General features: G+C 23.9%; 9 protein-coding genes and 2 long non-coding RNA genes across 21 annotated transcripts in view; 5 read left to right on the top strand and 6 right to left on the bottom strand.

The window, feature by feature from the left end:
- Positions 1 to 3,069: 3,069 nt before the first annotated feature.
- Positions 3,070 to 6,577, bottom strand: LOC126906930 (uncharacterized). 2 transcript variants are annotated; one of them, XR_007704385.1, is made up of 4 exons: positions 6,196 to 6,577; positions 5,117 to 5,269; positions 3,995 to 5,029; positions 3,070 to 3,926 (listed from the first exon to the last, which is right to left on the bottom strand). It is a non-coding gene; the product is annotated as an uncharacterized LOC126906930 (long non-coding RNA). The 2 variants fall into 2 exon arrangements; XR_007704384.1 differs by having other exon boundaries at positions 3,070 to 5,029.
- A 3,767-nt stretch (positions 6,578 to 10,344) lies between these two features.
- Positions 10,345 to 23,266, bottom strand: LOC126908593 (ubiquitin carboxyl-terminal hydrolase 36). 2 transcript variants are annotated; one of them, XM_050690807.1, is made up of 17 exons: positions 23,011 to 23,266; positions 21,786 to 22,234; positions 19,934 to 20,009; positions 19,228 to 19,338; positions 18,906 to 19,020; positions 18,769 to 18,836; positions 18,458 to 18,683; positions 18,080 to 18,320; positions 17,849 to 18,014; positions 16,056 to 16,173; positions 15,035 to 15,652; positions 14,840 to 14,920; positions 12,777 to 12,830; positions 12,558 to 12,652; positions 12,367 to 12,482; positions 11,723 to 11,922; positions 10,345 to 10,563 (listed from the first exon to the last, which is right to left on the bottom strand). In XM_050690807.1, exons 2-17 carry the CDS (start codon positions 22,203 to 22,205, stop codon positions 10,557 to 10,559), a joined length of 2,712 nt encoding a protein of 903 aa, XP_050546764.1. In that variant the 5' UTR covers positions 22,206 to 22,234; positions 23,011 to 23,266; the 3' UTR covers positions 10,345 to 10,556. The 2 variants fall into 2 exon arrangements, with proteins under 2 accessions (XP_050546764.1, XP_050546763.1); XM_050690806.1 differs by having other exon boundaries at positions 10,345 to 11,922.
- A 3,568-nt stretch (positions 23,267 to 26,834) lies between these two features.
- Positions 26,835 to 30,172, top strand: LOC126908596 (adenosine 5'-monophosphoramidase HINT1). The gene is made up of 3 exons (XM_050690810.1): positions 26,835 to 27,133; positions 29,687 to 29,791; positions 29,859 to 30,172. The coding sequence occupies exons 1-3, from the start codon at positions 26,882 to 26,884 to the stop codon at positions 30,021 to 30,023; spliced, it is 522 nt and encodes a 173-aa protein (XP_050546767.1). The 5' UTR covers positions 26,835 to 26,881; the 3' UTR covers positions 30,024 to 30,172.
- Positions 30,057 to 36,615, bottom strand: LOC126908595 (dolichol-phosphate mannosyltransferase subunit 1). Its single transcript, XM_050690809.1, has 5 exons — positions 36,373 to 36,615; positions 31,808 to 31,907; positions 31,628 to 31,738; positions 31,326 to 31,516; positions 30,057 to 30,482 (listed from the first exon to the last, which is right to left on the bottom strand). The coding sequence occupies exons 1-5, from the start codon at positions 36,471 to 36,473 to the stop codon at positions 30,263 to 30,265; spliced, it is 723 nt and encodes a 240-aa protein (XP_050546766.1). The 5' UTR covers positions 36,474 to 36,615; the 3' UTR covers positions 30,057 to 30,262.
- On the bottom strand, positions 31,919 to 35,112 carry LOC126908594 (uncharacterized protein MAL13P1.304-like). Its single transcript, XM_050690808.1, has one exon. The coding sequence runs from the start codon at positions 34,977 to 34,979 to the stop codon at positions 32,481 to 32,483; it is 2,499 nt and encodes an 832-aa protein (XP_050546765.1). The 5' UTR covers positions 34,980 to 35,112; the 3' UTR covers positions 31,919 to 32,480.
- A 2,645-nt stretch (positions 36,616 to 39,260) lies between the features above and the next one.
- Positions 39,261 to 41,479, top strand: LOC126906755 (uncharacterized protein C7orf50 homolog). Its single transcript, XM_050687581.1, has 2 exons — positions 39,261 to 40,502; positions 41,254 to 41,479. Exons 1-2 carry the CDS (start codon positions 39,942 to 39,944, stop codon positions 41,440 to 41,442), a joined length of 750 nt encoding a protein of 249 aa, XP_050543538.1. The 5' UTR covers positions 39,261 to 39,941; the 3' UTR covers positions 41,443 to 41,479.
- Positions 41,480 to 43,068: 1,589 nt separating this feature from the next.
- Positions 43,069 to 51,038, top strand: LOC126906754 (inhibitor of growth protein 3-like). Its single transcript, XM_050687580.1, has 9 exons — positions 43,069 to 43,241; positions 43,322 to 43,393; positions 44,037 to 44,165; positions 45,007 to 45,141; positions 46,663 to 46,740; positions 49,936 to 50,162; positions 50,217 to 50,404; positions 50,473 to 50,599; positions 50,811 to 51,038. Exons 1-9 carry the CDS (start codon positions 43,214 to 43,216, stop codon positions 50,928 to 50,930), a joined length of 1,104 nt encoding a protein of 367 aa, XP_050543537.1. The 5' UTR covers positions 43,069 to 43,213; the 3' UTR covers positions 50,931 to 51,038.
- Positions 51,039 to 53,203: 2,165 nt separating this feature from the next.
- Positions 53,204 to 54,520, bottom strand: LOC126906756 (uncharacterized). Its single transcript, XR_007704333.1, has 2 exons — positions 53,605 to 54,520; positions 53,204 to 53,402 (listed from the first exon to the last, which is right to left on the bottom strand). It is a non-coding gene; the product is annotated as an uncharacterized LOC126906756 (long non-coding RNA).
- A 1,367-nt stretch (positions 54,521 to 55,887) lies between these two features.
- Positions 55,888 to 59,036, top strand: LOC126907103 (60S ribosomal protein L10). Of its 3 annotated transcripts, none has more exons than XM_050688168.1 (6): positions 55,888 to 56,010; positions 56,119 to 56,143; positions 56,247 to 56,379; positions 56,438 to 56,610; positions 57,500 to 57,662; positions 58,810 to 59,036. In XM_050688168.1, exons 2-6 carry the CDS (start codon positions 56,121 to 56,123, stop codon positions 58,975 to 58,977), a joined length of 660 nt encoding a protein of 219 aa, XP_050544125.1. In that variant the 5' UTR covers positions 55,888 to 56,010; positions 56,119 to 56,120; the 3' UTR covers positions 58,978 to 59,036. The 3 variants fall into 3 exon arrangements, with proteins under 3 accessions (XP_050544125.1, XP_050544124.1, XP_050544126.1); XM_050688167.1 differs by having other exon boundaries at positions 55,889 to 56,014; XM_050688169.1 differs by lacking the exon at positions 55,888 to 56,010 and having other exon boundaries at positions 56,101 to 56,143.
- A 1,554-nt stretch (positions 59,037 to 60,590) lies between these two features.
- LOC126907464 (ras-like protein 2) lies at positions 60,591 to 65,687 on the bottom strand. 4 transcript variants are annotated; one of them, XM_050688777.1, is made up of 6 exons: positions 65,162 to 65,674; positions 63,315 to 63,461; positions 63,061 to 63,239; positions 61,872 to 61,959; positions 61,594 to 61,805; positions 60,595 to 61,490 (listed from the first exon to the last, which is right to left on the bottom strand). In XM_050688777.1, exons 2-6 carry the CDS (start codon positions 63,352 to 63,354, stop codon positions 61,296 to 61,298), a joined length of 714 nt encoding a protein of 237 aa, XP_050544734.1. In that variant the 5' UTR covers positions 63,355 to 63,461; positions 65,162 to 65,674; the 3' UTR covers positions 60,595 to 61,295. The 4 variants fall into 4 exon arrangements, with proteins under 4 accessions (XP_050544733.1, XP_050544734.1, XP_050544735.1 ...); XM_050688778.1 differs by having other exon boundaries at positions 60,598 to 61,490; positions 63,061 to 63,200; positions 65,162 to 65,668; XM_050688776.1 differs by having other exon boundaries at positions 60,591 to 61,490; positions 63,061 to 63,461; positions 65,162 to 65,687.
- Positions 65,688 to 66,555: 868 nt separating this feature from the next.
- The window catches only part of LOC126907462 (delta-aminolevulinic acid dehydratase), a 4,776-nt gene continuing 385 nt past the window's right edge, over positions 66,556 to 70,946 (top strand). Inside the window, exons 1-7 of one of the 4 annotated variants that reach the window (XM_050688774.1) lie at positions 66,556 to 66,574; positions 68,441 to 68,585; positions 68,645 to 68,755; positions 68,835 to 68,952; positions 69,264 to 69,496; positions 70,648 to 70,764; positions 70,847 to 70,946. In XM_050688774.1, coding sequence (XP_050544731.1) covers positions 68,451 to 68,585; positions 68,645 to 68,755; positions 68,835 to 68,952; positions 69,264 to 69,496; positions 70,648 to 70,764; positions 70,847 to 70,946 — 814 coding nt within the window. In that variant the 5' untranslated portion in view covers positions 66,556 to 66,574; positions 68,441 to 68,450. Of the gene's footprint in view, positions 66,575 to 67,532; positions 67,758 to 68,440; positions 68,586 to 68,644; positions 68,756 to 68,834; positions 68,953 to 69,263; positions 69,497 to 70,647; positions 70,765 to 70,846 lie in introns of those variants that run through there. The other 3 variants (XM_050688772.1, XM_050688771.1, XM_050688773.1) reach the window with 3 other exon arrangements.

Here is a 70,946-nt window from a genome sequence, read left to right on the forward strand (position 1 = left end):
ACTGCAATACTTGAAGCGTCTCAGGCCATGGTCCCCATAGCCTTTAGATAAATACACTAATGTTTACAATTAAAATGCTCAAATGATGTATTACATTAGATATCCTTACGTTTTTTTATCGTTAAACATGAGATAACCATAAATCATTATTATCCTTCCAACATTTATTAGTTATTCAAATATGACTATTTTACGATATAATTACCATAACAATAACAATAACATGAAACTTTAGAGTACTTCAACCTTTATTAGTTTACTCGTAGTTGCATCAATGATCAAATATGAAAAACTGCTAATAATAGGCTATTATAATGTATATGGTTTTAAATAAAGTTAATCTTTTTAATAAAAGTAAATTTTTCAATAGCAGTGCCAAAGCCCGTCGTGTCAGTCACAAAAGCATAATATATCATTTACTATCACATGATTTTGCAATTAAATATTTTATTACATCGACATAATTGAATAATAAAGATGACAGTTTTTTTCATTATTCAATAAGTCGTTACCGAATTGACTAAAAAATATTCATTAAAATAAACTAGAGTTGGTTTCAATGTATTCATTTCACTTGTGAATTTTTCTATTGAAAAGTTGGGCTATACATACTGTTTATTGACATTTAAAAATACTTAACATTATTGATATTATTCTGGGAACGTGACTGGTAATTTTTCATTTGAATTTTAACTAATAATACTATTAAATTTTTATTTAAATTTCCAACTTTTTTTTAGAATAATATTTACCCAATATATATATAGACTAAAAATAGAGTGTCAAAAAATGATAATTTGACTTAATTTTAGAGAAATATTTTAAGAACCACACCCAATATTATAAACGTAATGATACTTTAAAATATTCTAAGAAATACAAAAATATCGCCAACATTGCATTTGTGATATGAGCTATGACTGTGGTTTCAAATATTTAAAAATTAATTTTTTGGTACTTGGATGTATATGTTGGGCCGTATTTCAGCCATATTGTTCCATTAGCTATTAATATTTATTTTTTAATAATTAAATGAAATTTTTTTTATTATTAATATATACCAAGGGAGAAGTGGCAAATTTACAACGAAATTGTGGCGTCCGAACCTTCCTCAATATTGATATAAAATCATGATGTTATGGATGATAAAAGAAGGGCACGCTTTTGCACTACATTCGGAAAGATATACACACCTATAACAAACTCTTAAAAACACCACTAAAGAAGGGTCTTGATTTGATAATTGCCTAGAGACCTGAAAACTACGGCCTTGCGTATACACAGCTCAATTGGAATACTTTAACTGAAGTAAAATATACACTTTTATTCAAAAACTATGAAAAATTAAATGTAATAACTGAAAAAAAAATGTATGGAAAGAAAAAATGAAATATAATTTTAAAAATGAAATACAAAAATTTTGTTTAATTATCTCATAACGTTTTAGAGTTAACAAGCATTCTTGTGCCTATCAAAAGTATTTTATCAGTATTCTTTTCTATATAGTTTTTGTGTAAAAAATACTTCAAGTATTACCCACTAACCCACTAAATTTAAAAGTATATTAATAATTTTTTATAAAAATAAAAATTGAGTATACCCACCCAATTACCTACAAATTAAAAATATTTTCGGGAATTTTTTATTTTTATTTTTAGATACATATACTTCTTGATTTACCGAGAATATCAATATTATTCAGTACTTATTCAGATCATCCCTTACACTTTTTAAGATGACAACGTATTTTTTTTTTATAACAACGTACATATTTAACTAGCATATAAAATAGAAAATAATCTATTTAAGACAATGACTGGTCAATAACAACTTTTGGAACATCATTTCGGGAGTTATGACGATTTTAAAATGTAGGCTGGTGAAGAGGCGTAAGTATAACTATTTTTGTCATTAGACATTTCTCGGCCACACTCCTCCCCCACTTTTAGTATTAAAATATTAATAACATAATTACATCTAAAAGCTGTTATCGACTAGACATTTTCTTTATTGGATCATTTTCTGTTTTATTTGCCGAGTTTTAAATATGCGTGTTACTACTTAAAAAAAAAAAATTAATACTCTAGAGAAGGATAAGGAATGAACCGAAAAATTAGTTAATAATTGATCAATCAAGAAGAATAGATATATAAAAAAATTAAAAAAAAAACATTCTCATATTTTTATATTGTAAGTAATTGTGTGGTTTACCATAATAAACGGATCATACTGTATAAATAATTATCATAAATACTTGACATTTTTTGGATAGAATCTTACAATATTCCGAGTCACAGTTTTTTTTAACAACTATTACACTACAAGTGAAATATAAACGTGAAAACAATGTAAAAAAGTTATCCTATATTTTAAGATGTAAAATGACAATATTTTGTTTACAGTAAAGATAATGCCTATATTTAAGATTTTACGGCTCTTGATAATTTTATTATTTTAGGACGGTAAATTTTATTTATTTTTGCTCTTCTTCGATTTGGTAAATGACGTGTAAAAAAAATTGCTTAAATTATGATGTATTCACTCTAAAACATCTTAGAGGTTTTTTGCTCCTTCCAATACTCCCTTAATATCGAATAAATTTATAAAATACAAACTTAAAAAAATTGTTTTATTAAATATAATATTTATGACGGCGTATGACTTATCAAGGATTTATTTTTTGAATAAATAAATCTTTTAGAATAAAAGAAAAAGTAGCACCTTTAGTAAAATGCAGTATTAGTTTCTATTGCTACCTAAAAAACAGAGATATAGAAGTTATAATTGACATGTGCGCTGAAAAAATATACTATTATCGACTTTAAACTATACTAAGAAGTTTTTAAAATTTTTTTTTATATCAACAAATAACAATGAATATAATGATTATTAGATATATTTTTTGATAATATAAATTTTAGGAAATTTTTTAATTTTTACTATAAAATACAATAGTTTAATATAAAAAAAAATTATTACCAAAATAACGTGTTTTTAACATAATTTTTTCCAAGTTCAGTAATTATTTGTATTATACTGTTGTAATAATAATATACGAGTCAATGAAACCTCTATTTTAAGCTTAAAAATGTCACCATTTATATCAAATCATTTTGTACATATTTTTAATCCAAAACACAATTAAATGTATTTAAGAAGTCTAAATATTTTATAGAGCGCAAACGTTTAGTAAGTGTATATTAACTTTAATTAAATCCGAGGGAGGTCTAAAGGGTCTGGACCCCCTTACCCTCCCGAATTATTTTACAACACACATACACATATATATTTTGGTTCCCTGACGAAAAAAATATTCTGGATACGACTCTGAAGCTAATTAAATTAAAAACTCTTTTTATAAAACATTTTTATACTTTTTTAAAAAAAGAAAAAGAAATTAACTTGAGGAAAAATTAAAAATGAATTGAGTAAATCATAAAATTCAATTATTCCATTGGTGGTAGTAAAATAAAAATAATTCCAAAATCTTGTTTACGTAGCTTAGGGTACGGCTGCTCTTTTTCATTTCTAAGAAACATTACGTATTGTTTTTACAAGAACCAAAAAGAACTAGTGGGGGAGCAGCCTTCATGAAAAGTATCTTAAGTACGCCTAAAACAATTGATAGCTCTCTTTCGTATTTATATTTCAGTTGTCGTCAAAGGCAATGAAGTGTACGCAACAGTAGCGCCAGTGAAGGTGTTAGTGAAACGTGTGAAAATCTCATTTATACAGTGCATAATTTATTGAACATCTGTTTCAACTAAAGGTATTCTGAATATCGACCGCGGCAAACACATATAAAAATAACGCAAGTATTTCCGAATACTGTTAATCAAAAGCATCGTCTTGAAATGTTCAATAATTGCATTAAACGGGTATGCTGGGCAGGTATAACGCCAGTTGTGCGGTGTAAGGTGGGCGGGCTGTAACAATAATAATTAACGATGCATTTACATTTTCTGAATAATCTTTCTGGTTTATACTGACATACTTATGTGTGTTAGTTAATTTAGACGATAGTCATTCACTAGGAATTCGTGCGGCCGAAGGACACGCCGACGTTGTCGTCAGTAATAGAGTACCTGTGTGCAAGCAGTTTTACAGAGAATCGATGAAGTGACTATTATTGGAACGAATTCAGTTGACGACGACTACATTGTGTTTATATTATTTCCACGCGAACAATAATTGACATGTGTTGTACGACAATACACCTGTACATTAATACACCGAAAAGTTTTTTGTTCACAAAAAATGTAGAGAGGTTATACACAAATTAAATATTGCAACGGCCGACGGTAGGAGTAATATAAATATTCATAGACGGTGACTGTCGTTATGAAACTCGATTATAGTTGATTAGGTTTCAAAGTTACAGCGGCAATTCATTGTTCATGTTCAAATTGTAAGCTTACGCGAAGATTCAACTTGGAGGCAGCTCAGTTTCGTATTACCCAGCGTTGAGTCTAGGCATAGTTTAAAAACTTTTATCTGCTCGCAAAAAAGTTTAGAATCCCGTGGAAAAATTCTGAATTCAACACTGGTATTATTCTCTTGAATGCCAATTTGTAGACTTTATTGAAATTTTCAAACGATTGAATATGCCAGTTCTCATACAAAGATGGACGTTATTCTACACAGTAATAAAATGTCATCAAAATAGTCGAGTAGAGTGGCATAAATATACGAATTTGACCCCGACGCGGAAAAAAATAGGAATCCCATTTACAATTCGGTTGGAACATAAAACAAAAATTGATATTCTGGATAGTTAGAAAGGCCCCCTTAATGTAGCCGCAATCTTCACATCTCCCTATTGTCGCCACTGGCTTGGTAATAGAATAATGTTACACACTGCATAGCTGGTCTGTGTCCTCCTCTGTAAAGTATTGAGTGTTCTTAATTTGTACTTACTACTTAAAATTGTTTACATTCCCTAAATGTATTGCTTATTATCCGAAATATTCATTGGACGTCACTAACAGTATTGTCTCGAGGACGAGGTAAACGGGACATGAGCCCCGCGCTAAAAAAACACATAAAAATACGAGCACAATGGCTGCGTTAGGGTTCTGTTTTGAGGAGGGCACAAACTAAGAATATTATACATTACCTCTCTAAATAAAAAATAGTTATGTCTTAAGTATTTAATAATTTTACAGAGAGATCGCACTCCTTCAATCCATCTTCCCAATACAGGGGTCCCGAAAAACTTAGTTTCTGCACTGGTCACCAGTTAATACCAAATGGACGTATTTTAAAATATCTAAAAGCAACACAATAGTGCCTATAGATATTATAAGATAACGTGTTTATTTAATAAAATGTTTACTTTTCTACTATTGTAGCACTAAAGAGGGTTATGGCATGTTTCTTAAACAGTTGATAAACTTTTCTTTTATTACTATACTATTAACCATATTTTCAAATTATGTAACGACAATAAAAAAAAAGTCCTTAACTATGTAAATATGCCAAATAAATTATAAAATTATACATGTACGCCAGAGTTGATGATGAGACGCTTTATTTCAAAATATTATATTTACATTATATGATAACACCAATTTTGAAATGCTTATTTATTGATCATTTCAAAAATAACCTTGCCTCATTTATTGTAAATAAGAATTCCAGATGATTTAACGCTTCAGTAAAGATACCTTTTTTCACTGGAATATTATTTCCATTATAAGAAATTAATGATATAATCATTGACGTAGGAGGATAGGGGTCTTAGCTACCCCTCCCCGAAATTTAGTAAAATGATATACATTGTTATATAAAAATTAATTTTTTGAGGGGTAAAACTTAAATTTAACTTGTCAAAAAATGTTGACCTCATTATTATGAATATGATTAAACTGGTTGGGAAGCATTCTTTTAGTTAATGAGCAAAAACAATTCGTAGAATCATATATTTTATTACATATATTTCTGAAATTTCATTATTTTTTGTGAGGACTTCATTTCTTAGAACATTTTAATTGGAAAATCGGTCTTTTTTTAATTAGAGGGATAACTTGAATCCCCGTTACATTCCAACATAGTTTTTATTACTTAATATACTAAATTAAGACTATTTGTAAAAATTTACCCACGCTCAATTAATCATTAAATAAATGGTTATATTCAAATTACAACATTAAAAATCTATTTATAGAGTCACCCCTTGTACCTAATGAGACTTACTTCTTAAATAGCTTCATTATGCACTCAGTAATTATTATTAGAACATGAACAATTATTTGTTAGCAATTGACCATTATCAGCACTAAATTTATTGGTGTGACATTCAGTTTGAAACTTTAAACAATTAACCAATATTCGTGCACAAAAAACTAAAAAAATATCGATGACATTACAAAGGAAACTACGTACGTCCGTAACCCGAATTTATGTTACCGGATATTGTTTATCATAAAATGATTTATTATTTGATAACCCGTTTTTTTTATACGCACATAACAATAATTCAAATCCGGCGATAATAATGTGTTTTGAGATTATCATTGATTCAATGGCTTAATAATTTAATTTGACCACAACAAAAACACGTATTTAGATTTTTCAATTTATTTAATACTTAAAAAGTTTAATACTTTACGCTACACTGTTTACATAACATAATATTTAATTTCATTCAATAAACATTGACAAAAATCTAGTTACTCATTTCAATAAAATGTTAAAGCTAATTTTTTTACATTTTTTTAAATATATTAATGAACAATTCTTGATTTATTAATAAATAATTGATATATGTATTTAAATAAATTACTGTTAGTAATTTTTAATGCGCAAATTAGAGTAAAAATATTTAAAGCTCAACTGTGAATAAAATTATAACTAACATGTCATTAATTTATTTTTACATTATTTATTTTATAAATGTTAATTCATGTTAAGTCGTTTACTAAAAGAGAGTATTCTTTACTGTTCGTATGAAACCTAAGAAACTATTCGATAATGTAATAGAACAGCCATAGTCTATAGCGTAGCTAGGGAGGGGGTAAGGAAAACAGGCCCCCATTGATAGCAATGATAATTATAAGATATCTCCTAATTCTAAAGGTAAAGTCTCTAAAAAATCATTTTTATTAGAATCAATAAATTTTAATACTTTTAGTTTAATTTTAAATTTATATTAAAAATAAATAACTATAATTTTTTGATAAAACAATTAATCTAAACAAAATTTTTCCTGGAAATACTTTTCTTAAAATCGACTCTTAATTACTTACTTACTTCAAGAAGCAAATTTAAAATTAAAATATTAACAAAATCAGATGACTTGAAAATCTAAATTTTGAAAACAATCTGGATAACTTACATTCATTAAATAGTTATTAAATTAGAGCTTGGATTATATATTTGTTTGAAAAATTTTGTTTTTGAAGCAAAATGACTGCCGTATTCAAAATTATTTTATTTTTGTGTAAAAATTACTTATCAATAGCAATTAAATTTAATGAATAACGAATATTGCTAATATAGTTTAGTCATTAAATTATTTTGCTGTGGATCATATGAATAATTATTTTAATCATTATACATTTTGATGGTAAGTAAGAGTATCAGGTCAAGAATTCTTAAAGGTTAAAATAATATATGTGAAGTATCCTATGCTTAGTGTATATTATACATTATAACAGATTATTTTATAATAATTATAAAGGAAATCGATTTATTGGTAAAAAACTTATAATGTACATCATCTTTAAAAACATATTTTTTCAATTTGATTATGTTCCTTTTAGTTTTTGATAAACAGTGGCGTAACTAGATAAAAAATTAGAGGGTGCTAAAATTGTGTAAGGTTTACACAGTCGTGTGAAAGCTACTATAGATAGCTGTATTAATGATGGCGGTTTATAGATACCTGTATGACCACACCAACGATTGTGGTTAATCGGTAGCGTCCTAGTATACTCGAAATAATGATTTTATTTGCTATAATAGTAGCATAATGTAAATATAATACAATATAAAAAAAAATTGTAATAGGAAAAACAAATAAATTTTATTTTATAGGTTTTAATATTCAGAGTAGTTACTAAAGACAAGGAATGACCCCAAGTTGCTTCACTGTTGATAAAACAATTAATTTGTATAGTGTGATTTATTAGAATACTTCTAACTTTTTTGTTAAATGATTTTTCCATAAAAATTTTAAATGAATAGTAAATTATTTATTTTAATAACCATAATAAATATCAAGATTGTGCTAAAGCATAGTTTTTCTTCGAAAATTAAGCAATTTATACACATTGTTATAAAAGTTATTTTTTAAATGAGAAAAATTAAAATTTAGCTCCTAAAATATTTTGTCCTTCTTACACCTATGAGTTAGTAGTTAAAAAAATTTATTCTAATGATAATATTTAGGAGATTTTTAAAAATTAAATAGGAACCTGTAATTATTTTTATATTAAAGATATAAATGAAATTTAACTGTTCGATAGCCAGTTTTATAACATTACTCTTTAATATATTAGCGATTATATATTTGGATAAATTAGGAAGCGGGGTTGTATATAGTGACGCACATTTTTAATATAACCCACATCTAAGAATTTGATTACGTTACAAAACTATCTCGCGTATACCTTAAAGTTATACTAACTCAAAAAGCAGCATTCTTAAAGAAATCACATTATATGCAGGTATTCAAAATCTAGTAAGACACTCATTCTTTAAGAAAACGAATGAAATTTTTTTTTTTGGTTCAAAATGCTGATTAATTAATTAATTAAGATGTGGTAAAAAAAACTTTTATTATTCATTCAGGGTTAAAAAAACTTAAAATTTAATTTTCTTAAATGGAAATCCCTATTTCTAACTTGTTAATAGAAAAAATATTACAGACAATTCAGTTTTTGCCATTTTTTTTTATCAACTGTATCATATACAACATGTTATAATTAAATGAATTAAATTCAAAATTCCATTGTTACTTTACTCTTTCAAATACAGTAGTCTTCATTTTTCTATGCTGTCACATAAACCAATTTTTATTGGCAAATAAGATAGCAGAATAGAATGTCAAGATGACAAGTATTCTTGATACGTACTATAATAAATAATTTATGGACTACCAAAACAGATTATTGCTGCTACTGGTAATACAAAACCGATATAATCAATGATAAATTTTTACTTAAATCTATATCGTTCAACAATCTTAAATTGCAAACAAAATTGTTTTTAATTCTTTTTTAATATTCTAAAATTAAAAAATATCCTATTTAAGAAAATTAAATTTTTAAAAAAAATTTAATTCAAGAATTTTCATCTCTGAAATGATGAATCATTTAACTACGTATTATTGTAGTTTTTTAAACTTAAAATTTTTTCTCTTTACAAAAATTTAAAGTTTTCAATAGTTTCTGAAAAATTGAGTGTCTTACCAAATACATATATATATATATACAGGGTGTTCAGTAAGTCAGGAAACGGGTATCTATTGTTCTCATTGTTACAAACAATGAGAACAATAGAAACCCGTTTCCTGACTTACTGAACACCCTGTATATACAAAATGATCGGCATATCATAAATCACTCGATTACTCGCAGAATAAAAACAATACTGTAAACAAAAAAATTGAATTCTTTTAGTTACATATTTCCCTTGATCTATCAACTAATAATTGCCTTTTAGAATCATCCTTTATAATTCAAAGGGCTGTTAAATAGATTTTTTTAAATTGCAACATACATTTTTAACTAGCTCATAAAATAAAGTAATTTTTATTTTTATTCAGAAGTTATTAACAATTTAAAGTAATGACTAAAGGTGAAGAGTGTTGCTACTATTTTCGTCACTAGTTATTTCGCGACTGTATTTACCTCCACGCCAAGGTCTAAAAATGAGAACGCTTTTAATTGATACCCCGTTAAGTCATAAAAAATGATTCTAAATAGTAATTATTATCTAATAAATAAAAAAATATACGTTATTAAAAATTTTATTCTCAATATTGTCAATATTTTGAGAGTAAACAAGTGGTATATAATAAAGCAATCACCTATATATGTGTGAGTTTAATATTTAAAATGCATGTTTATAATTCTTTTATATTTTATAATTTACAATTAATATATGTTTTATTGAACTGTACAATTAAAATTTTAGTTTACAAAATTTATTTTTAATATATATACACATACATTATATAATTAACAACAAATATATACATTCACTTCCATTAATGAACACCTATCCTAAGATATTTATTATATAATATAGATTATATTTCTATTTTATTTAAATAATTTTTTGAGAATTTAAAAATAATTCTGAATTTGTTGATTAAAATATGTTCAAAGATTAAACCAATGTATTTTTACAAGCAATTTATATTTATATTAACAATCAGTTTTTACAATACCAATAAAAAAAAATACCATTAATATTTACTTTATTAAATATGGTTTTTTTGATATAAATATAATATATATGAAGCCTGGACTCTTTGATGTGATAGGAACAAACCGTGTAAATTTGAATACATACATACAAAACAGTCCTCAGGCAACAACACTCAGTGCCTACAAACTTAGAAACATAAAAATTACTTGTTATTGATGAAGCATTTAAATAGTTACATACTATAGTAAATGCTCTAAAAATTTAATTTTAGTACTCAAATGAAGAAGTAGCAATGGTTTTAAAGTATACTTAAACTATTTTTCAATATGAATTTTTAATTTATCTAGCAAATTCAGACTTATACATTTGTATATAATAATTAAACTTAAATACAGCTAAACCCGAATTAAAACATTAATTAGAAGTACTTATTTTAATGAATACTTAAAAATTACATTAAAGAATATAAAAAAAGTATGAATTAGAGTTCACTGACTGGGTTTAGGAATTTATCAATTCCATTTTCTGTTAAAAGTAATAGAAATTAAAATATAAATTTAAATCCTCCGAGCATTCTAGTTTTAATAACCATAATTTTATTAATTACAAAATATTAAGAATTTTAATAAAAAAAAAAAAGAATTATAAAAGACAATAATAATGAAAAATAAAAATATTAATTAAGTTATATCTCCTAATTAAGATTTTTGATACCAGTAAAAAAGTTTTTAAGTTACAAGTAGAGGAAATACTTTTTTTTAGTAATCAATATATTTGCTCTTTAAATTTTATCCAAAGAGTTCAGCCATTTATTGATTTCATTTTTCTAAAGTAATCAATAAATATTTAATTAATAATAAAAATGTTAAAAAGTCTAATGAAAAATAAACTTCAGAATTTGTTATTGGTAAAATTTTTAGATTGATTCTAATATATAAATGTTACAGTATAAAAAACAAACCATTATTAAGTTAGGTTATTTTTAGTTTTTTTTTTCATATTTAAAGGTAAAAATTTGGAAAACCAACTATTTTATCAAACATTAATTTAAATTTAAAACAATTTAATTGACTAAAACAGTTACTGTGTACAATTTGTTAAAGTTGTCAAATAATATTAAATAAGTTATCTTTTATTTACAAATTTTAGATAAACCTAGTTAAGATATAAATGAATTAAATGTTTAATTTTTACACTTCAGCTTCATTTAAGTATAACATAAATACAATATTTACACTTATTTTCTTTTAAATACAACATTTTTTTCAAGATTTTATCACAAAATGTTGCATTATACTGATATACCTAACGTTGTTTTGACCAATGTCTTCGATTATTATTATACCTGGGTTTCTTGAATCCACCATTGTGGCGATAATGATTGTTATTATTAAACGATCTATAATGTTTAGACCGATTCATCCAAGTTATTTTACTGCGTCCCATTTTACCATTAAACTGGTTTAATTGATTATGTAGTAACTGTAATGTATTTGTTCCATTTTCTTTTGAATAATAATTTTTATCAAATTTCTTTTTTTTTACCTGAAAAAATTATAATTGTAAAATATAATACATGTTTTTTGATAGAGCTATGAGGGGCACCTTCTAAATCTTTTATATTTTTTAGTTCAGTTTTTCACATTGGAAAATAATTTTTGAAATATTGCAAAAAATAATTGAAAGTCACTTTTGTTTGAAAAGATTTATATTTTTTCTTTTTTTTTAATTTGAAATTAGAAGAAATATCTTACTTTTAAAATAATTCATATTAATTTATTTTACATTCATTCAAAAATGTATTAATAATAATTTAGTTTTTATATTTTAGAATTAATTTAAAAGTATAATTTATGGATTCTGCAAAATATTGAAAAACATTTATCACCAAAAAAACTATTTTTAGTCTACTTAAAAACAAAATTTTCCAAACTAATCTAAGATTTAATGCAAAGGCCGAAGATCAAAATTTTATTTTAATATACTTACAACTCCTTTGTCAAAATCATCATTATATTCATCATCAAAAGAACGTTTTGTTCCATTAATTTTTTCCTGCTCAGATTCTTTATCTATATAGCTTTTATCACCATTCCAAGTTTTTACTAGGAGATAAAGAAAAATTAAAAACATTTTATTATGTATTATGTATTTTATTATAAATAATAAATATTTTATACCTTCTCCTCCAAATCCTAGATGAGTTCTATGTTTTAAAGATTCTTTAAAGCTATTCCTGTTACAACTATTGGTTGAAAATTCATTAAACTTTGGCCTATAAATTAAATTTTTTTAATGACTAAAAATCATGAAAACAGTGAACACAAAACAATTTTTATTTTTTTAAGTATTAATATATAAATATTTTACTATTTATAGTAAAAAATAAAAATATTTACCAGTTCTTTATTCCATTAGAATGTTTATAGTTAAATCCATTCAATAATTTGTTTCTAAACAGATAAATATTTATTTATTATGTTATTATTTTTATAAATATTTTTCTGAAATTTAGTTTTATGGAAATTACAAGATTAAAGGACTAATTTTTAATTGAGAACAATATCTCTTGGGTACTTTAAAATTATCCAGTTCAGCTAAATTAAAACCCGTAGATTTAAATTTTTAATAATAACTGTTTCAATTTGATTTTTAATGGGCATAGAAATAGATCAAATATTTTTACCTTAACAAATTAGTAATGTTTTCTGGGTTAATCATATTTATAGTTAAGGATAAGCAACAAATCTATCACAAAGTTTTTCATAAGGTGAATTAGTTTTTAAACCTAACCCAAAGAGAAAAGAAATTCAAGTACTTTAAAACAAATTAAAAACAATTTAATTGTTATGAATGTGTTAAAGCTTTAATAGATTGTCTTGTTGCTTGAAGTGCTTGAGGATATATCCATGTTTGCAGTTGAGTCCGAAACGTTAGAACTCAACTGCAAACATGAATATATCCTCAAGCACTTCAAGCAATTTAATTGTTTTTCTAAAAAGAGAAATAATGAATTGAGTTCATTTATTAATCAAGGTCACCATAACTTTTTAGTTTTAAAATTCCGTTTTTACAAATATTTTCCAGGAGGGAGGCAATACAAAAATAAAAAACCTTAAATAGGCCTTCTATCTAATAATGCAATTTAGTACCATGATTAATAGTGGTAGAATAAAGTAGGACCATACACTTATTCATGGTTGTTATAAATATAAGAAATTTAATGTTTCTGACTTTTCTATGATTTTTTAGTCAATCTTTAAAAAATTCTATACTTGACTTAAGAAGTGAAGACATGTGTTGCATTGTTATGTGAAGGGTGTCTGATTCATCAACCTCCCTTTATATTTATTGTTCTATGTTTACCAATTGAAATTTTGGAAATAGACCTAGTTCAACCTTAAAAACAAAACCTTTTAATCTATCCTCATTCAAGCTCAGAGTTTGAAATGTACAATGTCTCTAACATAACTGAAAATGCTTTTAACTTTTGATAAAACTATCATTTTGTTAAAACGTTTTTTTAAATTAACCATCGCCATCTTAGACTATATTTAAAGAATATTTTTTTTTAGGTTTATAAAAATTTTAGAAACAGTACTCATTGAATTACAAGCATTTTAATGCAAAGAGTGGCTATGTAACTTAAACAGAGTATAATTGAGGCATTGTGGTGCATAATTCAACAATTTTTTAAATACACCTATACATTTTATTATGTACTATGAAAAACAAATTTTCAATTTAAATAATTCATAATTTTCTAAAAGAAATAATACATTAATTTGATATTAAAAGCTAATTTTTTTTTTGTATATTAAAATGATTATTGTTGTATTTTAAAATTATAAAACTTAAAAATAAAACATGAACATAAAAAGAGACATTGCTGATTTTGCCGTGCGATGCCTCAATTATATTAGTATGAATTTCACCCACACTTACAAAATACTAATACTTACAACAATTTCATACATAGAAATATTTTTTGAAACGATCTAGGCCACTACAATTATTATGTCTTCTAGGACATTGGCCTAACTATCTAACTCTGCACTACAACGTTTAACAATACCAACAGAATTCCATGATATTCTATAGATTCCCTAATTAAAAAAAACTTCACCAATTTATTATTTTTTTAAATTTATGGCAACCCTGAATTTTAATTTTTAGTTTTAAATTTAGAATTATATTAATTTTGTCCACTTTTGGACAGAGTCCAGGAAAAAATCAAACAGTCCTGATAAATAAATGGCATTTAATTAACTTTTTATGGGAATTTAGACATATAAAAAAAAAAAATTTAACCACTCACATTACAAATGATCCTATATTGAGAAGAAGTTTTAATATGAAAAAAGAGTATGATAATCTAACTAAGTTTTAATTTTATGATATATCTAAATATCATCTGAACAAGTAACTAAATGATGAGATTTGTTCATTAATTCTAGTTTACCTAATTTTATCTTCTCCAGAATGGTTTCCATTTGATATTTTTTTATCATTTGTTTTACTAATATCAGATGGTGATTTCACCCTAAAAAAGTATAAAAATAAAAGTTTATATAGTTTAAATAAACATAAAATGAATATAAATTTTATGAAACTTTTATTATAGTTTTTTTTAAGGCTTTTTAACAAAAAAACTTACCCATTAAAGCCATTATATTCAACTTTAGGTTTAGATTTACGGCTACTTAAATCATTAAAACCATTCTCTTTATGTTTATCTTTTTTTTCATATTCTTTTCCATCAATTGAATTAATTATTTTAGTATCATTTGATTCATTATAATTTTTTGGCATAAGTACAAAACATTTTTTTACAGGTTCAGGGCCTTCTTCAATATCCAATGAATCATCATCTTTTGGTTTTAACACCAAACATTTTCTAACAGATAAGAGTCCATTATGTTCAACATTTGGAGGCAAATCCTCCTGTTTAGGTTTTAATACTAAACATTTTTTTGTTGGATTATCTTGATCAGATAACTCATCTTTGAGTTTTGAAATTAAAGGTTTTTTATCAAAGACCTTTTGATCTGTTACACATTTTAATTTTTCTGATTTTATTGTACTAGATATGTCTTCATTAGATAAACTACTTTCAACATCACTATCATCTTTATCAGAATCAATATATGGTACTAAGCTATTAAATAATGTATTATGTGTAACACCTTTAGTCAGAGGTTCTGTTACAGATTTATTATTTGAAAAAATTGTATCCTTTGCTTGAAATTTATCTTTTTGATATCCTTGTTGACACCTAAATTATTATATATTCTCATGAGAATTAAATATGTAAAACTAATTTATTTATAAATAAAAGTATACTATACTAGATTTAATTTTAATTTAATTTTTTTTTCAAAATTAATTACATTACATGGATTTTATACTTCATTGAAGTCATTAACGATAGAATTTTTTAGTTTTGTTGCATAAAAACATTTTTAAAAATGAAAACTGGACTTAAATTATAAAATTTTATACTTTTTTTTTTATTTAGAGTCAAACATTTTTTTAATTCATAAAGTATTCATCTTAGATTTTAAGAATAGATGAATAATTACTTATTATTTTAAAAAACTATATATCAAAAGATGCGATTTTTTTAATTATTAACAATTCTTATTTTTGAAAATTAATAAGTTAAATTTACCACTTACATTTTATTTTGTGTATCCCATTTATCATTGAATTGTAGTTTTTTCTCTTTAATATTAAAAGCCTTGATATTGCTTATTCCATTTACTGCTTTAGTAATACCATTACAATGGGTTTTATCTATATTAAAAAAAAATTTTTAATTAAAATTTAATAGACAAGAGTAAAATATAATTAACATGGAAAAACAATATCAATTACACAATCTTACTTAAAACAATACTATTTCATATTTGTAATGTTATATTATGTGCAATGCGTTAAAATTTAAACACAAAAGTTTTGCATTTGTAAATGCCAAATTAAGCCCTGAAAAGGTCATATAATCATAAAACTGGATATTCACATCTTTGTTAGTTGGTCACTTTGTTGGGTGATGCATATGCAACATATGTTGATTAGAGATGTTAAGATAAATAGCAATACTTTGTGGGAATCTACCTTGTAAGTCCAATCAGTGCCAAAAATTAATATTGGAATCTTACATCTAGAAGTTTTGTAATCACTGGTGTAAGTATATAAATTTGACCGCATTGCAAAAAGATAACATTCAGTTGAAATGTAAAAAAATATATATATCAGTTTTCTAAATAGTCAAAAAGGCTCTTATCACAGCTGAATTCTCTCATTTACACCACATCAGGCAATTATAAAATGTCAGCAGACTAACATTTGTTAATTACAGCTACAAAATGTGTTATCATAGTAAAATATGCAATTGCTTTAAAAAGTGATGTTGTCAATTGCATACCATGTTCGTGTGAAAGGTCCAATTAGTCCCAATCAAATCTGCATTCTTTCCTTATACGGTGTCTCAAACCTAACTGACAACACTTAAAACTTTTAATAATTTTTTATAATTATGCTGAACATTTTTTTCTAAATAATTACTACCTTCTTAGGCTACATATAAAAAATAATAAATTTTATTATTTCTAAAATGTCTATTTTATAGAATTTTTAATACAAAAAACTTTGATAAGTCGATAACAAATTTTAATACAAGTACTAATTGAGTTACAATCATTTTAATACATAGAATGAGTATATATTGACTGTGGGTGAAATTCTTACTGGTCTAATTGAGGCATTATACTGCAAAGTCAGCAATCTCTTTAATTTTAATTATCATTTATTAATGGTAAACAATGCAAATATATTGTAAAAGGAATCAAAACAGGTTATAAATAATTTTTAAAAATTTCAAAATAATAATTATATCAAAAGTTATAGGCAAATCTCTTAGACCAAACTGATTGTCACTTAGGTCTAAGAAATTTATACATTAGATATATAGATATATGTAAATTTGTAAAAAATTATCCAAATTATAAATAGAATGGATTAGACCTGGTATATTATCATTGGCAGATCTTCTAGAATTATTTTCTTGCTCTCTTTAGCAAATGAAAAATTTTTGGAAAGATAGAAATTAAGTAAGGGGCGCGTCATTTTCTGTACAATTATTTCAGACTTACTAAAGAGAGAAATAAGAAAATGGAAGGTCCATCATTATATAATAAGTTCATAAAAAAATCATAACTTTATAATAAATTTGTCAAAAATGTATCAGACAAAAAAAAAAAAATAAAAAAATAAAAACTGGATCAGATATCATCTAATCTGATAAAAGATAATGTAATTGAATATATATATACAGACGTGATTTTAAGAAAAATACAGGATCAGACCAGTAAAATAATTCCTAATAGTATAAGCCTAAAAAATTATTATTTTTATTTGAGATGAATACTAATGGATTTTAAACATATCACTAAAATAAAATGATACTTACTAGAAAAAAATAGAGGAGATTTATAATTTTGACCATTTGAGGATGTAATAGTAGAATTTTTTAATTCTAAACTAGAAATTCTTGTTGTTTCTGAAGGTTCCAACTCATAAAATATTATATAAGAGTCATGACTCGTAGAGTAATTTTTGAAATTTGCTTGACTTACCTGTAAAAATAATAATAAAGCATTAGTACTATAAAATTAATGATAATAGCTTTGGTTTAACTTACACTTGAATCATTAAAATAATAATATGATCCTGATGAAGTTAAACCTAGGGCTGTGTAATGACCACTGTTCAAGCTAGAACCATAATGAATAACCATTGATACTAAACGATATCTTAATGGACGAGCACCATTTTGATATCTTTGTTGGTGAAACTGATAATTGGATAAATCTATTCGTTCATTTATTTGTATAGCTTTACTATTTTTATTACCACTAAAACCATGCAGTCCAACACTATACCTAAAATTGTTTTATTAATAATATATAATAATATTAAAAATCAAATCAAATTAGGTCAACATTAAGTTTGTTAATTATCACTTTCATTAAAGTATATTATCTAATAATTAAAGCTAAACTGTTCAGTATTACAATACCTTTTTAATTGAACGCACAATACATTAGGTGCTTTTTCAATTGAAAACTTTTTATCAGCTGCTACTTGTCTTCGGCATCGCTCACAAACGTAAGATTCATCTAAAGGTTCTTTTTCAAAATAATTATCTAAAGCATCATTTACAGTATCAGATTGTCGAATGTCAAGTATGAGATCTTGAAAATGTTGAAATGTTGTTGAAATGTGTTTACATTTTCCACAAGTGACTATTTAATTAAAATAATACAAGAATGATTTATTTAAATGAATTTTAATTTGCAAATTTCAAGCATTGATTATCTAAAAATTTACCTTCAGTTCGAATGTAACCACCAAAAATTTGGTTGATAGGTGTGGTTTCTTTAGAATAACTATCCAATCTAAAATTAAATAGCCTCTTGTTATTAGTTTAATCAATATTTAGATTTTAATATGTAATAAATACTTACGATTTTGCTACTACTCCTAATACTGACAAATAACATCGTTCCATACTTTCAATGAGATATCGAAGAAACTCATGAGCATCCTCTTGTCGATAAGTCGACAAATGTTTGCATATTACTAAAATTGATAAAAAAAATTTTAGTTTCATAAAAACATTATTTTTGTAGCAAAGGAGAAAAATTAGTAAGAATATCAAACATTTATTAGATCCTATTAAATACTGTATTTATGTGTTTTTCTAAACAAAATTAAAAATGATAACAAATTTTTTAATTTTTAGAATTAAATATTTTTGTATTTCTCATAGTAATTAATATTACATACATGATAAACGACTTGTAATACTAGATGCTTTAAAACTGGAACCTGTATGTTTTTGAGATAGCACAAATGTATCACATACCATGCAAACTATGCAATCTTTTTGAAAACCAGCTATAAAAATAACAATGAATAAATTGAAAAAATATAATTTAAAATTATGTGCATTTCTAAAAATATTTTTATTAATAATTAATATTTTATATATAATATCTATAATTATTCAATTTAAATTATATTCATTATACAATTTAGTTATTATTGTATTGTAATTTTTTTAATTGTAACTATTTCAAATAATGCTCTTTTTACTTTATAAATTAAAATAAAACTAATAAAAATATTAATTTTATAAATATTAAACAAGAATTTCTTTGTTTAAACTACTGAAGTTAATTTTTTTTAATAAAATCAAGTTTTAAGTATGGTAATGTTCACAATAAAAATATCTTTTATGTGTAAAAGTACAATTTTTCTAAAAAAAAAAATTATATAAAACTAATTTTTAAAGCAACCATTTTATTTATCATTTATTTAAGATAATAAATAGGAGTTTATTCATAACAGATGATTTTTTTTTTTATATCCAAAAATACCAAAAGCATATTATTTCAATTTTGCATAGGTGTTTCCTATGCAAGACAACATGTAATATTAAACTAAATTAAAAATATTTAGTTTATTTATGTTTTAATAATATCTAACTTACTTTTCTGTTGACATTTTTTTTGATGTTGCTCATCACTAATTAACCAATTTGTAAATGCAGGAATGTGAAACAAAGCCTGCGATATTAACAAAAATTAAAATTAAATACACATAAAAAATCCTAATAACAATAAATATAAATAAAATCTTAACTAAATAATACTCTTTTAACTGGAATAAACTAGAAGTGAATGATGAATTAACTTAAGTTAAACATGTTAAATAAAACAAATATTATTCAATCGCATAACATTTGTTCAGCCTACATTTTATCTCTACCATCAACATTTTTAAATTTTTTTTAGCTTTGATACATAGATAAAAAGCTATTGGTTTTACTCTCAATAGTTTATTTGTGTTACTGGACATGATTACTCTACTCTTACTGGAATGATTTTGCTCAACAATACGTAAAATGATTATAAAAAGTATCTAGTTGAAGCTATTAGCGACATGATTATGAAAAATTCTCCTCAATCACAGTCTCAGAACATTCAATGTTGTTATTCATAATTTTCACTTTGTAATGAGATAACTTTTTGAAAACTGTACAAATAATAGCAAAATATTTGTTGATAATACTTTAAATATGCCTCGCCAATGTATGTTTTTTCTAAAAACCCAATTGTTAAGCAAAGAACTGTTGAGAGAAAGAGCTCTAAATTGTAACAAATTTTTTTTCTTTTCAATTTTTTATAGTGTACCAAAAAATTGATTTCTTTAAACCTACAATAATTAATTTAATATAGGTTTAAAGAAGGCTTTGTATTATTTAATTATTAAAGGTAATGTAATATTTTAAGATGAAAAAATAAAAACTATTCGAAAGCTTAATATCTAGGAGTTAACAGGTAATTATTTACAATTTTTAATAAAAAAAAAGGCCAATTTAGTTGTTTTTCTGCATAGCAACGGAAAATTTACACCATTCAAAACTAATACAATTGAAGGTTGTTTGTACAGTACACAATTTAAAAAAATATGTTGCAATGATTTCTTTTCTATAATTATTTGGCTTATTCAGGCAAAATTTTTGCCTTATAAAGGCAAAAATAGGATTGTTGAAATGATCTTAAATTTGGTATTAGTTTTTAAATAGTTTTTTTATTTGTCACACATAATATAGATAAGCATTTTATAACAATTATTTTAGTCACTCTCAAATATCAGACAATACTTATTTAAAAAACAATCCTCAACCTCATAACACTGAATTCTGATAGTACTTAAATGTTTTTAAAATAATATTTTAAATTAAAACTATTCATATTTAGTATAAAAATATTTTATTTAAATTAAGACAATCTTTGGAAGTAATGTTTTCAATACTACTCTCAAGTCTCAAGTTCTTCTCAAGTCATCATCATTTACTAATAATTGTATCATAAAGTTTTCTTATAGCATTATTATGAATAAAGATTATACATATTAGGCATTTAAAATTCAAGGGATCTAGGTGATTTCTTTTTAATTTCTAGAAAATTGTGATCAAAGTTTGTTTTCAGTGTAACATTACAGAAATAAAAAATACTAAATTTTCTGTATTATTTTTTTCATTTTTTTTTTTTTTTAACAACAAATATTTAATCAAACTATAAATAATATATGCATACAAAAACGTATATTTATGAAAACATATTGGTTTCATTTAAAATGAAATATCAAAAATTAAAAATTTTATTAAATAAATTCCCAATTAATTGTAACTCATGAATCAAAAACTTAATTTCAAATTATAACTTAAAAACTTAAAGATAAATTGAAATGACCTTTTTTTTATTGCTAAACGATACAATTTATTTTACATTTTTAGACTCTCAGTATAAGATAAATTTTATAAACTAATTTTTTACTTGTAAAGTAGAATTGATGTAGCATATTACACCTGGATTTTCCAATCCAGAACCAACTGACATTTTTTTATTTTGCCATCCAAGCTGTACACATTCAGGGGGATACAGTACAACTTTTGGTTTAGGTAAACGAGATACTTTATTATTCTCGCCATTTATTTGTTCTGATTTTTTAATATCTTTTTTATTGCAACCATTTTGTAATAACATTATGCAACTATTTTTCATTTGAGATAGCATAGATGGTTTATGATCCAACATTTCAAATTCAATTGTTTTATCTAAAATTCTACTTGATGCAATGTATAAGTAACAAGAACGATCATCAGTCACTGTTGAATGATGAGTCCGTCCATTAACTTGATTAGAAAGAGACTGAAATAAAGCTGAACCAATTTGTTTGCTTGCAGCCGGCATCATTCCAATGCATTATTTAAATTCATCAAAAACTAAAAAATATAAAATTTAGTTTTTCAAGTACATTAATTGAGAATATATTTATAAAGATAACAAAAACAATAAAATTTATTCTAATAATTATTTGTGAAGTTTACACGTGAATATTTGAGTAGTCTCATGGTGAAACACAGATTTATATCTGTAAATATATTTTCACTAAAGTGAATAACAACATTCATGCTTTATTAAGTAAAATAGTTAAGTTTTTCTATATACTTTGAACAAATATGAAAATAAAAAAAAACACTAATCAAATAATTATAATATTACTAACACATATCACTAATCAATGAAGTTCATAATAAAAAATATAATTATTCTTTTATATTATTGAAAGTTTTTTTTATAAAATTATAAAAATATAGTTATTTATTCCAGATTTTATCGATATATTGCAGAAATTTAAAAAGAAACACAACAGATTAAAATTTAATTGATATAATAGTTTCAAACTTAAAAAGTATAAAATTTATTTTATAATATTAACTGTAAAAAAAAAAACAAAATTTTAATGTTTATATGTGCGAAAAAATTATCACATGGTTAAACTACAAGGTTAGCTGTTTCACCCGCGCTACAAAATAAAAATATAGTAGACTTCTTGTATACATTCCCGTAGGATTCCCGGCAAACGAAGCTCTTGCAAATACGGAATATCCATATACCAGAATGAAAAACGCATATATTATTTTAATACCACTCTCTTTACAAGGAATATCCCGGGTCGTTGCCAAATACATAACTATTATATCCGTAATTGACTTACAAAGAATCGCGGCAAGATAGTTCCATTGATGATTTTAATACACATATATAAATAATAAACAATAACAAATAAAGTAATAGAAACACGAACTGATAAATAATGTTTAAAAATGAAAAAATTTAATTAATTTGGTAGTCACAGGAATGTCTTAGTTACACTTTATATTAGTTATTTTAATAATATGTTTCGGCCGTGTGTATAGTAAATAACCTGTAAACTTAACCAGTAACCAGAGGAGCCGCCTGTGTGCGTACTACTCATACTAGCGATCGCATACGGCCAATAGTCAAAGCGCTCATCACTATCCCATGGAAGAAAAATATATTAAACATTTAATTAATTTTTATTATTCATTTGTTGTTATTCTATAAAAAATTTTTTTATCAAAAACTATACAAATCGCAAAAGTTTTTATTTCATAAAAGACTTAGTTTTATGGGACTCGGAAAAGTAATAACTGATACAAATAAAAATAAAGGTCATTATCGTTATGTTCCATGATCTGACGTCAGACCGGTGTTTGATTGAGAACGAGGACAATTCCTGATTACAATGCGGAAGGGAGATCATTTCATACACCTGTGATTCCCATGACGGAACATTTGGTGATCAAAATAATTTTTCAAAATAATCAAAATCAAATTCTTGTAAATCGTACTACATATAACAGTATCGATTATTTTTACTGATTGCGATTGCAGTACTGTTTCACGGTTATATAAACGGTCTATATACCTACACTGGTACAAAAGTTAAATACGTCCAATTTTAAAAAACTTCTGGGGATACATAAAACGAATTTGTTTTACATTAAAAATCTGAATTTTTAATTAATTGAAATTAATAAAAAAATGTTGATAATAAATTATTGGATATGACTATTATTTGCATCTATCCATCAATCAAGCTTTTACATCCAGTAAAATAATTTTAAAATATTTATTTTAAAAAATGATGATCGTATCTGATTTTTGTACCAGTGTTTTCAATTGTTTGTCATTGTATCTTCTTAATTGTGGGTCATCTATTTGTTTTTAATTATTACTATGTTCTGTGATTTTGCAAGCCAAAGTCTAGGGTTCATGAAGTCAAATAAATAAACGATGTTTTTTGATATTAATACTATTGATTTGGTGCAATGCCGGCACAAGGTCAGGGAGAGCATGGCACGTGTCGTGGTCCCGCCGCATATAACAGTATAGTAGTTAGGGTTTTGTTTTTTAAGGAGATATACCTAAGATAAGTTTTTATTATCCCCCCCAAACTGTAACAAATATTATCTTCACCATATAAATATTTTACTGGGGAAATCTATCCTATTTCAACCCCAACCCTCCTGGTACATAATCAATACTGTAGCCGAACTCTTAGTCAAATTATGATAAAAATTCCGATTACCGACTTAGGAGCTAAATTTGTTTTCGTAATCTTTATTTATTACTCATTTTAAGAAAACTAAAAACACCCCTTGAATGAGCGTATCCATGATTAATATGTTTCAAATTAATTTGAACTTAATGCTTTTTGGGATAAAACATTTTATGTACCTATAAACGGTAAATATATTCCTAGGTTTACTTAAAATAATATGAGAATAAGTAGAATAAAATTGAAATAACTAAAAATTGATCGATATTCCCCAAAAATGTTTTCAGAGCCTTTTAAATCTAGGAAGAAGGTCAAGATAGTAAACTTTCTGAAAGAGGCGTCCCAGTCTCCATATAAGTGAAAGCTTCCACTTACAAGTTGATACCCTTTTTATTTTTTTCGTAATTAAAAAAAAAGATAAATTACTTTATGAGTATAACAAGTAAAATTTTAACATTTAATATTGAGCGAATACTTATATTAAATATTTCTATTCATAATTCCATAAATTATCATAATGCACTAAATAGCTTTAATGAGTGTTATATTAAAACCTAAATGTGTACTATCATAGTTTATTTTAACAAATTCTTTTGAGTTTATCAATATCAATTTAGGCAAATATAATAGGACCAGTACTGACACGAGGTTTTACCAAGAGGGAAGAGGGGTTGATGTAAGATAGTTTTCCCTAGTAAAAATGATTACACAGTAAAAACATATTTTTTGAAGAAAGTAATAAAAAAATTTTATCTTTATTATAAAAAACAAAATCCTAACTGTGTCACTGTAATGTGTAGGGCCCGGGGCAATTGCCCTCACCTTGTGCCGGCACTGTCTAGGATTTATATTGTTATGCGGGCCAGCTGCTGGGAGGTGTAAAAAATAATAAAAAAACACGGATGTATAAGTTACTGGTGAAAAATTGTATATTTTTATAGCACTTAACTTAAAAATAAAATTGAATAATGTATAAATACAAAAATTACACGTACTAGAAAAATACGGACTGAGAAATAAAACAGAATGAACATGTAGGATACTATAAGTGTTTACAGGGACATGACTAAACCACGACTGCTTATATGGGACCTAACAATAAGAGCCTATGTTAATGACATTCCTATTTTCTGACTGTAGTCGAACGACCATATTCTGTATTCTCTATATACTTATATACAGAGTGATTTTTTTATCATAATCCACTCAATTACTTACAGAGTAATAATAATTTATATTAATTATTTTTTCTACGTAATAGTTGAATAAGGGTGGTGATTTGTCTTAGTGAATTTTTGTCTCACTCTTTTTTTTTATCTTTACACTGTTAACTTTTTACTTTCAGCTGTCTGTTATTTGTACAAGGAGTGCAGTATTTTCAGGTCTTGTTATTCCACTCCTACTTCTTGCAGCGTATGAAACAATATATTCCAGTTAACATCATCAAACGCCTTTCTTAGACTTAGGAATGCCATATATGTGACTTTGTTCCTTTCGATTTGTTTTCCTATGAGCACTTGAAGTCCAAAAATTGGTTCTCTTGTACCTTTTTGCTTCCTGACTCATATTGATCATTTTTTAAAAAGAATTCTATTTTCTTCTCCATACGTCTATTAACAATTTTTTTGGAATTTTTGATGCATGCGTGAGTAAGCTCAGTATTCTAAATTGGTCACACGTATTTACTTTTTGGTTTTTTTGAGATAATCACAATTATGCTATTGCAATAGTTATCTGGAATTTCTCCCTTAAAGTATATGTCTTGAGTGAGATCGTATAAAGCATCTTTTACTATTTAATTGCTGTTTTGGAGCAACTCCGCCGGTATGTAATCAATTCCCGGTGCTTTTTTCGGTTTGAGTTCACTCAGTGCAGTATCAAATTCTGATCTTAATATACTCATCGTTGTCGAACCTCTTATTTCCAAGGTCTCTAGATTTTCTCCATCATATAGTTCTTCGAAGTATTCTTTCCATCTATTTGTTATCTGAGCGTCATCAATTAGCGATTTTCCATCTTTGTTCTTTATAGTTTTATCAGATTGTTTGTTATTTCCCACTACATTTAAAATTTTACGATAGGCTCGATCTGTTTTGTTCCTCTTAAAAAGTGTCTCAATTTCCTTATATACACTATATGAATACTACTCAGGGACTTTTACAATATTTAATTAAAGAATCAGCGTATTTTAAAAGACCTTTTTAGCAGAAATTTTTGACAAAATATAAAAAAATTATTTTAAAAAGATATCCTTTTTGAAAAATATTTAAATTATCTAGAATTAATTTACCATTACACTATACATTTAATTACAACCATTATTATAAATACCGTCTAGGTATTCATGATTATAACTACTACACATTACCTTATCTTATTATTGTTAGAGTCTGTGTTTCATTGGATTTTATTAAAATTATCGAAATCAACATATTACCACAGATAAGATCTGAGCTATTACCACTTTTTCGCTTGATAACAGCATCAAATTATAATTTTACAAATGTTTTCGGCTGGTAAAGGAAAGCTGTTTGGTATCATATCCTTAGTACATATTGTTAAATTATCCAATTTTTCAAACAAAACCTACTATAAATCAAAAAGTTTCAGTGTATTTAGATTTGCAAATCCGACATTTCAAAAAATGTCGGATGAAGTAATTAAAGCTAAGACTGCTGAACCAGGTGGAGATACTATTTTCGGTAAAATTCTTCGAAAAGAAATCCCATGCGATTTCATTTACGAAGATGATCGTGTAAGTATTTAGATAAAATTATTAAGATAGATAGATATAATTATTAATTACTATGATAAGTACTGTTAAATCTAAAAATTGATTTGTAACAACCGCTGTTACAATATGACCTATCCTACCTTATTTGTTAAATTGTTTATTATATTTAACAATTTAAATTACTTAAAAGTATCTCAATATTATCAATGAAAAATTAAGCAGTACCGTAAAAAAATAATCAATGAAAAATCTGTTCTACACATGATCATAATAATTTTATAAAACGAAAGGCAAAATTTTTGTTTCATACAATGTTTCCATTCCAAGAAACTGCTTGATTATTTTAAAAGTAACATAAACTCTTATTTATAACTAAAACTTACATTTTTTTTTATTTTTATAAGGGGGTGTTATTGCTCCCTCCTGTAATGTTTTCAACTAGATACAATTTGTCATCTTTTGATATATCATTGAAAAAGATTGACTCAGTGTATATTGAAAAATAACTGAAGACAGACATAAAAAAAAATTATTACATCATAGTAAAATTAATACATTCTCAACTTCATATAAAACTAAAATTTATTTAGTAAGTAATTTTATTTTTTCTAGTTTTAAGAAAATATTAATTATTTTTATTTTAGTTGCATAATTTAATGATATTTATAATAAATATTATATTTTAGATTACTCGATAAAAATATACATGTGTACAATTTTTTTCTAATACTACATTATAGAATTATCTTTTTTGGAACATGTTATTTAAATATCTTAAAAGTGGAGCAAACTTTTTTGCATCAATTTCTTCAATTGATATACATGTTTGAATTCTATGCAGTATGATAAAAGTATAATCCACTCTTTATAAAAATTTTTATTGATAATTACTTTTACAAAATTAAATTTTTTCAATTTAATAAAAACAACATACATTTTAGCTTTGATGCGAAGCTGAAAAGGAATTGGTTTTACTATGATGTGTATATATATCTTAAATTAAAGATAATGTAATATACTTTATTATGATAAAAAAAAATTTCAGATTATTTAGTCTTCACGGTGAAAATAGCTACTGAATGCTATTTTCGTATGAAAATTCTCGATTTTATTTTTTACATTTTTAACTTTATAATGCTATAACTTATTGAAAAGTGTATAGATCAACACAATTTTTTTTAAGAGAAATAATATTTTTTAATGATCCCTTTTTCATTCGACATACTTTAACTTAATCAGAATATTAATAAGGAACTAGCAGATCATGTAGCTTTTGGAATAATCCACCAATTTTTTAAAATTATACACTATCTAAAGATTTGCATCGAAGTGTTTTTTTTTTTATAGTGATTTTAATCACCGTCAGATATCATTATACTTGATCCAACTATGCTATGTCAACACTGTGCCGCGACCCCCCTGTGCTGGGTTTTTATATCATAAGTTCTCATATAGTATTTATCATTATTACTTAAAAGAATAAAAAAAAATGGTATATGATAATTTTTACCTGTAAATTATTTAAAATTTTTGTATTATTTCTGAAAAGAATTTTGACGTTGATTCCAAATCTAGCTTCATATTTTTCCTATTACACCTAGTTTTTGAAATAGTTAAGCAATGATTACAATGTAAAATCACAATAAAATATTTTTTTATCTTTTCTAAAATGATTTAATGTTTTACAAAAAACATGCAAAATTTGGGGTTATTCCATAATCTTTAACCAATTTTAAGTTTTTTTATAGCTGAAAATTTTATTATGAAATAAAAGCTTTACTTTTGAGTATAACTTTTTTTTTTGTTTTACTTATAACCAAGAAACTTTAAACTGCAAATATAAAATTGTATAAGGAATTTAAAATTATTAATTTTGTGTATTTTTAGTTAGTATAAAGCTAAAAAATTGCTGGTATTACAAAAAATACAAGAAAATCTCGATAATACGAAACATATATTGTTTATATATATATATATACTTTTCATTATTGTTTTATTTTGAAGTAATTAAAGCATAGATATAATACAATCTTATATATATTTTAATGATAAATACAATGATTTATTTAGGTATTTTGTATGATAAGTTATTGTATAACTGTGTAAAAATGGAGAGGTGCTATCTTGTCCTTGAATAATTTCTTAAAGATGTACTTTTTTTTTTCTAAAAATGTTTTTATACTTTATTATTTAATAAATTATTTTTATTTATTACTATTATATTTTATATGATAACCTTATAGTTTAATTCTCAATTAATTACTAATTATTAATTATCCCTAAAACAAAATGCGTTAATAAAAATATAAAACTATATTCTGAATCATTTTAAAAATTCCATTGAGAAATCATATAAAAATTGTAAACAAGAAAATGGCTGTTATTCTGTTTTTAAATAATATAATAAGCAAAAAAAAGGTTAATAAAAAGTATTAACTATGATTTTGTACTAAGCGGCAAATGTTTTTAAATGCAAGTATCACTTACTTGAAAGCAAATACTACAAATTTAAAAAGCCTTACTTAAAAAAAAATCAATTAATTATGTTTAATAATTACTATTCTATAATTTTAGTGTGTAGCATTTCATGATATTAATGCTCAAGCTCCTGTTCATTTTTTGGTTATACCCAGAAAACCTATAGAAATGTTGTCTTCAGCGAATAGCTCAGATGAATCAGTAAGTTGAACAACATCCTTATTTATCTTAAGTAGTTCATAATATATATAATTTGTATGAATTTTAGTTGCTTGGACATTTAATGTTAGTTGCTAGCAAATTGGCAAAAGAACAAGGTTTAGGTAATGGTTTTCGTTTAGTTGTTAATAATGGAAAGGATGGAGCTCAATCAGTTTATCATCTACATCTTCATGTACTTGGGGGCCGACAATTAAGCTGGCCTCCAGGCTAACAATCAATCAGTAAAATAAAAATTTAATCAATGAAACTGTAAAAAAACATTATTTTTAATATTAAATACATTAAATTCTTTTTGAATTATAAAAAAAGAAATATTATCTAAAAATTGTATAATGATTGCAATTATAAACCTTTTTAAATTTTCCGACTTTCATTTAACTTTTGTGTAAATATTTTCTTTAACATTATTAAAAACATCATCATAGTTAAAATTAATTATAAAATAGTAAGCTAAGTAGTAGCAAATAAATGTAATAAAGCCTTAACAAATTGAATAATTTCTGATCCACCTAATTTTGATTCACCATACACACGATCAACAAATGTTATTGGAACTTCACCTATTGTAAAATTTAATTGTCTTGCCCGTATTATCATTTCCATTTGAAATACATAACCTTTGGATACACATGATTGAATTAACTCTTCTAGAACTGATTTTTTATACAGTCTACAAAAATCAAAATATTTTTACTGAATTAAATTAAGAAAACAGCATACTATAGTAAATCTAAATACCATAGTAAGGTAACTTTTTTTGTCACTCATTAAAAGTTATTTTTCCTGTTATAGTCAAATTCTTTTAAATGTTCAACAAATCATTTTTATTATAGCATTATCTTATTATATTTTTAACAGATAAATTTTTCTATTTCATGTTTAAAATTTGTTTTTAAGAATTCTAGAAGATTGATTTTTAACTTTGAAATTATTTCGTAGAGTTATTGTAATTCATCAATGAAACCTTTTATATAAATATATATATATATATATATATAGTACAACATAAGAAATGTTTTCACAATATGCAGTTATACCACCTATTTATATATTTTTGTACAAAAAAATAATCTTAGGTACAAATTGATATTTTATTTAAAAAAATTAAGCAAAAATAAAAAATAACTGGATCAATATAAATAATTTTTTAAATACATTATCTGATTCTTATATTAAAGATGTTCAAAAATAAAGACATGCTGTTAAATAAAAAACTAAAATATTGATTATCATATGAAGGGTACAAGGAAAAAATGGCAGTAGTTAATTTTTTTTTATTTTGTGGTTTAAATTTGATAGCCAATTAGCAGTAGTATTAAGTAATGGTTACCATTTGATGAAAAATGTTTTTATTTTGTTGATATTAAAGTGTATTATTATTAAATAGATAGGAGTTTATGACTTTTTTTTGTTCTCCTATAAATGTAAAATTTACAAAAGTATACTACTTCTGTACTCTTCATGTAGCACATAATTTTTTTAATAACTACCACATTATAAAATGTTTGATTACCTAAAACTCCCAGTGAGATCAGATACTTTTGGTCTCAATAATAACTGGGTGACAAAGTTAGCTCCACGACTTACTAACTTTCTTTTAAAATCCCAACCATATACTCCACCATTTCCAATGTATCTAGATCCAGTCACTACATCATAATTTTTTTCAGCTTGTTTCTTTATAAAATCAAGAATGAACTTAGGCTATAAATTCGAACATAATATTAATAGATGCATACTATTTTTCTAATTTTATGTCATTTTTTAATTTTAACATAAAAAAAATTCTTAACTACATAAAATGATTTAATTTACATGGTGTGATAAGTCAGCATCCATTATAATAATAAAGTTTCCTGTAGCATGTTTAATACCATGTATGTATGCTGTGCCTAATCCAAGTTTCTTTTCACGTGGTCTCAATATCTAAATAAAAAAAAAATTATCAAAAATAATATAATTATAAACTATATGAAAAAAAGATTAATAACTCACAATTTTCTTCTTGCCATAAATAGTTTCTAATTGTTTGGCAATTTCTAATGTCCCATCTGGGCTACCATCATCTATTATGATAATTTCATAATCAATCGCACTACAATCAAAGTTCTGTTTTTAATTGATATTGATTTGGATGTAAAAAAAGATTCAATAATATAAATTAAAATATGCCTGAATTTAAACTATTTGTTTTTATAAATACAAATATTTTTATACTGGATTAAAAATAGGAAGTTAAATCAACTTATCATACATGGAGGCTAAATTTTGTAATTGAGTGAGTGCTAAAATAAGGTAGGACATGAGATATGTCCTTTTATGAGATAATTCAATAAAATGTCTAAGGAAAATAAAGTTGACTGAATTCTATTAATTAAAAATTGAAAACTTTTTTTGTACCATGTGATTTTAATAATTTTATAACTATACATTTTTTCAAATATTAAAAAAAAAAATTAGTTCACATAAATAATTTACTTATGAATTTCGATTGAATATTTTAAATTCTGATTAAACTTAAGTCTCTGCAATGATAAAAGTAAATACATTTATTTGTATATAAACTTATTGACATTTTATGCATAATAAAATAAAATACAAACAAGCGATTGTGTTAAAATAAATAAAAAGTAGAAATTTTACAAAAATTTATTTAAAAAAAAAAACATTAATAAACTTGTATAGATTCATTAGAAAAATATTTCTTGATAAAATTAAGACCATTAAGTCCATCATAAGTAAATGCAATGTCTTTTAAATTTAGTTGTTCATCCTTTTGAAACTGTTGGAGCAATTTAGTAGCAATTCCATTTCTTCTAAAACTTACCATTACCCATAATTTTGTAACTCCAAATTTCACAGAAACTAAATCATTTGTAAATTTACCATTAATAAGAGTACAAGCTTTAGTTAACTTTTCTACTTCCAAATATCCAACAACAGTCAAGTTAGGATGCACAGCCAAATATATTGCATAGTTTGATTTAGAAAAAGTTCTCTTTTTTTTAGTATTATCTAATTCTAAACTTATAAATTGTCTAACATTACTTACAGTTTTTATTATATTTTTGTCATTTAAGTTACTATTACAAATTTTTACTATAAAGTAAATAGATCCATTTATGCTTACTTGATTAGCATTTTTAAGAGATATATCTTTACACAAAATTTTTTGTAAATTATCATGTATTTCAGCATGTAATTGTTTAGACCAGGAACAAGGAATTTGAGATTTATAAATACCACAACAACAAAGTTTAGAATTCTTATTTATTATATCAAGAGAATTATTAGCATTTTTGTTATTAATTTTAATATTGATATCTTTTTGGTTTAAAGTGGAATAAGCTCTATAATGAATTAATTTTTGATTTTTTCCAATTCCTTTTATGATGATTAACTTATCTTTATTTTTAAATTTTTTTTTCCTTTTTTTTATAGTAATAGTTTTAATTTCTTCAATAAAACGATTGGTCTGCTTAGGAAAACTTCTTAATGAATAGCGCTTTTTATTCTCATTTTCATCATTAGAAAGAAAACTTATTTTTCTTTTTGAAACATTATTACTACTACTATTTTTCACAGTACTTAAGCTTTGATTATCATTAATATTAACCCTATCAAATTCTATTAAGATAGAATTTTCTTTGCTTGGAAGTTCTGGGGATTGATTGGAAATGTTATCATAATTTACAGGTAATAGGTATGATAAATCTTTAGCCTCAATAGAATTGTTTTGTAAAATTTGTAGCTCTTCTTTATTATTAGAATTTCTCATTAATATGCTAGATACTTGTGATGAACAATTTAAAATTTCTGTAGAATGTTTTGATAATTCATCAGGAGTATTAATTGTTATTTTACTATGATTATTGGACATTTCAAAACCAAAATAAAATTTCAATTGTTCTTTAAGTTTTTCAACATATTTAATTTTATTACTTATGTCATTAAGTTCAAAAATATTTGTATTGTCCGATGTACTTTTAACTGCATCTAAAAAAGTATTATTTACAAAATCTGTATCTATGTTATTGTTGTCTAAACTGTATAATGACAAACAATTTTTTATACTTTTCAAAGTATCATTTGTACAAGCTACACCTCTCAAAACTTTTTTTGAAGGGATAAAATTTTGTTTATTTTTCAAAAACAGGATATCAAATTTCAAACTATTCATATACGGAATAATATTACTACTAAACATTTTTAGATCTATTTCATATTGTATTAATTCAGCACACTCATTTTCATCCATAATGTCATAATTTAATGTTTTGAATTTAGAACATGAAATAGCTTCTTGTTTTAAATTCTTTGCAAGATGAAAATAATTAGAACTTTCAGTAGAAATATTATGAGGTACATCACTGTTCACTGAAAAAGCTGAGGTACTGTATTGTTTTTGTTCAAGATTGATATTAATAGTGTTACTCAAAGCACTATACAAATCATTATATCCAGATATGTTTGCCAGATCTTCTTTAGATATATTATCAGGTAATTCAAAAATTTTATTCAATATTCCTTCAAAATTTCTTTTTGGTTCAGTTATACAAGCTTCTTTATGACATATTTCATTTCCAAGTTTATTTATTTTAATATCATCTAAAGTTTTAATTAGATTACATTTAGATAAATCATCTGATACATTACAGTTCTTCAACTGAGTAAAATGTTCAATTTGAGGATTTTTTTTTATCACTTGACAAAGAGAAGGCTGTAAGTTATTTTGAATGATATTTTCTTGACTCATAGATGGTACCAAAGAAATTGTTGACAATGAGCACTTATTATTTTGAACAAATAATTTTGAGTTTTTTTTAGGGGATTTACTACTAGAAATATTCTTTATATTAGAATTTATAGAAAAAGATAGGTAATCATTATTTGTTGTATGAAATGATTTATAATTGAGTTTATTAGTTTTTAAAGAAATTTTATTGGTTATAGGACTACTTGTAGCTAATAGATCTTTAGATTGAAAATGTTTCAAGTTTGAATTAGAGAGAAAACTGTTGTACTGAGGCATTATATGTAGCTTTGATCCTTCTGAATCTGAATAATATAATTCATTTACTTCTGAAGAAATTGAGCTATTTTGGTTTGACAAAGATGGGAAAAGAGGAATTATTTTATTAAGAATTTTACTTTTCTCAGGATCCATTTTGACTAAAGAAATTTTATTTGATTATCATCAGAAAAGTAGTTAAAAACTAAACTTTTTGTGATACACATGTTACATTACACCACTGAAAATAGGAATACTTAGTTAGGATTATTTAAGGATAAAAAATGTAGATAATAAACTTCTAACTTAAACATTTATTTAAATTAAGTTTAAAAAACACATTATTAATAAAAAATAAAACTTACTATTTTGATTATTTTAATATTATTAATATATTGCTTATAAATTATTGATAAATAATACAACTGAGTTACTATTGGAAAATATAAAAAATTTTCACCAAACAACTTGGGTGATAAGATAAATTCTCTTGTATTCTAAAAATTTTTTAATTATAATTTTAAAATAAAAAAAATTTTAGAACTCATTTAATTAAAAATTATATACATTTTTTTTAAATGTATACTTATATTATTTACATAATATAGTTAAACAAGCTAATTCATTTATCATGACTAGTAAGTAATAATTTAAGGAATGATACTAAGGAATGTAGATGCAGAGCCAACATAGGTTTTTGAGCATAATATAATTTTAGTACCCCCAGGGCTCTTTATTATTTCCTTTTGCATCACAGAACTGCCATTTACCTCCAGCTATCACTTTAAATCTTAATAATTTCTGTAATACTGATCTGAAATTTATTATCAACCAGTCATTTTCATAATAAGATCTATTATTATTATAATAAACAAACTAGTTAATTATGTATATTGCCATTTGAAAAATAAACTTGACCTCCTTATAAGATATAAGAAATGAACATAAAAAAAAATTGAGAAAAATATGTACCTAAAATTGTCAAAATTATTGTTTTTTTATTAAATACGTGGTTCATGATAAATGATTTACCTTTGTAAATACCTATAAAAAATACTTCGTTTATTTTTCAAAAATTTTTTATATTTAACAGGTTATTGTTAATTGTTGAACTATATAAAAAATAAAGTGCTCACACTATTTATTTTTTAATTTCTTCAATTTAAATTATTTAGCTAAAACAAATATCAAAGTAAAACAGAGACAATGAATAATCCATCTTTTAAAATAAAGAGCTAATATCAAAGTTAGTGTATGAAATAGTTACAACTAAAAAGTTTGATGAGTTTTTAAAGCAAGATATTAATGATAAATAAAATTATTATCTTTGTTATTATTAAAAGTTATTAACCAACTAACCATAATAAATTAATATAACTATTAAAATTTAAAACCATATTTGCTATTGATAGTAAAACATTTCTTTATTCAATAGGAAAGAATTATTAGTCAGATAAATACATTTTATAATACACTATTATATGACTAAATTAATAAATTACTTTAAATACCTAACAGTAATAATTAAAAATTAATACATTATATTTACCAGTGTTCTAAATATTTGTGAATTAAATAAACAATTACAGGTAAATTTTCTTTTTCATTATACGTTGGTAATAAAATTGAGTACTTCGAAATCATTTTCATAAATAGGGTAATTTACATAGAGAACTTAAAGTAAGAAATTCACCGAATAAAATATAAAAGTAATGATAGGAGACTTCCTAAAAATAAATAAACATTGTTCCACAGATAGGAATAACAAAAAAAATTCTAAATATCGATTTATTAAAATTTGAAGAAAAATATCGATATTACAGTGTCAATATTTTATTTTAGTTAATTAGTGATATCACAATTTTTCTCTTAATAACTTTTAGTATTTAATTTCATCTTATCTGTATGATGTTATCACTAGTATCATTATATAGCATTAAGCTTTTATGCGAAGCTAAGTAGGTATTAATTTCGTTTATTCTGTCGCCACTTTTTCTCAGCTCTCAGGTTGATTTTTATGAATTATATGTCAAAAGTTGACAAATTTTATCCAGTTGATGACATTTTATTTTTTATTAAAAAAATTTCCCTCATTCCCTGTAAATTGGAGAAATCGCCAAAAAAATTACAATTTTAGATTTCGATAAATGTTGACATTTTTTTAACCTGTTTTTTTAAATACCTTGGGTGTTTCCTTTCATTAGATCTATATTTTCTTAAAAATCTGACCCTTTACCTTCTCCTATAGGAGGATTCAAAATAACAACTTTTGAACTTAAATTTTTTAACTATTTAAACAAATGTTAAATTTTTGTTTTTTTTTTCTACATATTTTTAACTTTTTGAAAAATATATATTTTTTTTATAAATACTTTATACATATCTCTTTCATCAAACATTACTTTTTTAAATTAGACTATTTCACCTTATACAGAGGATTCAACACTTGAAGTATACATGAAAAAAAGTGGAACTTTTTCAACTTAAGTTTTGACAATTTTCCAGAAATGTTGTGCCATTAAACACATATTAATTAAAGATTATATAATATACTATAAGTTGACAAAAAAAATTTATCCTGACGAATTGTCTTCTATATATAAACAACCACCGAAGTTAAAATAAAAATTATTAAAATAATTATATAAATAATAATTATATTTTCAAGTTATAAGAATGACTAATTTTATTGAAATTGTGTAAACAATTTAAATTTTATTCTGTTACTCTAGGAAAATACTATTACAATAATTGCAGATCCCTTATAGATCATTTTGGTATTTTATAAAGTAAAATAGTTTATGATTTAAGTATAGATTTTTACCAAATCAATACTACTCGTTTATTAATATAAAATTGCACCAAAGTTTTATTTACTAATGAGTTGTATTACACTTGATGGTAGACATAGTAAACTTTTATTATGCATCTTCTACATACATAGCAACAATCCTTTTATTAATTAATTTAAATATAATAATACATAGCAATACTGCAGATTAATTTATATTATAAATTGACACCAAAAGCTGACAATGAATCTTACCACCAGAACCGATGCACTTATAAACTGTGAGAAGTAGGCATTTTTGCAAAATATAAAAAAAATTAAAAATATGTGTCAATTGACATAATTGACACTTATTTATAATTTTTTAAACAGACATTGTTTATAATCACTATACACAAAGTCGATTTGAAAAACTTTTATTAAACAGCATCAAACAAGAAAATCCAGCATAAAGGGATCGCGGCACAAAGGTGACGTAGCATATTTGGGTCAAGTATAATGATATCTGACAGTGATTAAAATCACTATCATAAAAAACGCTTCGATGCAAATCTTTAGATAGTGTATAATTTTAAAAAATTGGTTGATTATTCTAAAAGCTACATGATTTCTTATTTCCGTATTTATATCATAATTAAGATAAAGTATGTCGAATGAAAGAGGGATATAAATATTATTTCTCATAGAAAAATTGTATTGATCCATACAGTTTTCAATAAGCTATAGCATTATAAAGTTAAAAATGTAAAATATAAAAACTATTTTCACCGTGAAGACATAATAAAGTATATTACATTAGCCTTATTTTAAGATATATATAAAAGTGTCACTTTCCGGAAAACTTTCAAAAGTTAAATTAAAATGTGACATTTTGAATTCCCTTGTGAGCAGGTATAGGTTCAGATTTATAAAAAGAATATATCAAATGATAGGTAAAGACATCGTTATGTAGAAAAAAAAATTATATTGATTTAGTAATTTTTAAAAAAGTTATGGCAGTTTTAAGTAAAAACAATTGAAAAAATGTTGAAAATTAGCGAATTTTAAATTTGTAATATTTTTGGAGATTTCTCCTATTTAAGGGGAACGAGAGAATTTTTTTTCAATTTTTGAAGGTAATGTCTTCGACTAGATACGATTTGTGATATTTTGACGTATCGTTGAAAGAAATCGGTTCGGTGAGAGCTGAGAAAAAGTAATTACAGACACTAAAAAAATTAAAAAAAAAACACATCATAGTAAAACTAATACCTTCTCAGCTTCGCATCGAAATTAAAATACTCAAATATAGACTAAAAAGTTACAAATCTCTACTATGAGTCACAAAGAAGAGAAAAGAATAAAATACCACAATTTCATGCAAATAATAAGAACTATTAGCATGTTAAAGTGGTGTTAATTCAATGTTAGAAAATGAAAAAAGAAGTCTGTCCACTAGTTAATATAAGTCACGTTGAATTAACAAGGTATACAATCGTAATTTTTCATTAAAATATTAAAGTTACAAAAAAGTATACATAAAATCTAAAATAAGTATCTACAATTAAACTTATTAAAATATAATATTACAATGCATTGTCTTAAAGTTATTAATGTAATTATTACTTAAAAATTATGTCTATCATTGATATTATATCGGAATTATCAATTTAAAAATGAGTGATTTTAAAGTGCATTTGTTGGCGGTCGTATTTCACCCTATCGTATACGAATTAACAAAAACACAAGTGATGCATATGCGCGTAGTACAACGAAAATGCGGACTATGATCGGGAATACTTCTTATTCATTTTACTATTGTTCCAGTTATGAGTAAGTCAAAAAGTGCATCATCAGGGTTTATCTTATCATATTATCATGAAAATTAAAAATCGTAGTGTAACTGCTATCCAAAATCTTTGAATATTTTAATTAAGAAATGAAAAAGTATAATGAATTATGGTTACAAAAAATGATATCTCCCCTTTATTCCAAAAAAAATGTCCACCTCAGCGATGATTAACAAACTTAATTATGTACCTATTATTATTACTCCATAATGGAACATACTTCATTTCTGTAGATGTTGTTATCAAGTATTTCATAATTTTGTTTACATTGATTAAAAATATAACCGAATATTTATTCCAGCTCTATTTAATGCTAATAATTAATTTTATAATTATGCTATTAAAGTATACCTTAAATTTTACATCGTCATATCAATTATTAATTTTTTTTTATATTTCTTAATTTTTGCTACATTTGAATATTTTGCTTAAGTCATATAGAAAGATTACTGTAAATCCATGAGATACATTTGTTATTAATTATTAATTATATTCATAATGTCTGTTAAATCTATTTTAAAAAGTAAACTAAAGAAACATAAACCAAATAAGTCATTTACTTCATCAAGAAAAAAAAGCACCAATGCAAACACTACTTCCAAATGGACTGAAAATTATTTAAAAATTGATCCTGAAACTTCTATTACGGATTCAGTCTACAACTGTACTGAATCTGGTATAAAGTTAAACATTAATGAAAATAATACTAAATCAAAATGTAATATGGTGGAAAATGACAGTAATGCAGATCATACATTGAAGAAGAAAAAAGTAACTTTTGCTTCGGATGTAAAAAATGATAATGAAAAATGTACTGCAGGAAATATAAAACCTTTGAGCTTAAATAAACGAAAAAAATTAAATTATTTAAAAAAGTTAAAATTAAAAAAAAAGAAAGAAAAAAATGCTAAGAAGCAAGAAGAAGATGGAGCTGCAAGTTCTTCCAGGCAAGAACGAGCTATTGAGTATTTATTAGAATGGAAAAATGACAGAAATATTTGGAAATTCAAGAAAATTTTTCAAGTGTGGTTGATTAAAAACATGTATGATTCTATTAAGGTAAAAAAAACTAAGCTTATGAATTGTGTGATTTGCATAATTTTTAAATATCTATATTGTATGTAATTGTGAGTAAATTTTAAAATCATTATTTAACATATGTAAATTATCAAGGGAGAGTTTTTTGGTATTATTTGTTTCTTAAAAGGTGATATTGAAAGTAACATTTTCTAGATAATATTTTCTAAATTATTTTCATATAAATATAGATAAACAAAATAAATTATGTATACTTATCAGGTTTAGGTTTAAAAACGTAAACATTTGAAAAACCTTAGATGCCAGGACTTTTTATGATATTATAAAAAAAAAAACTCACTGGGTTTTGAATTAATTGATTGCCCGACACAGTTTTATCCGTAATTTTTACGGATTTTTAGAGGCTTTAATTAAAGCCTCTATAATTTTTTATATTGTCAAATACTAAAAATAAACATCTGATAACACTGATAGTATTAGAATTAAAATATTGGTTTTTTAAATTTTTTAAACATTAATTACAATAAAAAGGAAATAAATAACTTTTTGTTTCAAATAAAATATTATGAACACAAATGTTTCTTTGTCTAAAGAAAACTTGCAAAAAAAAAAATAATAAACCGGGTTTTTGAAAAATTTATCAGGATATATCCCAGGAAAACCCATTTGGTTTTTTGGATTGGTTTTTTCTTTACAAACCCTGATAATCACATTAATCTGTATTTTTTACTGATATATATTGATTTAAATAACATTTTTTTTTTATTTTCAGATCACTAAGGAACATTTTGATATTTTATTAGAGTATTTACAAACTATAAAAGGTAGATGCCGTTCTATGATCCAAGAAAATGCCAATTCAATTATAACCAAATATTCAGATAAAGAAGATGCAAATTTAAACTCTTTAGCACACATTAAATATCTTAGGGCTAGAATGATAATTCAAACATGTGATTAAGTATTTATTGAGTTAAAAAATTTAAAAATTCAAATTTTTATGTGTTCACTTTATCTATCCTATCTTTAACAACATGAACTATTATTTATAGATTTGAAAATTATGTAATGTAATAATAAACATAGTATACATAGTTGCAATTTAGGGGGCTAGAAGGAACTTTAAAATCTATCATAGCAACCTCAAAAAAAAAAAAATTATTAAAATAACATGTTTATATATATTTAAACATATTTAATCATAAAAGGTACAATATACTTTAACAGAAATGGCTATCAAAGTCATTAAGGCATAATGTTATAACTTTATGCTTCAACTGACAATATAAAAACATTCAAGGGACAGATGTAATATTTTGTCACATCGAAATTTTTTATATTAAGAGCATAAGAAATAATTTGTTGTAACAATATTACTTTTATTATAAATAAAAATACAACAAATTTTTGTTAAAATAATATAAATATTTGATATATATATATACATGTTACATAAAGGGTTATATAAAATTCATTTTAACTTTAAACTTTACTTTTTTAATGAATAAAAAACAAAAATCATCAAGTTTACTTGAATAAAAATGATTAAATCCTAAATTATGTTATTTCAGCATATGATGGAAAGATGAAAATTTTCATACTATTTCCTTAGATCATCAATGGAAACTGTTTAGGATAGTATAAAGAGATGATAATTTTAATTATAAAATTTTTTTTAAAAAAAAATTCGTGAGGTTAACTTAAATTAAAAAAATAGTAAAACGTTAAAAAAAATTTTACTATTACCAAAATGTTACTTTTTTAGTTAATTACCATTAGTTAAATTGGTTTTTACAATAACATACACAAAATGTTATTTAATTTCATGTTGGCTGTGAAAGTGTTACTATATGACTAGAAAAATATTGAACTATTTGGGTTTACAATGAAATGTGATACATTATCAGTGAAACTGATAATCGTATTATGCACTCAACTATGTCTCATGTAATAACTAATGATTTTTAATACCAATTTTATGCAGATACTGACTTACTTAAAAGATAATAATAATTTTATCATAGTTGTATTCATTTTTTTAAGTTTTGGCACACTAAATTAAATTTCATCTTAATTGAAATTTTACCTTTTTTTCAGTCAGGTTATCGTTGATATCATTTTTTTCTTTTTTAATTCTGCAAAATATACAGATTTTATGAGCAATAAAAAAATCAGAGTAAGTTAGTCTAATAGCAACAAAAAACTTTGAAAACCTTCCATTTTGATATAGCTTAACATTAGGACTAATTTTTTTAGAGCGTTTAAAGCTACTAGAATCTGATTATGCATAATATTTAATAAATCTATTTCAACAGAAATACGGAAGCTAGAAGAAACAGGAGAATTGTTTTGTGGAAAGATACAGCAGCATTGTAGAATTTGCCTGCCACGCTATTGTTCGTTCAAATTTATGACTATAAATATTATCACTCTCAATGTGTGGATATGTCTATTTTTATAATGCACTTTTATCAATATTAAACGTATATAAAATAAACGTTTGTTTACAACTTCAAAATTGTAAGCAATACTTTTATGATAAGTTATGAGCGATAAAATGTTAATAGTGTTTTTTAATCAGATAATTTCTAATTTAAAATAACATATTATGTTGAGTGTCTCTGATTAAAATAACAGATTTTATTAATTTTTATATTTACTAGAACCATAACTTAAGGCAATATATTTGATGATAAAACATTTGCTCGATTTTAATTATCTAAATCATAAAGATGCTTTACTTAGAAGATTATTTGGAGAGTATGTTTTAATATAAGAAAATATTTATTTTAAATTTTCAAAACGCGTTTAATCGATAATGTTTTTTTTTTAATTTTCAGACATTGAACACTTACCTCAAGAAATGAGAAATCGTTTTACTGAAATGAGAGAAATGGATTTACAAGTTGAAAGTAATTAGTTAGCTATTATATAGATATTCATATTATTCATTACAATTTTACTAATGTATGAAATTGAGTCTAAAAATTTATATTTATTTTATTATTCCTGGATAATTTTTTCTATTAATAATTGTATTGTCTAAAGGTTTATAATTTACTAAATATAATGTTGTAAAGTTATGGAATATCTTTTATTTGTTCTAGAAAAATGATTTACTTGATAATTTTCAAGTGGAATAACTTTTTTTTCACTTAAAATCTAAATCTGAGTATATTCTTAATTGTATATTAGAATTAAAACTATATTAAAAATATTATTAATTTAAAAAAACTAAAAATATTAAACTCAAAGCCACAAAAAATTAATGAAAAGTCACGGATACGTATTTAAGTATGTACACATACTTAACATTAACAGTATGTGTTTAGCGTTGATAATGGTAACATTGTTTCCGAAATACGTATCCGCGACTTTTTATTAATTTTTTGTGGCTTTGAGTTTAATATTTTTAGTTTTTTTAAATTAATAATATTTTTAATATAGTTTTAATTTTACTTAATTAATTAGTCACAAGTGATCAATTTTTATCATATGTATATTGGAATAAGTTAATTTATTGTAATATTAAATTTATACAATATATATCTGTAGATTCAATGGACTGTATTAAAAAAAATATAGAAACGTTGTTTTCAAAGGCAGATAATATGAATCCAGATGAATTAAGTACAAATTTTAAAGCAATTTTAAAAGAAGGAGAGAAATCTGTTGAGCAGTCTGGTAAAAATTTTTTGTTTCAAAAATTAAAAACTTGTAGTTTCAGGAATGGCATCCTACCTTTTTATAACATCCCTAATTCTCAAAAAATCTATATATTTTGACATCAATTACTTATTTAAAAGGGTCTCAAATTTTCTCCTTCTGAAATTTTTTAAAATTAAAGTATTAAATTGAAATACTTATGATTATTTTAATTTGATTTCTATATTTTAAATACATTATATATATAAAAATGATGTGGCAGTAATAATTTTTTTACTTATTTAAAGATTAAAAAACATAAAAAAGATAATACTCGTTTATTTCTAGTATTTTTACAGGATATGCATTAATTTTCTAAGTCCAAACTGAGTAATACTCAGTGAGTATATACTGTATACTTGTGTGTATATATCAAAACACTAATGATTTTATTATATTGTTATTTATTAAATTAAAAAAAAACTATTTAATCAACATCAGAAGTTTATAATATTTTGATGTCTATCATATTTTTTATATCAATATATTTAGAATGGCAAAAAATTCTTTGTTGAAAACATTTTTTTTTTTTGCCTCTTAAAATATAGATGATTTTTAATCTGGTTATTAGACTAAAAAACAAATATATGTTTGATTTTTTAATGGAGTTATATCATCAAGTTTCTTTATTCAATTTTTATTGAAATCAATATTCTATGAGTAAAATGAAATATAGTTAGGATTTGCATAGAAACGAGTATGCTACCTTTAATGAAGATTAAAGGTAGAAATAGCTTTATTATTCTCTAGTAATTTTTATCTACATGTCTTCTGAATAAACATTTTTGAGTAAAATATTTTATTAAATTATTATTTTTAGAAGAAAAAGTTCAGTTAGCTAACCATATGCATGAACTTATGACTAAATACATGAGACGTTTAGATCATGAATTGCATAAATTTAAAATGGAATTAGAGGCTGATAATAGTGGAATAACTGGTCTTATTGAAAAAAGTAAGCTACAATACTATAATAAAAGTATATATACTATATTAAATACTCTATTATAAAATAATAAGTCTTTAATGAGTTAAAGAATACAAATTTATCTACTTCAACATATTTTGAATAAATTTTATATAATATACAAAAAAAAATAGTAATAAAAATTCAATTGTTAATTATAAATATTTTAGGAAGGATTTTTGTGGTTTTTAATGTCTATCCAATAAGAATCTTAAAAAAGGGAGCTGTCCTTTTTAAATAAAATGTTTTAGCTACTAATGGTTTATGATAAAATACAAATTCAATTTCATCATGACTGAGATAATAATTAATTAATGAAAGTCCAAGTAACTGAATTAAGAAAGTTAATTTTTTTTTTTTTGATAAACCCATATTTACAATTTTATTACACATTTGCCATAGTAAAAATGAAATACATTACTTAATAACTTATTATGATTTTTCTATAAAAATAACAATTTCATACTAAATAATTTATTATAATTAGACTGCTAAAATTTATGTAAAAACATATATCTGCATATTTTGCATAAAACATATATTTATGTATAATATGTTTATTTAAAAGATAAGTATAATAGTCAAACCTTTTTATTGTTATAAATGACTCGTCTATTCAATCAATTATTCACTATCAAATAATTCCTAAAATCTGTTGTGAACGAATGTTTTCTATTCTTCTAAACAGTCATCTGTTCGATATTTTATACAATATGAATGTGTTTATGAACAATGTTTGCCATATAAACCTATATAAAATAAAATCTGAATGGATACATTCATGAACGAATGATTCAAAAATAAACAGTCAAAAGTAGATTTGTTTGAACTACGTTTACAATATCAACTTTACATTTTCGCATGGTTTTGCATATTTTTATATGTAGTTAATAAATGAATTAGACACTAAAAAAACTTTTAGATATTTATTAATTATTATAATCTAGTGAAAAGTTATTACTGCATAAACCTCCAGTCTAATTATAATAAATATTTATTCATATATTGTACATATCATAAATTATAAAATTAGTTATAAGGATATAATTAAAAAATTAGGACTACATGTTGCTTTTGAAATAATACATAATTCTTTCTAAAAAGTATACAAAATTTACAAATTTGGGTCAAAGTATTTATTATTAAGATATAATAACTATCAGACATAATCTTAACTTGTCTCTACTATGTTGTATCTCCACTGTGATGGTTTTTTTTCCATAATACAAAAATGTTAACTAAAATCACATTTAAACTGAAACAAAGTATTTTTCTTAATCTTATTGGTGTTTTTACTACTACCCATAAATATTATGGATAATTCATCTAGTTGGATTATCTTCATTATCAGGCAATTTTTCATTTATCAAGACAAAATGTAGTCTTACACTTCATCTTTTTTGTGTTAATAATTAAAATGTATTCCACTAAATAATGTTAATTATCAATACAATTATTTAATTAATTTTTTTTATTTAATGTTTAAAAAAATATTTTTTATCTGTTTAGGAAGTTTAGATTCTGAACAAAATAGTGTTTCTAATCAAAAAGAAAACAAATTTCAACTTAACAGATGTCTTTTTGGAGGTAGGTTAAGTATATAATATGCATGTGCTTGTGATAAATACATTTTTTATTTTTGGTGCTTTCTGATTTTATTTGTAGAAAATATTGTTAAATAATTTTAATTTAGAACTGTGAAGTAAGGTCTAAAGTTCCTATTATCACATTATTATATTAAATTTGTTTTAATTATAAAAATCTGTAAAATACTATTTGCTTTATGATTTACTTTTAGAAACACTGTTAATCTTCTTATTATTAAGTTTACAGCATTGGTATTTATATCAATACACATTTATGGATAGCTAATTTAAAATATCCGAGATTATTATTAGGATTCTTTATTAATATTAAAAATTACCTTAACTATTGTTTTTCATTAGTGTAGGATAAAGTGTAATGAAATGTCTTCTTTTTTTTCTATATTTATATATATAAATTTATAGTTTATTATATTTTAAAAATATATCAGCTATTAATACAATTATAAAATAACATGACAGTTTATGAAATAATAGAAACTTAAATAATTCTAATAGTGTTAGGATCTTGTTTTAAAGCTTATAAATCTGGCTTGTAACAGAAAAATAATTAATAATTCAATTATTTTAAAGAGTCATTAAAACAAATTTATGATTTAATCTAATTTTTTTAAATATTTACTTCATATTGCAAATATATTTTTTTTATAGGCTTACATGCTATCTGTAATACTATCTTTAGCTATTTTACACTGTACTATTTTATAGTACAAGATGAATAATTGATTGTTTGATCTTATTTAATTATTTAGGGTGTAACTTTATTTATTACTCAAGATAACTAAGTAGTATTTAATAAAATTTATAAACAAAATTTTATTTTTACTTTTGTCATAGATAAAAAACATATTTTTATATAAACTCGTTTGGTTCTAACCAAAACTAAAAATAAATTATATCTTCCTATTTAACAATAATGTTATATTAAAAAATGGTTACTTCATTTTTAACGAAATAACAGCAAAGCTAAAAACACAATTTAAACTATATTTTTATAAAAAAAAAAAAAACTGATAAAAGCCTATACTAATGACCAAATTAAATAATTTTGAAAAATTAAATCCCATTTATAACAAAGTATATTATTAAAAAAAAAAAATTTTAATTTTAAAATATAATTAAGTTTTTATTAAATATGGAACTAATTTTGTCTAGTTCTGTTTCATTTTTAGTAAAAATTAATTGACCACTTCGTTGTATGAGCATTTTGTTAAAATTAACATGGTGTAATAAATTTTTATTTTTTACTAAATCAAATGAATTTTTTTTAAAAAAAAAATAAATAAATAACTTAACTGTAACTTTTTCTAAACAGTTTTTAAATAAATTCTACTTGTACTCTTTAATTATAAATAGGTATATGGAGTACAAACAGTTTTGTTGTACATTTTGCAATATTTTCTGAACATAACTGTGTGTTACAGAAATTATCTTAAAGGGCTCGGTTTTATATTTTGTAATCATCCCCTTTCACATTAAAAAGTATCTTCAACAAATAATTAATTTTATCATAAGGTAAGTTAACCCTAACCTGGGCAATGCTTTTGTGGACATTCATGTAGTAAAATTTTTGGAGAAGTCAGTAATATTATAGAATATGTTGTAACTAAATTTTGATTACATAATGTTGTTTTCATTTTATTTATAACATAGTCATAATTCTAAATATAATTTTTACTACTACGGTATATGAATCTTAAGACTTAAGATGATTTTAATAAAACTTTAACTCTTCTGATCTTCATACGCTAGTTTACAATGGATTGTCTGATATGATATTTAATTTAGTTATTGATATCAGTGTTAACAAATCTATTTATTTTTTGGTAATTATATTAAACTACTTAAAAATTACCCAATATAGCTAAGTAATCAAGTTATATTACTTATATGATAAAAAAAAGGTTTTCATTACAGTGGAAATTACCTGCTTTTTACGTATATGCTAAATATGAAATTTGTTTGAACTAAATCACTTATACTAGTTAAATTCTAATGAGATTTGATTTACAAATATATTTAAAAATACATAAAAGTGAGAAGGTGCACAAAATAAACTTTCAATTGTCAAGCTACTATAGAAACTAATAAATGTTTTTAATCATTTTGAGCAGTTTAAATAAAAAAAAAGGTCTACAAATATTTTCATGTTATCATAAGATCATCTTCAATAAGTAAAAAGGCATGCCTCTCTAAATATGCCACTATTTTCAAAGATTAATTTGATTTAAATATAAAATAATTACATAAAAATGAATTTAATTTTAAATTAAAATATGATTTAATAGAACAGTATTATATTCGTCTTTATTATTTTTTTAGGTATATTTATGGCTTAAACTACTTCCAAGGAGGAAAGACCTAAAAAATACCTAAATTTTGATATAATTACGTTTTGACTTACAACTATAAATTAAGATTTACATATACTTATATCTTCTTTAGGTAGTGTTAGTATATATGTAAAAACATACCTGCAGCTAACAAAAAAGTTCAATTAAAAAAATATTTTTTAAAGTTAGTAGTGACCAAAAGAGTAATAATACAGAGTGAAGAAAAAACAGAACTCAACATCTTTTTAACTCATTAATCATTTTTTATGCAAGATTACTAAAATATATTCAATAATTAAAAAATAATAATATGTTTTTGAATTGAATCATAAGCTTTAATTTTTTTCAAATGATGCAAACAATTTTAAAATGAACATTTTTTAAAATTCAATAAAAATTACTGGGATTAGCTGTATTAATCTGTATTAGCTGTATTGATTCTTCCATCCTCATAGAAATAATATATACCTTTGCCATTGAAACCAAGTAGAAATATTTTTTTAACTGTTTGAAAAACTTGACAATTCGGTAAATTTTACTTATGGCAATTTGGATTATTTAACAAACTTTAAAATAAAAATTCTAAAAATAGAAGCACTTTTATATCCAGTGATTATTTTAAATTGTTAATAACATCAAAAATAATGGGCTAAAAGTTGTTATCAACCAGTAATTTTCTTAATTAGATCATTATCTAATGTATTTGAAAAAATATAGTTGACACCCTTGTAAGGTATATAGTATAAACATAAAAAATACTTTATGATTAAAAATTTAGAGAAAATAGAACTAAAAAAAAAACAATTCAAATTTATGTATTAACACATCATTAAATTTGCTTTTAGAAAAACAAGAAATGCATAATAATGTAAGTAACTCAAAACAAAAATCTACATCTATAACATCAAACTCTGCTAGTAGCGGAGATGTTGCTTCACCATCTAATCGTGATACTAGTCCAGCAAACTCAAGAATCGTGTCTAGTTCTTTAGCTTACACTCTGGGGCATATGGGCGCTGGTAGTCCAGCAATAGCTGCTGCAGCTTCTCAAGCTATTGTAGCTACTCAACAGGTACAATTTTTTATTTGAAATTTAATTCAAAATTTAATTCAAACATGTCCTTAGTTATCACAGGGACGTAGAACAGCTAGTTTAAAAGCATCTTTAGAAGCAATAAATTCTGGCGCACCTTTAACAGGACAAATAACTTCTTCGCCGAATGTCTTGTCTTCTGAATTACACATAGGTAAAGAATTAGCTGGTGTTGCTCATTTAGTTAACCCTAATATAGATGGAACAAGAAAACATAGAAGGTATATGTTTTTATAAAAAAAAATTTTTTATGTGTCTTGGTATATAATTCAATTATTTCTCAATATAGACGAGGTGGAGCACAACATTTATCAAATGAAGAAGACCCAGATGAACCAATTGATCCAAATGAACCTCGTTATTGTATATGTAATCAAGTTGCATATGGGACAATGGTTGCTTGCGACAATAAAGGAGTAAGAGAAATAATTCTTCAAGATTTATTGAATTTTTATGTAATGTATGAGACAATATGTGAAAAATTAGCAATCTCCTGTCTCATTTATTATAATATTAAAATATTTAAAAAATATACATAAAAATTTAACGTTTTATACAAAATAAAAGTAATATTTTTTTTAAAATTCATATTTTTTGTATAAAATTATTATATCTCATTTTTTTTAGTGCCCTTATGAATGGTATCACTGTGAATGTGTTGGAATTACAGATCCACCTAAAGGTAAATGGTATTGTCCACAATGTATTACTTCAATGAAAAGTAGAAGATCACGTAAAACAACATGAGCTATTTATAAATCAATACTAATCCTAATTTAACTCTAAAGTAACATCTGTTAATGCTTATATTAAAAAAATTGTATCCAATGTAATTTTTTTTTATGTACATTTAAATTTAAACTTGATGAAATATATTTGTTATACCTAATTATAATTATTATTGATTTTGTTTTATAATATATTAAATACACATTTTAAACTAGGATCAATTTATAATTTTCTTAATTTACTATGGTGTACAATGTTAACATTTTTTAACTAATGGAGATACCTATTTTTTAAAATTATTAATTAAGTATCAATAACCTACTAGTTTTACCATTTTGAAAAATAAAACTGAAAACTAAAAAAAAAAATCCAATTACAAGTTTATACCAACAGACTAAAAATTAAATATGACTCCGAATTGTTAACATTAAAACATTTAAAAAAAAACAAAATGAGTTTTATTAATATTCTTCTGCAGAGTGCTGAGATCATATATATAATATTTAATAATGTGATTGTTAATAGAAAATTGTTAAATGATTATTTAATTAAACACTCACCACTTAATTAATTGGACGAATATTTTACATAAGTTTTGCATCTATATAATTTAACAAATATTCTCAAAACATCTTTAACAGGACCTGCATAGCTCATATTTCCCAAGACTAATCCCATGACAAAATAGATAGGTATGTCAGCAATAAACGAGTTTTGGACCGTTTAACGCATCTCGCCCTTCTCACACATAGTAGTGGTTCGCCTTATTTCATTGGCCGTAGGTTTGCCCGCCAAAATACAATTCTTTAAATCAAATACTTGACAGCAACTTTAATATTTTGTATTGTTTTTTATGATACCTTTTACTATTATTGATTGATATCAATCTATTGTGATATCTATACTACAATATAAACAAATATGATCAATTTGCAAATTATTTGATATGAAATGATTATGCCGGGTATATTGAATAAAATGAACAGCGTTTATTTTAACTTGACATACTTACATAATTCTACTTAAATTTATATTTTTATGACAAAATGCCTGTTTGTGAGTTTTTTGATTGTATTAGTGGTAGTAAAAAAAAATCATTGGTAAAAAATAAAAAAGTAACCTTGAATCGATTTCCAAAAGATCCAGTCTTAAGAAAATTCTGAGAAAAACAAATAAGATTAGGTCAAATAACTAAAAAACCAATAAATTTTGATTCTGGTAAAAACAAGTAACTCTTAATTAACATTATCATATTTTTTCAGAATCCTAAATAAATTACACTATTATTTCATCGTTATATTTATATTTAGCTGTTTATTATGAGCTTGTTTAATTTCATTTAGCTGTTGTTTGTTCATTGCATTTTACAAATGATAATTATGCAATTCATTCTAATAATAAGTATAGGAAAGTTTTAAAATAAAATGCTATTCCATAATATAATATTATTTAAATATCATTTATTTTTTAATCATTCATCAATGAAGTGCAATTTTTTATATTACAAAATTGACTTTTTAGAGAAAAATCATGTGATCTTGTTGTTAAGTGTACAGAAAAATACAAATTTAACCTTTTTAAAGACCTTGAAGTTAAACCTCTCGAAGAGAGTTTAAAGAGTGAAATAGAAAATAATATATTATTCCAAGAGTAATACACACATTTATAGTATATTTACAGTGCCGGATGTTGAACTCTAAAAAATTTAGGGGCCTCTAATTTAAAAATGTTATGAAAAAAGTCACAAGTATACAACTATGATAACTCTATAGTTACAAAATTATAGAGTACAAAGTATAATAAAATTAATAGTATATTATTATCTACAGAATAAAGAAAGCCTTCAATATAATAGTAAAAAGTAAAATGTTTAGATGTTCTATTTTAAGAAAAATTTTTTCCTTGACTTTGCATTGGCAAAATTGTTAATTATTATTTCAATATTTAGAGTTTTAGTTCTTTCCTTTTCTATACTTAAAATTGATATACTAGAAAGATAAATACTAAACAATCGAATATCAATCAAACATTTACAATTACCATTCACTATCATTGGGAATAAATTAAATAAACTTTCAAAGTAAAATTCCATACACCATTTGAAAAAACAAAATATACATTTTCAAAGAGTCTGGGCCCCGGTACAAGTGGTGCATTGTACCGACGGTTTATCCGGCACTGTTTATTTATATTCTACTCAATTAACAGTATAATTATACTAAAAATTTTTATATTTTAAATAATTAGATTACAAAACAAGTGTGAGGATTATGAAAACAAATATTTAAAAATTTTGTTTTAAAAACAAATTATATTGCTGTAATAAATAAACTTAAATGTTACAATAATTTCATTAATTTGGAAGATCATCGTTTTGAAAATCACTGTAGTGATATTTTATCACAATTCTTTATACCAACTCAGATTCAACTTATTCTTCATAAAAAATATATTTCAGAAGTCTGCATGGTGACAATCTGTCAAAAGCTCCTAAAATTTTTACAACATTAACAAACAAATTAATGTTAAATAATGGAGAGTATAATATACCCAAAGAAGTGGTAGAATGTTTAGTTAGAACAAGAACTTATATAAGGCTAAATAATTTAAATAATCAGTTAATTTGTCAAAAATTAAAGAAACAAAAATTTACTTAATAAATAAATGTATGTAATAAGTAAAATTAAATTACCAAGTAACATTAGGCCAGTTCGCCTTAAAGTACTGTGCTAACAAACCAACCTCTTGGCTTTATAAAAAAGAAAGTAACACTAATGTGAAGCAAATTATATATTAATTAATTCAATGAAAGCATTTCTAAGTATTAAGTATATTATATACATAATTTTCCATTGTTCCTCTATACGTTACAAATTATTTTTGCACAATATTAAATATTAATGCATAAATGATAATATTATCACTATATTTATGGAAAATGACCATACAAATATTCGGCCAATGAAATGAGGCGAACCAGCTATAGATAGGGTGAAGAGTGGGTTGCGTATCACAAAGTTGCTGACATACCTATCTATTTTGTCATGACTAATCCGTTTATGTACTGCAACTACTTTATCACCAAAACGTGACCAACAACAATCTCCCTTTTCTTAAACCCCACCACATTTTACAAAAGAAAATTAAAAGTTGATAATATTCAGAAATCCTGAGATTATCAAGTGTCATCACTTAATGATACAGATAATACTGAGAGATGAACTACTACATTCTTGGATTTTATTTACAAATAAAAAACATGATAATTATAATTTGTTGTAGGTAAAAAAAAATATTTAGAAATATATTAAATACCATTATAAAATTTTCTTAAAAAAAAAAATACTAAAATCTGTGCACGACATTATACACTTAATTCAGGTTAAAAGACAAGATTTTGTTACAAGTTTAGTGATTACCTAAGAACACTGATAAATAAATAAAATGTTACATTTTAGTTTTAAAATTAACTATGTCAGCCTTTTCTATTTTTTCATATTATTATTCATGACTTTTTTTAACGCATACAATATTCATAAAAATTATATTTAAATAAAAATTCGAGTTTGCAACTATGATGAATATTTTCTTAAATTTATTTTATAAATATTTTGTTATGGACCACTGAAGTAGTTTTAAGGTTTAAATCTGGGAAAGAAAACACTAGACCGAAACAAAATATAATTTCTTTAATAGATTTTTATATTTAATATATATATTCAACAAATATTAGTTTCAAAAATTAATTTTAAACTATAACAATTGTTTAGTTATTATAGAGTAGATTCTTGTAAATTCTAATACTCTATACAATAAATATTATAAAATATAATGGCATCGCATCAATATCAATAAAAATCTCTGAGAAATGCTGAAATTGAATCTAATTTATTATTAACATTTATTTCAGTTTGTAAATTGTCGTTGAATATCTCAACTAAAGTTTTTAAAAAGTCTTGTTATTATAGTCTCGATAACTAAATTTTAATCAAATTTATTACATTAACATTATTTATTTCATATAGGTATGTTTTTAGATTGGATGCGCAGTTGAAAAGCTATTGATTTTACTTCGATGTGTTTTATTTTTATGTCTGGTATACCAGTATTACCGCATCTACTGAATCGTTTTTGTTCAACAACACTTCTCATACTATTACAAAACATATTTATTTGAAGCTATTGGCACCATAATTTAGAAAAATTCCCTTATTCATGAAGAGAAATGTCCAAAAAATTACAGTTTCATAATATAATCAATATTGATATTATAAGTTTTCATTTTATATTAAATTAACTTTCAGAAAACTGGATGAATTTCGTGATACTTATAATGATAATACTTCAAATATTTGCTTGCCGAAGTAATATTTTTTTGAAAATCTAATCATTAACATTAATTCTGTGGAAGCTTAAAATTCGTAATAATATTTTTTTTTCTTTCAAATTTTAATAATGTTTAAAAATATCTACTTTCTTTATACCTACATTAACTTAAAGCTAATACAATATATATATTTATGAAAAAAGAAAAACTATTGAATTAACGATATTTAATAGTTACTTGAAATTAAAGCCAGAAACTACAAAATTTTTGGTAAAATTAGCTAATTTTGTAATATTTTGCCTAGTTACAATATTCTAACATCCTTCTCTAATTATTTCAAATTAAAGCTTATGTTATGTTTAATTATTGTTTAATAATTACGTGTATTTATTATCTATGAATTCTAAAAATTCTGTAAATTCATTTTCGTTAACACTAATAATTTATTGAATTGGTGATTAACTAAAATAATTAAAAATAATTAACCATGCCTATAAAAAAACTAGTTTCTTCGGGAATTTATTAAACACCTTAATATTAAGATGTTCAATTAGTTACGTAAGTAATTTACCTTATTTAATATTTTTTCAAATAATGTACCATGGAATTATTACAACATCTTTGGCTTAACTGTTTTATCCATGACTATCATTTATTGAATCTCACGTCATCAGTATTTACTCCTTGCCTATCGCTTTAAACATATCTGATGCTTTCTCTTTGATAACTGTTAGGATCTAAGATTTAAGCTCGTGATTCATTGGAAAATTAGTAAGTATGTAATTTTTATCCTCTTCAATCTTATTAAATGTTCTATTAATTGTAAAATCCCGTAGAAAAACTGTATTAACTATATTGAATTTTATTATTTTTTCGTAGTAATGGGGCGCCGTCCTGCTAGGTGGTAAGTTTTAATTTTGAAATCAATATCTTTTTCAAATTTCATATTTACTATAATGTAAGTGGAAATGGTTAATAATTTAAAAATTATTTAATAATTATTTCAGTTATCGTTATTGTAAAAACAAACCGTACCCTAAGTCACGGTTCTGTCGTGGTGTGCCAGATCCAAAGATTAGAATTTTTGACTTGGGAAAGAAAAAAGCCCGAGTTGATGATTTCCCATTATGTGTGCATCTTGTATGTATAGTGATTATTATGTTCTTCTTGAATAATTGTTCAAACTCTTTACTTTAAGGTATCTGATGAATATGAACAACTATCTTCTGAAGCTTTAGAAGCAGGGCGTATTTGTGCTAACAAATACTTGGTTAAACACTGTGGTAAAGATCAGTTTCATATTCGTATGAGACTTCATCCATTCCATGTTATTCGTATCAATAAAATGTTGTCATGCGCTGGAGCTGATAGGTATGTGTAATATTCACTGATGCATTCCAAAGTATTGTACAAAGTATATTTTTTTTTTAAATTAATTTTCATTTTAATTATAATAAATGTCCTATGATAACTCTTATGGATATTAAAATCATTCATTACCAATTTGTATTAAATATAATTTTGACACCTAGCAAAACTTATTTAGTAATTGAAGAATTTTTTCAAAAAAATGTATTAGTTTTCATTTTATTTAAAAAAAAACTTGATTAGTTGTCTCTCTGATTGTAAATTTAGATAATATATGATAGGATTGATGGAGTTTTGAATTTAAAATTTCTTTATTTGTATTGGTTTTAACAAGTTAAAAGTTAATTATGTAGTTATATAATTATAAAACTTCTGTATTAAAAAACATAACCTATTAATTTTTCAAAGGCTATAGTATTAGTATTTTCTTCAACTATATGACATCCTTGTTATATAGTTATCATTAAATTGGGAATTTGTTCTTCAAATTAATATACACATAGAAATTTAATGTTCATAATATTCTGAAAATTGTATGTTATGTAACTTTAACCTGTTTTACTTTTAAACAGTCTATGGAAATTATTACTGTCTGCTAATCTTTATGTTATCCCATCAAGGTGTTGGTATAAGAAAATATCAGTTTGAGTTATACATGTTTTCTTATAGTGTAAATTATATTTTATGTGATGCTCTAGTGTATTTTAATATAAATAAAGTAGGTTATTTAAATCTTAAAAATCAATTATATCAAAACCAATTTTTTTGAGCTATTACACTAACATCTTGATAATATGATATATTAATTGATATATTGTGTTTGTTATACATTATCACTATCAAAAAAAAAAAGGTTCACAAAATTTTTAATTTAAATTTATCGACTTTAAAGGCTTCAAACTGGAATGAGAGGAGCTTTTGGTAAACCACAAGGTACTGTAGCTCGAGTTCATATTGGTCAACCTATTATGAGTGTACGCTCCTCTGATAGATACAAGGCTGCTGTAATTGAAGCATTGCGTCGAGCCAAGTTCAAGTTTCCTGGGCGTCAAAAGGTAATACATTTTAGTTAAATTCTATTTAAATTCAGCTAAAAACAATCAAACTACTTGAATACATTTTCTTAAAAAATAAAATTATGGATGAACTTTTTTTGTGATTCTCCTTTCCGTATAGTTAATCAGTTTGTTTCAATTTTATAATCGCAGCATATATAATATTAATTTTATATAATATTAATTTTTGAATATTATATGGTTTTGTTTATTCTTAGTTTATTATTTATATTTTAGTTTTAATTTAGTTAACTTTTATAACTCTAAATTTAAATTTATTGTCATAATAAAACAAAAACAAAAAAAAAATATTTAAATTATTTCTTTAGATAAAATATGTATAATTATTGTGGATAGTCATGTTAAATAATTATAACATTCTATTGATATTTTAACTGATAGAGATTCTCTTAAAATGTTTTACTAGTATTATTTGTTACTTAACAGCTACTAATTTAAAAACATGTAATAAAAGAAAACTTATTAATTATTTTTTTTTATATGTAAATACTATTTTTCAATAATATTAAAACTTAGAAGTGATAGAAAAAGTCTAATTGCACATTTTAAAACATCGCGAAATGTTGATTTAGAATAGTATATTTTTGTTTCTGATGAAAGTTCCTTATAGTCCAGTGTATAAAACTTATAACTTTGTTAACTGTTATGACTTTATCAAAAATGATCAAATCAGTATAATTTTTTTTTTTTTTTGATGCATGTTTTTACCTATCATTTAGTTTTTTTTTTATAAATCTAACCTTTTACCTGCTGAGTAACCTACTAAGTAACCTACTATCCTACTAAGGATTCAAAATGATGACTTTTTTTGATTAATGTGAAAATAAGTTTCTTAGTATAGTTAAAATTGAACTTTAGGGGTAGACTTGTAAATGTGCTGGTAATGGTGACACATCCTATTAGAAAATCATATTAGTTATTTGTAAAATTCTGCAAACGCTGCAATATAAATTTTATGGAGTTAATAATCGCTAAATCAATTTTGAACTATATCATATGGTAATTGTTCCATGAAAAGATGACAAAAAGTAACTATTATCAGCACAATTTTATGTCTACGACCATAATAATAATGGGATTGAAAGTATGTTAAGTATAATTATATAACATGAATAACAATGTTTAGATCTATGTGAGCAAAAAATGGGGATTTACCAAGTATGATCGTGAAGAATATGAAACATTGAAAGATGAAGGAAGATTAGCACCTGATGGTGCCAATGTTAAATTCCGCCCAGACCACGGACCATTGGACAACTGGAGAAAAGTCCAAAGAGAATTACTTGCTGTATAATTATAATTAAATTTCAAGTATTTCTTGCTATGGAAATAAATTTTTTTTTTATTATCTAACTTTTATTTTTATTTTATTAAACTAATCCAAGTAATAAAACTTTTGTACAATTAGTTTATTTGAAAACATAGATATAATATTAAAAAAAAGTTATTTTTAAAATTACTGGTTTTAAACTAGTACAGTCTGTATTTGGCATTAGGTAAACTGTGTAGATGAAAATTTCATTTTTATTTTTGGGGATATTATCAAAAGAATATTTTCTAATTTTGTTCCTTTGACTTTATGTAATTACTGGTCTTTTTATACATGTTGAACAATATTTGTTGTGACATTTGTGTAGATCATAGGCACAAGAAAATGTTTTTTGTCAATTTAATTTTGCCCCTTACAAATTTAATTTTTCTAATTTTCTTTAGAAGTTATCAGTTTATAAAATAAAAGCTAAATCATCTTAGTTGTATCAGTAAAATAAGAAAAATTATGTAGATTTTAGATTATCATTTAAGTTACTATTTTAAATGAAAATAGTATAGCCTAAATTGTTTTTATACTAAAAAAATAATTTCTGAACAAAATGTTCAAATTCTTAGTTTTTATCTTAATTCACGTGACGGGTTTGGTCATACCATCAGAAAAAATTGTTCATTTAAAACTTTAATACTGTGAAAACATTTTTCACTTTGTCTCCTAATATAAATAAAATAAGAGGTAAAAAATTTTTTATTCCATTTGTACTAATACTACAATTTAAATGGCAGTAATAATTAGATAAATTTGTACAGATTAGGTAGAATGTCCACTAAAGCATTAATGTTTTTAGTGTAATTATATAACTAAATAAAATAAAACTTGTCTGTGGTTTAACTAGTGACCTAGTATCATTAATAGAACAATACTTGTAGCTGGTGATGTAACAATACATGTATTCCTATAATAATGAATTAGTTCAGGTTCTTCTTCCTTTGGGACAAGGTAAGTTGTTTTCCAAAAAATCAATACCAGGAATTGTTACCCTTAAAACATGTTCTTTAACAACATTGTTTTTAGATGGCCTATTCGTACATGAACATAAAAAAAATATGCAAATGCTGTAATCCATCAACAGTGTTTGAAAGTGATTAAAAGGCTAATTTATTAAATTTGTAAAACGTTAGGAGAGAAAAAATTAAAAAATGTACTCAAAGTAAAATCAAGCAAAATAATAATAACTTAAATTTGATTATACTATTAAACCAATAATGAAATATTGTTGTAGTTAAAAATGATTAGGATAAATGGTATTTATGAAAATTTGATGTAAAATTATTTTATTCAGTTCAATAACTTACTATGATTAGATATTTATTTAATTGAAATTTTCTCTAGTTTCAGTTTTAATTTTTAGTAAAAAAAACCAAAAATTTCATTTAAATAAAAAATAGGAAAATATAGGTTAGCTTTATTGATAATCGAGTTCAATAAAAAAAAAAAAGTTAAATTATTGATATTACGTGTTTAATTAATTAGATCATAGTTTTTAGAAAATATTAACAATTTTATAATAAAAATAAATATTTCATATTAAATTTGTTATGAATATGGAATCTTAGTATATTTCTTATACAATACAAATATAATCATGAGTTAATTTCTTTTTTATAATATAAAAAATTAAGGTAACATATAAATAATTTGTTGTGCTTTTAAATATAATTCAGTACTTCGTTAATAAAAACTCATTGTTATACAAATAAAAAACAAACACTAAATGTTTAACAGCACAAAATTATTTTTTACAGGTAAACAACTTAAAGTTTTGTATTATATCCTTAAAAATAACATAAATCAATTAAAAAATATAAACTCCAATAACCTGAGAACATAATTAAAATAATGCGGGAAACTACTAAAAAGTGAATAAATTTTTAACAAAATAAATTTTTTAATGATTTCATAAAAATATAAAGATCTTTAATGAAAAAATCTTGTTTTCATCAACAATTTATAAACAATATAGGAGTAGTATAGAAGTAAAAAAAACTACATGAATAGTTTAACAATTTTAACAACCTGATTTGTGACTCACTATATTATAATTACTTACCAAATTAAATGTTATGCTTAAAATAAATGTTAGTTTTAAGTTAACTATGTGCAAAAACTTGTCAAATTATTGTTTATATGAGACTAGATTTTTAAGTTTAATACTGCCTAATGATGTTAATAATGTAAATGGTCAATATTGACAATACTTGGAACACAATCATTTAAGTTCTTAGTATAGAAAAATTCAAATATGAACATGGTAGGGTATAAAAAATAATTACTATTATCTGCTAGAGTATGAGACATTTTTTTATGTTTTTTTGGGGCAGCACTTTAATTGGGGGTCTTTCAGAAAGTTGAAATCGTCTAACAATACGGACAAGTTCATGAAAAGATTGATCTATATTTATGCTTGCTTTTGCACTACATTCAATGTAAGGTATTTTAAGTTCCGTAGCCATATTTTGTGCTTCTTGTACAGAAACCTAAATTTTATTATAAATACAGTATAAATAATGATGATAGAGTTATCTTAATAAATCATGTAAAAGTTTTTTTTTATTATAGCATATAATTTTTTTTAAGTACCATTCTTTGGCTTCCTAAATCTGCTTTATTTCCGACCATTAACATGGGAAATTCATCTCTATCTTTCACTCGAAGAATTTGTCTGTGAAACTTCTCTATTTCATTGAAGCTCGTTCTATCTGCAACTGAAAATACAAGTAAAAAACCTTCCCCAGACCTCATATATTGTTCTCTCATAGCACTAAATTCTTCTTGGCCAGCTGTGTCCAAAACTATAAATAAAATAAAATAATTTATTTAATAAAAATCAATACATTATATTAACTTAAAATGATTACTATCTAATTTTGCAGGAACATCATCCACTACACATTGTTTTGTATAAGAGTCTTCAATTGTTGGATCATAATCTGTTACAAAATATTTCTATAACAGAAAATTATCAATTAAAATTTTTTAACTCATTTTGACATAACATATAATTAAAAAAATAATAATATTAAATTATTTATTTAAGATTATAACGGGCATGAGCCCAGGTTACCATTTACGGTGTAATATATAAGAAAAACAACATTTAACAAAATAGGTTAAGAAGTACATAATTTTATTGAAGAAATGACAGATCCTTATTGGCTAACTTCATCATACGGTTGATAGGCTCGTTTATTAAATAATTAGTAGGGCAATGTAGAATAAAGAAAGTATGTGAGTTGCGAGTGTACCTTACAGGAACTTTAAAGTTGATTTTAGCAAGAAGGGAAGGTGAGTCGATAGAGCCTGTTAAGAGCTTATTAAGGAAAGTAAGATTATAAGAATGGCGGCAGTCAGTTAGGGAGGATAAGTTAAGAAGAAAAGGAAGGGGAGAATTGTCCACTGTTTGAGGATCCCAAACAACTGAGCCATATTCCAGAATTGGTCGTACAAGCGCATAGTAAATGGATGTAAGAGACCTAGTGAGTTTAAATTCACTACATATCCTTTTGACAAAACCCAGTGCCTTAAGAACTTTGCATGTAATCTTATCAATATGAGCTCGTGAACTTAGGGAGGAAGAAAGAGTAAAATCAAGGTCACAAATGCTAGAATCGATAGTAATTAATTTGGAGCCATTCAATGTATAGGTATAAGTTATAGGAGAGTGACTTCTAAAAAATACCATTGACGGGCATTTATTAATATTTAATATAAGACCAAGAGCATCAGACCAGAACCAATTAAGTTCATCCTGGAGTTTGTGACAATCATCAACAGAGAAAATATTTTAGAAAATTTTCATGTCATCCGCAAAACAGAGAAGTTGATTATGCTTGAGGGAGGAGCAAGCGCTATTGACAAACAGTGAGTAAAGAAGTGGAGATAATGTCCACCTTGTGGGACACCAGAGGTAGGTATAAACATATGAAATTTTGTGTTGAACATATTGACCCATTGAGATCTGTTACATAAAAATGAACTGAACCAAGATAGGATAGGATCACCAAATCCTGAAGCATGAAGAATAGAAATAAGAACCACATGATTTACCAAATCAAACACCTTAGCAAAGTCGGTGTAGATGACATCAACTTGTAATCCTTCTTTAAAAGAACCATGTAAATAGTTGGAGAAAAAGAGGTTACAAGTAACCGTAGATCTGCTTGGGCGAAAACCATGTTGTTCATTGGCTAAAATCAAGTTAACCGAAGGCTGAATACAATCTAAAACTAAGAACTCGAAAATTTTAAAAATGTGTCGAAGAATTGAAATAGGTCTATAATTGGTAACTAACAAGGGTTTACCTGATTTTAAAATGGGAATAATAGAACTGATTTTCCACATGTCCGAAAAAGTACTTTCGTCAAGGGATCTTCGGAATAAGGACCAGAGAGGATAAAAAATAATGTGCCTTGTTTTGTAGAGAAAATCACCAAGTATTTCATCGGGTCCTATAGAAAATATATTTTTCAGACTGTTTAGTTTGAGGAGGACATCATTAGGGGTGAAGTAACAGTTGTTACTTGTTTAATTAAACACTTATTGAATTAATACATTTAAGTTTATAAAATTCTGACCAGTAAAGAATATATAAGAAACATTATACGTTTCTTTTAAGAATTGTAAAAAAAAATTATAATTTTCAATTTTTGTCATAATAATTTCAATATATATATACTCTTTATTAATATATACACAATCTGTTCAAAATGGTATTCTAATATTATTATTAATAATAATAATTATTATTATATAGGGTTAATTATTTGTTAATGAATATATTTTGGTTCTATCACAATTAAAAATATTTTTTGTTATTATATTTTAATAACAGTTAAACTATATTTATTATTTAGTTGAAATTAATTTTTTTAATTAGTATTGCCTTTTTATCATTAGCATAGTTTGTATTGAGTAGAATAGAATCTACATAGAATCATTTGTAATTTGGCAGAGAAGATTTTCAGAGATGTTTTTTATCCGAGTTATGAAATAAAAAATGAGACCATAGACAATTTTTCAAGCTACATCCATACTTCTTAGACTGCATTTAAAGCATATTTTTTATTATTAATCATAATAAAAAGTAACAATAATAATATAAATGTTTTTATTTTTTATTTAATTTTGAAATGACATTTTTTAGCACTTCTTTTTGTAAAATAATTTTATGAATTGATAACTTTAAGACAATTACTTATCAAGTTACACTATTGGAATTAATAAAATTGATACATAGTGCACATGGGTACAGCTCATACTAGTGTATGTATACTTTTCCCACGTTTTATACCCACTTCATATATTAAAATGTTTGTAACTTGATAAGTACTTATACTAAATTTATCATAAACTCATCAAAAGTTTTCATTAGAATATAAAATATTAGCTTAAATATAGCCAAATAACTGTTTTGAAATTTAAAAAAAAATTGTAATTTTTTTTATAATGATTAATAATAAAAAATATACTTTAAATGCAGTCTAAGAAGGCAAACATTATTAAAAAAAAAAAAAATTTTCTAAAATGATAATTGTATCAAGTTATAAATATTGTCAGATACTTCTGAGACACCAGTATATACAATTATAAACATTAAAATGAAAATTTCATACTATACAAACAAATCTAAAAAAATACATATATAATTTTTAATCTTAGAAACAATTCCATATTAGGAGGTGTATCTATGAGTGTAGGTATAAAAACTACCTTGAATGAGACCCATAGGCAAAAGAGATATGTTACACCTACTCATATTGTGTAGTTAGCATACAGAAAATTATTACATTATTCTACAAAAAAATTAAATATTTTCTTTTGAAACTATTGAATATATTTGTGGAAATTATTTTATGAATTTTTGTAAATCTTACAATTCAAATATTACAATAAAACATATATTGGAAACCATAAATAAAATATATTTTCGGGTTTATATAACAAAATTCAAAAATAGTTAACATAAAAATAAATTATATCACATAGAGCAGCAACAACAGCTATCTCAAACCAATAAAAATTTGAAAGAAAAATTAATATTTTGGTAATTACTATTTGAACATTACATATTAATGAATAAATAAAATTATATTATATAAGATTTTTCCAATTAGTTATTTTTTAACTTAGTAATTTTGTTTAAACTTACCTGTATGAATTGAATTGTTATAGCAGATTTTCCAACACCACCTCCTCCTACTACTACTAATTTATAACTTTGATTATAATTAGTTCGATTCATTTTACTTTATTTTTATAAGAGTAATTAAATTATTATATAAATGTATAGTTCTAAGGATGAAAATTAAAAATTGTCAAAAAAAAATTGCTTAATTATTCCAATAAACAATCACTGATCACTTTAAGGTAAGAACGTAATCCTATTCACTCAAGTCCATCGGCGAAAAACAATAAACTGATTTTAGGAGCTATTCAGCAGTGAACAGCATAGATGAGCTCTGTATGGTTAGTAATGAAAAAATATATTTTAAGTTGGACATGCACCAGATGTCAAAATTACTAACATTTGTGATATTAGACCGTAGCACACAGAGTAATGTTACTTTAGAGCTGCCTACACTTTTTCAACATTGCTACAATTTACTCAAATCAAATAACCGAGTTAGAAAAAATACATTTAACAATTGGACATACTGTATATTTTGTTTTTCTTAAACAGTATTCAACTATTGTTCACTGTTATGGTAGGCAAATATAGGTATCAAAGATTATCGATTTATATAGATTGTTTAATGACCAAATAATTATACTTAATAATTATTAACTTATAACGACTAACTTATAATTTATCAAAAGTTTTATTATACGACATTACCATTTAGCCGTTAGTTTAATTACGCTAAATTTTAGCATAATTAAATCCAACACAGTTATGTAACTAACATAATGCTATCTATATGGTTGGTTAAATAAAAATTTACAACATAGATTTCTTAAAAAATGAGAATGATTCATCTTTGTGATTTCCATTAAATATTTGTTTTATTTGTAAAACTCATGATTACTAGCATATTAAAGTATTTATAGGTTATTAAATATTAAAAAAGTCGAGATTTTTAAGAAAGTTACGACGGCCTATCTTCTATTTTATCTTTAGGATAGATTGATTAGCATCCCTATTTCCGTCAATAAATGTCAATGACACATTTCATCTGTGTATCAGATTAATTCTCCATAATAAATGGAATGCACCCGCGATTAAGACCTAAAACATCGATAATCAACAATTTTTGGGCTAATAATCAAGACGATATAAATGTGATTCAGTAAAATTTGTTAGTCCGACTTCGTTGATATTTACTTGACTATCTTTTAAAGAATAAATTATTCACAATTTTCATAAAAAAAAATTTCAATTTTTTTCATTTATTGAAAAAACAAAAATTAAAAAATTATTTTATGATATTATTATTTATTTACTTATTTTCTTAAAAGTTATTGCTTATTTCAAAGAGGACAGAAAAAACCATGTAGCCTAGTGAAACAAAATCTAACACCATTATTTACGGACCGAGACATGATGCATTACGGCCTGAGTTAGGTAGACGCCTAAATTAGATACACATTTTTTTCAATAGCAGAATAAATATAGTAAAACGAAAAAATAATTGTTTAATTAACATAGAAATGTTTAGTTTTTTTTAAAGATTTTTTCGTGATTAAAAAAAAAAATTTTTAGTCATCTGTAAATTTTGCGTTTAATACAATGGTGTATTTTTAAAATTTAATTATTAAAGTTTTTATATTATAAAAGAAAATTTTAAAGTTAACATTTTTAGTTTTGATGCGAAGCTATTGAATTTTTTATTTACTATTAAAATATGTCTTGTGTTATCATATTGTTCTAAATAAATTTATTACTTTTATTAAATATTTATAAAAACTTGTAAAATATTTTCAATAAAGTACTTAATTAAAAATAGTTTTATGATAATACTTTCCTGAATTAAACAATTGCGAAGTTCTCAATTTTACAAAATGAACTATTCAATAAATTAAAATTTAATTTTTGACATTTAAATTAGTTCAATTCGTACAATATTTAGTCCTCTCAAACGACCAGATTTTGGGTATATAAGAACGGAACATTACTCATAGTAAATGTTTAATTTAATATAGTTGGCAATTTTTACCACTTTTGCCTAGTAGACAATTTACAAACTAGCAAGATTTTTTTTTTACTCATTATATTTTTATAATAAGCCATAAGTTAGTAAATTTGTGTATGATAACCCCATCAGCGCAAAGTAAAGTTAGTTCTGAAAGTACTTTTCCACAGTAGAATATTAATGACTATATCTATGGGGGAAGGGGTTGGTGATAGCCCTTCTAAAATATGTCCCTGCTATTCTTAACATTTTTGATTCTTGTTGCATTTATAACAGTAACTTGTACATCATTATCAGCAATTAATAAATATTCTAAACAAGTATTTAGTTTTGTTGATAATAATATTTTAAATGTCTCCTTGAAGATTATGTAACATGTGGTATATAGATTTCTAGAATATGATCATCAATATGATAATATTAATGATATGATTGTATATAAATTTATGTTGAATCAATTCACTAAAAAATATTATTTGGAAATTATTATAATTTTAAAATGAGTTCAGTTAATAGTATTATTCACTGTAATTATTTCAATGAAACTTTAAGAGAATGGCAATGTCAAAATAGTGTAATAAAATCTGCTAACTTGATGTATCCAATTTTTATTTTGTAAGTTGAATAAATGGCGAAAACTTCTACATATATTATTGTTTTTAACATTTAAAATTACTGATAATCAAAGTTATATATTTTTAAGTTATACTATATTTTAATAGTTTAAGAATAGATAATTATTAAATAATTTGATTATTTTTGTATAATTGTTTTCCCATTATTTCAGCTAAACCTAATTAATATTTTTATTATGCGTAGAAAGTAGTAATATTAAGATTTTATTTTTATATTTACATAAATGCAATAAATATTACTAAAAAAAAAATTAAATTTATTATATCTTATATAAATATTAGTATTATTTAACTTTTGGACAGTTGATAAAATAACATCATTATTTTACTCTGAATTCAGATTTAATCCTTAATCATAATTTTTTAAAACCCTGTATTTTTATGAGTTTTGTGTATTTTAGTAATAAATTAAAAATTTTTAGAAGGTTACAACTTAATTTAAAAAAGTTTAACTCAGTTATTGTTCATGAATGAAACAAATAAATTAATAAATTGCTTCATCTATGTAATATATTTTTTTTATATTCATATTAAATAATTTGTTTGTTTAATTTTAAAAATATATATTTTGCCAAATTAGTTAGATGGTTTTTTATTTACAATTTACATTGTATAATACAATTGTTGAAAAATTGTAATTTTTAAATCTGTATACTATTTTAGAGATGAGGATATGAAAGAAGAAATAAAATCAATGCCAGGAGTCTATCGGCAAGGTATAAATCATTTGAGAAATTTACTTGATCCATTAGTAAAATTAGGTTTAAAATCTGTACTTCTATTTGGTGTTATAAACAAACTACCCAAAGTATTACAATTGTTATTAAATAATTTTTAAGCCAAATATCAATAATTTTTTTTTTATAGGATTCTTATGGATTTCATGCCGATTCTGTTCAAAATCCTGTTATAGTAGCTTTACCACTATTAAAACAATGGTATCCTGATCTCACAATAGCATGTGATGTAAGAAAATATGTAATTCAAATTAATAGAATTAAAATTGTACTTTTTTGTAATATTATTATGTTCTTAAAATCTTTAACTTTATTTACAGGTTTGTCTTTGTGCTTATACATCACACGGTCATTGTGGGATAATTGAAAATCAGTTAATAGATAATACCAAAAGTATAAAGCGTTTAGGAGAAATTGCATTAGCATATGCTTTAGCTGGTATTTACAAATTTAGTTTACTGTATAATGTTGTATATAATTCTAATTTTTTGAATAAGTCTTAAATTAAAAAAAAAAATTATAATTTTTATATGAGAAATCTATTCAGTAAGGTCTTGAGACACTAGGTTTGGTAAATATTAAGTATTATGGTCTTTAAAAAACAGTATATCATAACTTAAATTAAGAGGATTAACATGAATTGTAACTGTAAATAAAAAAATGTATTATTTCAACCATAAATAGTTTTAATGAAAAAGTATGAATGATCTTTTGAGAAATGTTAAATATCTTGTAAATTAATTTTCTAGGAGCTCATATTGTTGCACCATCATGCATGATGGATGGTCATGTAAAATCAATAAAACAACATTTAATGGAAGGGGGCTTAATTAGTAGAGTAGCTGTTCTGTCATATTCTGCCAAGTTTTGTTCAACATTTTATGGGCCTTTTAGAGATGCAGCTAATTGTGCACCAAGTTTCAGTAATCGAGCTTCATATCAATTACCTGTTGGAAGTTATAATTTAGCTGAGAGAGTAGTGGTAGCTTTTTTAAATTAATATATAATATTGATGGTCTAGCGCACAAAAAAGATATTAGAAAATAATAAGTTAAAGTATTGAATAAGTATAGAAAACTATACTGTTCTAAAATATACTAATTTTTAATTCTTAAAAAAATTTATTTACATTAATTTTCTTAAAAAAAAATTTAAGTTCATGAAAAATTCTTAAAAATGCCTTTACCTCTTTTTTGTGATAGATCATGAATATATATATATATTTAAATAATTAAATTATTTATTTTTGAGATTTGATTCTATATCTATCCAAACATTAACGTAAAAAAATATGTTTATAGTATTGATAATGGTAACATTGTTCCTGAAATACATATTTACAATAATTTAGTAATTTTTGTGGCTTAATGAGTTAAATATTTTTTTAGTTTTAAATTAAAATTTTTCATTTATTGTTTATATTTTATAACTAAACAATATATTTAAAAATGGAAAAATATAAACACTAAATTTACAGGATGATATTCGTTTATCGTAACGCACATAATTACTTATAAAATAATACAATATCGAAAAAAAATGTTGTTTTTTTAGTTACATATATTTTTTATTTTTCTGTTATTAATAACTTTTTAATATCATACCTTATATCTAATAAAATCGACGGCTTTATTTTTTTGAATGGCAACATACATATTTTATTAGAATAAATAATAGTTAATAAAATACATATTTTGCCATTTAAAAAATTTAAAGTTGAAACCCCTATAAGTTTTAAGGGATAATGCTAAAAAGTAATTAATAACTGAATTTGTGAATATGTATAACACAGAAAATCATTTATTGTAGAATTGACTGAAGTCCAGAGCTTTTAAACGTGTCATCTGAAATTAAAATAAGATCATTTTTTATTGTTTTGTGTTTTCTTGACATATTTCATTGAATACTTTCATTTAGTCATTTCAGTTTCAATGCAACATGTTAATTGTAGTCTAAAAACAATAATTTATTGTTTTCTACAAATTAAAAATTTTGGACTTTGTCGTTTCTCAATTAAGTGATTCAACTATAACTTCATTCTTCTATAAGAAAGAACAAGAAAACTTGACAAACATTCTATTTTAATTTTTGGCTAAATAAAAATATATTAACTACTCAATTGTCTATTATTAGGATAGAGATGTATCAGAATGCTGTGATATGATTATGGTAAAACCCGGAATGATGTACTTAGATATTATTAAAAATGTCAAAAACAAATATCCTCACATACCCTTATTTATATACCAAGTAATTATTAATTATTTATGAATTTATTAATATTTATTTTAATCATCACTATTTACATGATCTTTGATTTATTTAAATAAAGGTTTCTGGAGAATATAGTATGATTTATCATGCTGCTCAAGCTGGAGTTTTTACTTTGAGAAATGGTTTAATTGAAATTTTACAAAGCATGAGAAGGGCAG

The sequence above is a fragment of the Daktulosphaira vitifoliae genome, unplaced genomic scaffold (genome assembly GCF_025091365.1).
Source record: "Daktulosphaira vitifoliae isolate Bord-2020 unplaced genomic scaffold, ASM2509136v1 Scaffold_5, whole genome shotgun sequence".
In the NCBI taxonomy this organism is placed as follows: Eukaryota; Metazoa; Arthropoda; class Insecta; order Hemiptera; family Phylloxeridae; genus Daktulosphaira; species Daktulosphaira vitifoliae.

Excerpts from the sequence above, each read along its gene's own strand:
- LOC126908593 (XM_050690806.1), bottom strand. The coding sequence starts at position 22,205 with ATGATGCCGGCTGCAAGCAAACAAATTGGTTCAGCTTTATTTCAGTCT. Across the intron at positions 16,174-17,848 it reads ATCTCCTCTATTTTTTTCTA|ATAAAACCCATTGTAATGGT; the intron begins GTAAGTATCATT and ends TTTTTAATATAG. Across the intron at positions 15,653-16,055 it reads TGGGATACACAAAATAAAAT|GTGTCAACAAGGATATCAAA; the intron begins GTAAGTGGTAAA and ends ATAATAATTTAG.
- LOC126908596 (XM_050690810.1), top strand. The coding sequence starts at position 26,882 with ATGTTTTCGGCTGGTAAAGGAAAGCTGTTTGGTATCATATCCTTAGTA. Across the intron at positions 27,134-29,686 it reads TCATTTACGAAGATGATCGT|TGTGTAGCATTTCATGATAT; the intron begins GTAAGTATTTAG and ends CTATAATTTTAG. Across the intron at positions 29,792-29,858 it reads CGAATAGCTCAGATGAATCA|TTGCTTGGACATTTAATGTT; the intron begins GTAAGTTGAACA and ends TATGAATTTTAG.
- LOC126908594 (XM_050690808.1), bottom strand. The coding sequence starts at position 34,979 with ATGGATCCTGAGAAAAGTAAAATTCTTAATAAAATAATTCCTCTTTTC.
- LOC126908595 (XM_050690809.1), bottom strand. The coding sequence starts at position 36,473 with ATGAAAATGATTTCGAAGTACTCAATTTTATTACCAACGTATAATGAA. Across the intron at positions 31,739-31,807 it reads TTTATGGCAAGAAGAAAATT|ATATTGAGACCACGTGAAAA; the intron begins GTGAGTTATTAA and ends TTTTTTATTTAG. Across the intron at positions 30,483-31,325 it reads GATCTCACTGGGAGTTTTAG|ACTGTATAAAAAATCAGTTC; the intron begins GTAATCAAACAT and ends TGATTTTTGTAG.
- LOC126906755 (XM_050687581.1), top strand. The coding sequence starts at position 39,942 with ATGTCTGTTAAATCTATTTTAAAAAGTAAACTAAAGAAACATAAACCA. Across the intron at positions 40,503-41,253 it reads ACATGTATGATTCTATTAAG|ATCACTAAGGAACATTTTGA; the intron begins GTAAAAAAAACT and ends TTTTATTTTCAG.
- LOC126906754 (XM_050687580.1), top strand. The coding sequence starts at position 43,214 with ATGCTTTACTTAGAAGATTATTTGGAGA. Across the intron at positions 43,394-44,036 it reads AATGGATTTACAAGTTGAAA|ATTCAATGGACTGTATTAAA; the intron begins GTAATTAGTTAG and ends ATATATCTGTAG. Across the intron at positions 50,600-50,810 it reads TTGCTTGCGACAATAAAGGA|TGCCCTTATGAATGGTATCA; the intron begins GTAAGAGAAATA and ends CATTTTTTTTAG.
- LOC126907103 (XM_050688168.1), top strand. The coding sequence starts at position 56,121 with ATGGGGCGCCGTCCTGCTAGGTG. Across the intron at positions 56,380-56,437 it reads TCCCATTATGTGTGCATCTT|GTATCTGATGAATATGAACA; the intron begins GTATGTATAGTG and ends CTTTACTTTAAG. Across the intron at positions 57,663-58,809 it reads AGTTTCCTGGGCGTCAAAAG|ATCTATGTGAGCAAAAAATG; the intron begins GTAATACATTTT and ends AACAATGTTTAG.
- LOC126907464 (XM_050688776.1), bottom strand. The coding sequence starts at position 63,354 with ATGTGGAAAATCAGTTCTATTATTCCCATTTTAAAATCAGGTAAACCC. Across the intron at positions 61,806-61,871 it reads TGTTCCTGCAAAATTAGATA|TTTTGGACACAGCTGGCCAA; the intron begins GTAATCATTTTA and ends TTTTATTTATAG. Across the intron at positions 61,491-61,593 it reads ATTTAGGAAGCCAAAGAATG|GTTTCTGTACAAGAAGCACA; the intron begins GTACTTAAAAAA and ends AATAAAATTTAG.